General features: G+C 50.3%; 2 protein-coding genes across 8 annotated transcripts; both read left to right on the top strand.

Moving 5' to 3' along the window:
* The first annotated feature begins 2092 nt into the window (after positions 1-2092).
* LOC135460389 (atypical kinase COQ8B, mitochondrial-like) lies at positions 2093-25891 on the top strand. Of its 2 annotated transcripts, XM_064737201.1 has the most exons (13): positions 2093-2303; positions 4599-4665; positions 5425-5502; positions 5958-6056; positions 7412-7497; positions 9654-9794; positions 10497-10578; positions 12643-12736; positions 16643-16784; positions 18762-18869; positions 19830-19895; positions 20770-20856; positions 22600-25891. In XM_064737201.1, the coding sequence occupies exons 1-13, from the start codon at positions 2175-2177 to the stop codon at positions 22912-22914; spliced, it is 1494 nt and encodes a 497-aa protein (XP_064593271.1). In that variant the 5' UTR covers positions 2093-2174; the 3' UTR covers positions 22915-25891. The 2 variants fall into 2 exon arrangements, with proteins under 2 accessions (XP_064593271.1, XP_064593272.1); XM_064737202.1 differs by lacking the exons at positions 2093-2303; positions 4599-4665 and adding an exon at positions 4912-4924.
* Positions 25892-42118: 16227 nt separating this feature from the next.
* Positions 42119-54153, top strand: LOC135460392 (zinc finger protein OZF-like). Of its 6 annotated transcripts, XR_010443223.1 has the most exons (7): positions 42377-45669; positions 46456-46528; positions 46727-47723; positions 49273-50184; positions 52452-52581; positions 53853-53911; positions 54010-54152. XR_010443223.1 is itself a non-coding variant. In XM_064737207.1 (4 exons), exons 3-4 carry the CDS (start codon positions 46741-46743, stop codon positions 49334-49336), a joined length of 1047 nt encoding a protein of 348 aa, XP_064593277.1. In that variant the 5' UTR covers positions 42119-42369; positions 46456-46528; positions 46727-46740; the 3' UTR covers positions 49337-50954. The 6 variants fall into 6 exon arrangements, 3 of the variants coding, with proteins under 3 accessions (XP_064593277.1, XP_064593279.1, XP_064593276.1); XR_010443222.1 differs by having other exon boundaries at positions 53853-54153; XR_010443224.1 differs by lacking the exons at positions 53853-53911; positions 54010-54152 and adding an exon at positions 53634-53669.
* Positions 54154-69755: the final 15602 nt, after the last annotated feature.

Here is a 69755-nt window from a genome sequence, read left to right as displayed (position 1 = left end):
GTCTGGGGTCTGGGGTCCGGGTTTGGGGTTTGGGGCAGCCCCTGCTTGCCCCCTATCCTTTGGGGTCGGGGTTTGGGTCTGGGGTCTCAGTTTGGGGTTTGCCCCCTTGCAGGGCTCTCTCTCTGAAGCCGATTCCCATTTGGGTCTGGGGGCTCTGTGTTAGAGGAGAGGCCTCAGGCCGAGGAGGGCTCCCCCCACTTCAGATCAGGGTCCCCCCAGTTTGGGTCGGGGGGGCTCCAATTTTGGAGAGGGGTCTCAGGATAAGGGGGATCCTCTTTTGAGTCTGGGGGCTCCTAATTTAGGGAGGGGTCTCAGCCCCAGGGGGGCTCCCAATTTGGGTCTGGGGTCCCAAACGGGCTCAGGGACCCCAAATTGAGTCTGGGGTCGGGATTTGGGTCTGGGGGTTCCCAATTTGAGTCTGGGGTCCCGAATGGGATCAGGGATTCTGAATTGGGTTTGGGGCATCCCAGTGTGAGTCTGGGGGTTCCAATTTGGGGTGGGGTCCCAGTTTGGGTCTGGGGGTTCCCAGTTTGGGTCTGGGGTCCTGAAAGAGCTCGGCAACCCCGAATTGGGTCTGGGGTCTCCATTTGGGTCTGGGGTCCCGACTGGGCTGGGTGACCCCAAATTGGGTCTGGGGTCGCAAATGGGGTTTGGAGGCTCCCAATTTGGGGAGGGGTCTCAGCCCCAGGGGTTCCCAATTTGGGTCTAGGGGCTCCCATTTTGAGTCGGCGTCCCCCCAGTTTGGGTATGGCGTCCCGAACTGGATCGGGGCTCCTGAATTGGGTCTGGGGGCTCCCAGTGTGAGTCTGGAGTCTCGACCGGGCTGGGGGACCCCGAATTGGGTCTGGGGTCGCCATTTGGGTCTGGGGGCTCCCAAGCTGGGGAGGGGTCTCAGGTGCGGGATTTGGGGCGGGGGTCCCAATTTGGGGAGGGGTCTGAGGCCCAGGAGGCTCCCAAATTGGGTCTGGGGTCTCCATTTGGGTCTGGGGTCCCCCAGCAGACCCCTCCCCAAATTAAGTCCCCCGAGACCCCTCCCCAAAATAAAAATCAGGATTTTGGGGGTTCTTTGTGATTTTAGGGGTTTTGGGTTGGTTTTGGGGATGCATCCCTGGCAGACCCCTCCCCAAATTAAAACCTCTGTAGACCTCTCCCCAAAATACAAAATGAGATTTTAGAGGGTTTTTTTTTGTGATTTTTGGGGCATTTTTGGGGTTTTTTGCAGGGTTTTGGGGGCTCCACCCCCTGCAGATCCCTCCCCAAATTAAAACTCTTGAAGACCCCTCCCCAAAATAAAAAAATGGAACTTTAAGGGCTTTTTTGTGATTTTTGTCTAGTTTTTCGGGGGATTTTGGTGGATTTTCTGAGTTTTGGGATATTTGGGTTTTTTAGATTTTTTTTTTGAGTGTTTTAAGCAATTTTGGTGTTTTGGGGGGGCTCCACCCCCCATTTTGGGGAGGGGTCCCGTCGCTTTCCCCGGGATCCACCAGGGGGCGCTGCCTCGCCAGTGGGCGTGGTCTTCGCGAGCTGCCCGGCTCAGATTGGCTGCGGACGGGAAGGGGCGGGGATGGGGGCGGGGCCTTCGGACCCGGAAGCGGCGCAAGGGCACGCGGGGAGCGCGGGAACGGAGCCGAGCGGGGACCCCCGGGGGCCCCAAAATCCCCTGAAACCGCCCCAAAATATCCCCAAAACCTCCTCCTGCCCCCCCACCCCGACCCGCCCCGGGATCCCCTCAAAACCTCCCCCCAAAATCCCCCCAAACCCACCCCGAGACCCCTCTAACCAACCCCGGCAACCCCCCAAATCCCCCAAAACGCCCCAAAATCCCACCCCGAGACCCTCCCTAACCCACCCCGAGACCCCCCCAAAATAACCCCAAAAATCCCCCCCTGAACCCTCCTGAGCCCCCCGGAAATCAACCCGAGAGCCCCAAAATCCCCCGAGATCACCCCAAATTCCCCTTGGCCCCCCAAGTCCCGGAGCCGCCCCTCAGTTCCCTGAGTCCCCTCGTGATCCCCCGAACCCCCAATCCCCTGTGCCCCCCAAATTTCCTTTGCTCCCCGAACCCCCGAATTCCCTGAACGCCCCCGATTTTGTCCCTGCCCCCCCTGAACCCCCAAATTTCCCCGCTTTGCCCCCCAATTCCCGTTTCCCCCCCAGTTCGCGGTGCCCCCCCCATGCTCCTCCTGTCCCGGGGGTCCCCTCGGGCCTTTCACCGCTCGGGGGGGGCCCTGGGGGGGCTCGGGCCTGACCCCCCCAAAAACGGGGACACCCCCAAAACCAGCCGAGACCCCCCCCAAAATGAGGTCAGTGACTTGGGGGGCTCCTTTTTAGGGGGGTCCTGGGATTTGGGGGGCTCTCGGGGTTTTGGGGGGATCCCGCCCTTTTTTGGGAGAGGTCCCGAGACTTTGGGGGGCGGGGGGGGTGCCGCTATTTGGGGGGATCCCGGCATTTTTGGGGGGAGGTCCTGGGATTTTGGAGGGTCCCGGCCGCTTTTTTGGGGGGGTCGCGGTATTTGGGGGGTCCTGGCTTTATTTCGGGGGGTCCCGGCCCTTTTTGGTGGGTCCCGGAATTTGGGGGGTGGTCCCGGTGTTTTGGGGGGGTCCTGGCTCTTTTTTTTCGGGGCTCCCGGCATTTGAGGGCCCTGGGATTTGGGGGGGGTCCCGACTTTTTTGAGGAGGGGTCCCGGCTCCTTTTGGGGCAGGGGGTCCCACTATTTGGAGGGGCTCCTGATATTTTTGGGAGGGTCCCGGTATTTTGGGGGGCCCCTTTTTGGGGGGTCTTGGAATTTGGGGGGTGGTCCCGGTATTTAGAGAGGGTCCCGGCCATTTTGGGGGGGGGTCCCAGTATTTGCGGGGGAGATCCCGACCCCTTTTTGGGGAGTCCCGGAATTTGGAGCAGTCCCTGATCTTTATTTGGGGAGGGGTCCCGGAATTTCGGGAATGGTTCCATTAATTTGGGGGGGTTCTGGCCCTTCTTTTGGGGGGGATCTTGGGCCTTTTTTTGGGGAGAGTTCTGGCTCTTTTGGGGGGTCCCTGTCCTTTCTTTTGGGGGGGTCCCCAGTATTTTGGGGAGGGCGTTCCCGGACATTTTTGGGGAGGGGGGTCCCGGTATCTGAGGGATCCTGGCCCTTTTTAGGGGGGGTGCCAGAATTTGGGGGATGGTCCCGGTATTTGGGGGGTCCCGGCCGCTTTTTGCGGGGGGGGGGGGTGGTTCGGGTATTTGGGGAGGGGTCCCAGCTCCTGTTTTGGGGTTCCCAGTATCTGGGGGGGTTCCTGACAATTTTTTGGGGAGGTCTCGGATTTGGGGGAGGGGGCTGATCGTTTTGGGGGGGTCCCGGCCCTTTTTTTGAGAGGGAGTCCCGGAATTTGGGGGCTGGTCCCGATATTTTGGGGGGTCCCAATATTTTGGGGGGTCCCGATATTTTGGGGGGCTCATGCCCCTTTTTTTGGGGGGTGGTCCCAGTATTTTGGGGGGCCCTGGATCTTTATTTGGGAGGGTCCCGGTATTTGGGGGGGGTCCCGGTATTTATGGGGGGGGGTCCGAGCCCTTTTTTGGAGGGAGTCCCAGTATTTGGGGGGGTCCCAGCTCTTTTAGGGGGTGTCCCGGTATTTGGGGGGGTTCCCACTATTTTGGGGAAGGGTCCTGATATTCTGAGGGGTCCAGGCCCTTTTACTGGGGGGGGGTAGCAGAATTTGGGGGGTGGTCCCGGTATTTGGGGGGGGGTCCTGGTTCTGTTTTGGCAGAGTCCTGGTAATTGGAGAGGGGACGTGGGGCTTTGTTCAGGGGCCTTGGACTTGGGGGGTCCCAGATTTTCGGGGTTCCAGATTTTGGAGTCCCAGATTTTGGGGGTCCCAGATTTTGGGGTCCCGGATTTGGAGTGTTCGGGATGTGGGGTTCCTGATTTGGGGCGCCCCAGCTTCGGGGATCCCCAGATTTTGGGGGTGCCCCCAGATTTGGGGGTCCCGAATTTTGGGAGTTCCCAGATTTTGGGATGTCCCAGATTTGGAGGTCCCCGATTTTGGGGTGTCCCCGATTTGGGGATGTCCTGGATTTTGGAGCTTTGAGATTTTGGGGGGTCCTGGATTTGAGGTCCCTGATTTTGGGGTCTTGGTATTTGGGGGGTCCCGGATTTTGGGGTGTCCCAGATTTGGGGATCCCGGATTTTGAGGTGTCCCAAATTTTGGGGGGTCCCCGATTTTGGAGTGTCCTCAGATTTTTGGGAGTTCCAGATTTTGGGGTTCCCGAATTTTGGGATGTTCCAGACCTGGGGGGTCCCCGATTTTGGGGTGTTCCTCATTTGGAGGGTCCCGGATTTGGGTGTCCCCGATTTTGGGGATCCCAGATTTTGGGGGTTCCCGGATTTTAGGGTGGCCCAGATTTTAGGGGGGTCCCAATCTGGGGGGGTCCCGGTCCCCTTTTTTGGGGGGGTCCTGGATTTTGGTGTCCCAAATTTTGGGATCTTGGTATTTGGGATTTCCCCGATTTTGGGGTGTCCCGGCTCTTTTTGGGGTCCCATATTGTGGGGTGTCGGGATTTTGGGGTGTCCCGGATTTTGCGGTTTTTTGGGGGGGTCTCTCACTCTGTGCCCCCCCCCCAAGGTCGCCGTGCGGGGCCGGGGGCGCCCGGTGCCCGTGGGGAGAGTGAGCCGGGCTGCGAGCATGGCCGGTACTGGGATATACTGGGTTATACTGGGAATGGGACTGGGGGCACTGGGAGCAACTGGGATGGACAGCACTGGGAGGAAATGGGAGGGACTGGAATGGACTGGGATATACTGGGAGGGACTGGGAATGGGACTGGGAGCACTGGGATGGACTGGGAAGGAATTGGGAGGGACTGGGGATGAACTGGAAGGGACTGGGAGGGACTGGGAGCACTGGGATGGTGCCCATGGGGAGAGTGAGCCGGGCTGCGAGCATGGCCGGTACTGGGATATACTGGGAGGGACTGGGAGGGGATGAGGAGGGAATGGGAGGGAACTGGGAAAGGGAAATTGGGGAACTGGGAGCACTGGGTGGGACTGGAATGAGGAATTAGGGAACTGGGATGGACTGGGATCGACTGGGAATGGGAAACTGGGGAACTGGGATGGACTGGGAGAAACTGGGAGGGGACTGGGAGGGATTAGGGGGAACTGGGAATGGGAACTGGGAGCATTGGGAGGGAGTGGGAGCATTGGGAGTGGGAAACTGGAGAACTGGGAGGGACTGGGAGGGGACTGGGAATGGGGAATTTGGGAACTGGGAGCACTGGGAGGGAATTGGGAGGGAAGGAAGGGACTGGGAATGGGCAATTTGGGGGACTGGGATGGACTGGGGGTCACTGGGATTTGGGGGTCCCCCATTGGTGTCCCCAGGTCTGGCTCTGGGGGCTTTTGGGGGGTTCCCGTTTTTGGGGTCTCTCAGTGTTTGGGGTCCCCCTCAGGTCTGGCTCTGGAATTGGGTCTGGGGGCTTTGGCCAAGGCTGCCCGGACGCGGCTGCGGGGGCAGGAACGGCCCCAGGGTGAGTGAGAGAGCCGAGAGACCCCAGACCCAACTGGGGTCTGATGCCCCCAAATTCCCCCACAAATCTTCCCCAAATCCCCCAGACCCAATTGGGGTCTCACCCATCCCAAATTTCCCCCCGCCCCATTTCGGAGGTCCCCCTCCCCATTTTGGGGGTCCCCATCCCCAATTTCAGGGTCTCCCACCCCCAGTTTGGGGGTCTCCATCCCCAGTTTTGGGGATTCCCACCCCAGTTCTGGGATTCCCATACCCATTTTGGGGGTCCCCATCCCAATTTGGGGGTCCCTCACCCCAATTTGTGGATCCCCACCCCAATTTGGGGTCTCCTTCCCCGTTCAGGGGTCCCCAACCCCAGTTCTGGGGTCCCTATCCCAAATTTTGTGTTCCCCCTCCCCATTTTTGTGATTCCCACCCCAATTTCAGGGTCCCCGTTTTGGGCTCTCTGTCCCGCAGGTCCCGCCCTGTCCGAGGGCAGCGCTGAGCGTTTGGTGGCCGCGCTCAGCCGGGCCCGGGGGGCGGCGCTCAAGGTGGGGCAGCTGCTCAGCATGGCAGGTGAGACCCTAAAATACCCCCAAACTACCCCCAAAATATGGAAAAAAACCCACAAAAATACCTCTAAAATACCCCTAAAATACCAAAAACTACCCCCCAAAACCACACCAAAAATACCCCTCAAAATGCAGAAAAATGCCTCTAAGATGCCCCCAATATACCCCAAAACTATCCCCAAAAATACCCCAAAACCCATCAAGGTGGGCCAGCTGCTCAGCATAGCAGGTGAGAGCCTAAAAATACCTCAAAAGTACCCAAAAAGCCACCACAAAAATACAAAAAATACTCCAAAAATACCCCCAAAGTACAAAAAAAAAAATTACCCCAAAAATACCTCAAAATCCCCTCAAAAATACCCAAAAAACCCTCCCAAAATACCCTAAAAATAACCCCAAAATACCCCAAACCCACCCCAAAAATTTTAAAAAATACCCTTATAAATACAAGAAAATTACCCCCAAACACCCCAAAAATACCCCTAAAATACCCCAAAAATGTCCCAAAATAACCCTAAAATACTAAGAAAATTACTCCCAAAATACCCCATGAAAATACACCCAATATACCCCCAAAACCTTAAAAAACCATCCCAAAACCCCTAAAAACCCCAATATCCCCCCAAACCACGATTTGCCTTGGCACCAGGGATTGGGGGATTGAGTTCCCATCCTTATCCAAAATCCCCCTAAACTCTAAAATCCGAAACCCCTAAAACCTATAAAACCCAATCCCTAAATCCCCCAAATCTCGAGATCTCTGCCCGCAGCTGCAGGGTGGGATTTGGGGTGGGATTTGGAGTTTCCCATCCCTTAAATGTCCCAAAATCCCCCCTAAAATCCCATAAAATCCCATGAAACCCCATAAAACCCCATAAAATCCCCTAAAATCCTATAAAACCCTCGAAATCCCTCAGACTCAGAGCTGCTGCCCCCGCAGCTGCAGGGTGGGATTTGGGGTGGTTTGGGGTGGGATTTGGATTTTCTCCCTCTTAAATTCCAAATCCCCCTAAAATCCATAAACCCTAAAATATCCCCATAAAACCCATGAAATCCCCTTAAAAACCCCATAAAATCCCAAAATCCCTCAGACTCAGAGCTGCTGCCCCCGCAGCTCGGGGTTTGGTGGGTTGGGTGTTGGGGATTTGGGGTCTCCCCATCCTTAATATCCCGAAATCCCCTAAAATCCTATAAAATCCCCTAAAACCCCATGAAATCCCCTAAAACCCCATAAAATCCCCCAAACTCGGAGTTGCTGCCCCCGCAGCTGCAGGGTGGGATTTGGGGTCTCCCATCCCCTTTTTCCCCCCAATCCCTATAAAACCCCATGAATCCCCATGAGTCCCCTCTGGCCCGCAGACGCGGAGGTGCTGCCCCCGCAGCTGCAGCCGCTGCTGGCGCGGCTCAGGCAGAGCGCGGAGCCCATGCCGGGCTGGCAGAGCCGGGTGAGTGACACAGCCCCGAACCCCAAACACCCCAAACCCCAAAATCCCAAACCCCAAACCTCCAAATCCCAAAACAGCCCAAAATCCCAAACAGCCCCAAACACTCATAATCCCAAATCGCGAATCGCAAACACCCCAAAATCTCCAAAACCCCAAATCCCAAATCCAAGAAATTCCAAATCCCAAAACCCCAAATCCCAAATCCAAGAAATCCCAAACCCCAAAATCCTAAAATCCCAAGACAGCCCAAAATCCTAAATCCCAAACACCAAAAATCCCAGACTCAAACACCCCAAATCCCAAACACCCCAAAATCCTAAATCCCCAAAACCTCAAAAACCCCAAAACCCCAAATGCCACAAATCCTAAATCAGACCAAAATCCCAAACCCTAAAAACCCCAAATCTCAAAAATCCCAAAATCCTAAAATCCCAAACTCCAAAATTCCCAAAAACCCCAAACCCCACAAAAACCCTAAACCCCCAAACCTTAAAAACCATAAACCCAAAAATCCCAAAACCTCAAATCCCAAATCCACAAAACCCCCAAAACCCAAATGTGTTTGGGAACACTCCAAACCCCTAAATCCTAAATCTCAAAACAACCCAAAATCCTAAATCCCAAATACTCCAAAAAACCCAAATCCCCAAAACCCCAAATCCCAAACACTCCAAACCCCTAAATCCCAAAACAGCCCAAAATCCCAAATCCCAAACCCCAAAAATCTCAAAAACCCCAAACCCAAAAATCCCAAACCCCAAAAATCCCAAATCCTAAATCCCAAACACCCTCACAACCCCAAACACAAAAACCCCAAATCCCAAACCCTAAAAACCAAAAACCCCAAAAACATGAAACCCCAAACACCTCTAAATCCGAAATCCCAAAAATCCCAAATCCCAAAAACTTCCAAACCCTGAAACCTCAAACCCCAAATCCCAAAACCCCAAAATCTCCAAAAGCCCCAAATCCCAAAAACCTCAAACCTCAAAATCCCAAAACCCCAAATCCCAAACACCCCAAAAACCCCAAACACCTCAAAATCCGAAATCCCTAAAACCCCTAATCCCAAAAACCCTCAAACCCCAAATCCCAAAACCCCAAAATCTCCAAAACTCCCAAATCCCAAAAACCTCAAACCTCAAAATCCCAAAACCCCAATAACCCCAAAATCCTAAATCCCAAACCCTCGAAAAACCAAAAACCCCCAAAACCCACAAAATACCAAAACCACAAACCCCAAAAATCTCAAAAGCCCCAGACCCCAAAACCCCAAACCCCAAATCCTAAACACCCCAAAACCCCAAATCCTAAAAACCACAAACCCCAAAATGCAAACCCCAAAACCAGAAAAATCCCCAAACCCCAAAAAACCCAAACACCAAAAACCCTGAAACCCAAACACCTCCAAATCCCAAAACCCCAAAAACCCAAATCCCAAACCCCAAAATCCAGAAAAATCCCAAAACCCCCTAAAACCCCAAAAACCGCAAACCCCAAAAACCCAAAAAAACCAAGACCCCAAATCCCAAAAAATCCCAAAAACGAAGACTGGGGGGTTTTCAGGTTTTTACAGGATTTTGGAGAGATTTTTGTAGAATTTTAAGGAATTTTTGGGATTTTTATGGGGTTTTTATATGACTTTTTAATATGGTTTTTATGGGGTTTTTATAGGATTTTGGGGTATTTTCCCATATTTTTGCTATTTTTATCCAGATTTTTTTGGGATCCTGATTCTGATACGGAGCTGTCGGTCACTCAATCATTGGATTTATGGATTGATAGGATTGGTATTTTCCATATTTTGGATTTGTGGATTTTGGGATTTTTGGGATTTTCCCCTCAGATCCGGGAAAGGAATTCCGGATTTGGGTTATTCAGGGATTATGGGATTTTTATAGGAAGTTTTTGGACTATGCGATCTTGGCATTTTTACCCGAGTTTTTTTTGGAGGTTTTTTGGTGATTTTGGATTTTGGGAATTTCTCCCCAGGCCGTCTGGACCTGAGACTTGGCCCGGGATTGCGGGCGCTCCAGGGTTGGATTTGGGGATTTTATAGGATTTTGGGGTATTTTGCCATATTTTGGGCATTTTTATCCGGATTTTTTGGGGATTTTTTTGGGAATTCTTTGGAATTTTGGGAATTCTCTCCCCAGGCCGTGCTGGACGCTGAGCTGGGCCCGGGCTGGCGGGAGCAGCTCCAGGAGTTCCAGGAGGTTCCGGTGGCCGCCGCCTCCCTGGGCCAGGTGCACCGGGGGCGGCTGCGCTGCGGGACCCCCGTGGCCATCAAGGTGCAGGTGGGAAACGGGGGAAAAATGGGAATTTTGGGGAAATTTGGGAATTTTTGGGCAATTTTGGGGATTTTTTTTGGAATTTTGCTGCATTTTGGGGGGAATGTTTTGGAAATTTTGGGGGTTTTGTTGGGAATTTTTGGGGAATGTTCTTTGCATTTTGAGGGGTTTTTTTTTCTTCTTTGATTTTTGGGAAATTTTTGGGGCTTTAAAATTTTTGGGGAAATTTTGGGATTTTTAGGGAATTTTTTTGGGTGGGAATCTGGGAAATTGGGACACGAATTTTGGGCATTTGGGCAGGAACTGAGGCTGGAATTTGTGGATTTGGGCTGGAATTTGGGTTCTGGGATAGGAATTTGGGCTGGAATTTTGGGGATTTAGGTGGGAATGTGGGAGTCTGGGTCAGGAATTTGGGGAATTGGGGCTGGAATTTGGGAAAGAATTTTGGGAATTGGGGTGGGAATTTTGGTGGGAGTCTGGGAATTTGGGCTGGAATTTTGGGAATTTGAGTGGGAATTCGGGCAGGAATTTGGGAATTTGGGCTGGATTTCAGGCTCAAATTGATGGATTTGGGCTGCAATTTTGGGAATTGAAGCTGGAACATGGAGTCAAGGGTTGGAATTTTGGGAATTTGGGTGGGATTTGGGCAGGAATTTTGGGAATTTGGGTGGGATTTGGGCAGGAATTTCCGTGGTTGTGTCCCTGCAGTACCCGGGCATCGCCCGCAGCATCGGCAGCGACGTCGAAAATCTCCTGACCCTGCTGAGCCTCACGCCAGGGCTGCCAAAAGGTGCCAAAAACACCCAAAACACCCCAAAAACACCCCAAAAAGTCTGCAAAACACCCCAAAAGCACCCAAAGCACCCCAAAATCACCCAAACCCCCACAAAATTAGCCCAAAAGCACCTAAAATCGCCCCAAATTACCTCAAATCACCCTAAAATTAGCCCCAAAAACACCTAAAACATCCAAAATGGCATAAAATCACCACAATATCCCCAAATCAACCCCAAACCCACCCAAAATTACCTCAAAATCACCCCAAAATTACCTTAAACACTCAAAATCACCTAAAATCATCTAAATACCCCAAAATACCCCCACATCAATCCAATTTCACCCTAAAATCACCCAAAATCACCAAAAATCACCCCAAACCCACCAATATTTACCTTAAATCACCTGAAATCACCCCAAAATCAACCCAAATTCACCCTAAAATCACCTCAAAATTAGCCCAAAACCACCTAAAATCACCCAAAATACCCCCAAATCAATCCAATTTCACCTGAAAATCACTCCAAATCACCCAAAATTAGGCCCAAATCACCTTAAACACTCCTAAATCACCTCAGAATCACCCCAAGTCACCCCAAAATCAACCCAAATTCACCCTAAAATCACCCCAAATTCCCTCAAGTCACCTGAAATCATCCCAAAATTACCCCAAAAATCCCCACTTTCTCCCCCAAATCCCATTATTTATGCCCAAACTTTATTTCCCCCAGAAATCCCATTATTTATTGGGCACTATTTACCCTCAAAATTCCTATTTTCCCCCCCAGATTCCCACTATATTTTCCCAAAATCCCATTATTTATTTCCCCAAATTCCCCCTTTTCCCCAAAATCCAATTTTTTTCCCAAAAATCCCATTATTTTCCCCAAATATTTCCCAATTATTTTATTTCCCCAAAATCCCATTAATTATCCCTCAGAGTCCCATTATTTCCCCCAAATCCCATTATTTAATTCCCCAAAATTCCCATTATTTGTCCCCCAAAATTTCCATTATTTATCCCCCAAATTCCCACTATATTTTCCCAAATTCCCATTATTTTTCCCCAAAATCATATTGTTTGTTTCCTAAAATCCCATTATTTACATCCCCCAAAATCCCATTATTTTCCCAAAATTCCCATTATTTCCCCCCAAAATCCCATTATTTATTTTTCCCCAAAATCCCATTATTTTTCCCCCAACTTCCCATTATTTAATTCCCCAAACCCCAAAATCCCATTATTTATTCCAAAATCCCCACTATTTTCCCCCCAAAACCCCATTATTTATTTTCCCCAAAATCCCATTATTTCCCCCAAAATCCCATTATTTATTTTTCCCCAAAATCCCATTATTTTTCTCAGAATTCCCATTATTTCCCCCAAATCCCATTATTTAATTCCCCAAAATGACACTGTTTTTCCCAAAATTCCCATTATTTATCCCCTAAATCCCATTATTTTTCCCCCAAATCATGTTATTTTTTCCCTAAAATCCCATCATTTATTTTCCCCAAATTCCCATTATTTTTCCCCAAAATCATATTGTTTGTTTCCTAAAATCCCATTATTTACATCCCCCAAAATCCCATTATTTATTTTCCCCAAATTCCCACTATTTTCCCCCAAAATCCCTATTTACCCCCCCACAAATTCCCACTATATTTTCCCAAAATCCCATTATTTATTTCCCCAAAATCCCATTATTTGTATCCCCCAAAATCCCATTATTTCTCCCCAAAATCCCATTATTTATTTTCCCCAAAATCCTATTATTCCCCCAAATTCCCATTATTTTCCCAAAATTCCCATTATTTTCCCAAAATCCCATTATTCCCCCAAATTCCCATTATTTTCCCAAAATTCCCATTATTTTCCCAAAATTCCCATTATTTTCCCAAAATCCCATTATTCCCCCAAATTCCCATTATTTTCCCAAAATTCCCATTATTTTCCCAAAATCCCATTATTCCCCCAAATTCCCATTATTTTCCCAAAATCCCATCATTTATATCCCCAAATTCCCATGATTTCCCCAAATTCCCGTGATTCCCCCAAACTGCCGTTGCTCCCCAGGCCTGTTCGCGGCGCCGGCGCTGCGGGCGCTGCAGAGGGAGCTGGAGCTCGAGTGCGACTACGAGAGGGAGGCCCAGAGCACCCAAAAGTTCCGGTGGGTTTGGGCAAATTCGGGGCTTTTTTGGGATTTTTGGGGCTTTTTGGGATTTGGGGCGATTTTTGGGGCGATTTTAGAGGGAGTTATTGGGGATTTTGGGGCTTTTTGAGGGGATTTTAAGGGGATTTTTGAGGGGATTTTAAGGCAGCGTTAGGGGAATTTTGAGGGGATTTGGGGGAATTTTAGGGGGGATTTTTGGGTGGGATTTTGGGGCTTTTTGAGGGGATTTTAGGGCAGCTTTAGGGGAATTTTAGGGGATCTTAGGAGATTTTGGGGCAGTTTTAGGGCAGGTTTTGGGGGATTTTAGGGCAGTTTTAGGGGAATATTAAAGGGATTTTGGGGTTTTTAGAGGGGATCTTAGGGGCAGTTTTGGGGCAGTTTTTGGGGGAGATTTAGGGGCAGGTTGAGGGGATTTGGGGGTGATTTTGGGGCAGTTTTCAAACAGTTTTAGGGCAACTTTTGGGGATTTCGGGGGGCTTTTAGGGGCAAACTTAGGAGCAATTTTTGGGGATTTGGGGAGATTTTAGGGGCATTTTTAGGAGGATTTCAGGGGATTTTGGGGCACTTTCAGGGCAGGTTTAGGGGGATTTTAGAGGGGATTTGGGGTGATTTTAGGGCATTTAGGGGATTTCAGGCGCTGCTGCGGGAGCTGGAGCGCGACTGCGTGAGGGAGGCCCAGAGCACACGGAAATTCCGCTCAGTTTGGGCAAATTTGGGGCTTTTTGGGATTTTTGGGATTCTTTTGGGGTTTTGGGGTTTTTTGGGGAAGTTTTTGGGGGAGTTTTGGGAGTTTTCGAGGGAATTTTGGGGCAGTTTTTGGGGATTTTAGGGGAATTTATAGGAGATTTTGGAGGGAATTTTAGGGGGAATTCTGGGGGATTTTGGGGCAGCTTTAGGGGATTTTGGGGCAGTTTTGGGGCAGTTTTGGGGGCTTTTAGGAGGATTTTAGGGGTTTTTGAGGATTTGGGGTCAGGTTTAGGAGAGGAACATTGGGGGCATTTTGGGGAATTTTGAGGGAATTTTAGGGGGGATTTGGGGCAGTTTTAGGGGACTTTGGGGGCATTTTGGGGGAATTTTATGGGGGATTTTGGGGCAGGTTGAAGGCATTTTTAGGGCAGTTTTAGGGGAATTTGGGGGGGTTTAGGAGCAGTTTTAGGGGATTTAGGGGCAGTTTTAGGACACTTTTGGGGCAGTTTAGGGAATTTTGGGGATTTCAGGCGCTGCTGCGAGAGGGAGGCCCAGAGCACCCGGAAATTCCGGGGGGTGCGGGGAAATCTGGGGGGATTTGGGGATTTTAGGGGAATGTTGGGGTTTTGGGGACTTTTTGGGAATTTCTGGGGTGAGTTTTGGGGTGTTTTTTGGGGCAGTTTTAGGGTTTTTGGGGGGAATTTTATGGGGTTTTCAGGCAGAGTTTGGGAATTTTAGGGGAATTTTGGGGGATCTGGGGGATTTTAGAGGGGATTTTGGGATGATTTTAGGGGATTTTGGGGCATTTTAGGGGCAGATTTAGGGGATTTAAAGGAATTTTAGAGGGGATTTTCGAGCAGTTGTGGGGTGTGTTTTGGTGGATTTTAGGGGATTTCAGGGCAGTTTTAGGGGAGTTTTAAGGGAGTTTTGGGGGATTTTGGGGCACTTTTAAGACAGTTTTAGGGCATTTGATGGGGATTTTGGGGCAGGTTTAGGGGATTTGAGGGGGATTTAGGGAGGGACTTTAGGGAGGTATTTTGGGGCAGTTTTGGGGATTTTCTTGGTGGTTTTTGGGATTTTTGGGATGTTCTCAGGTCCCTTCTGAGTTCCGACCCCTTTTTCTGGGAGGGTTTTTGGGGTGATTTCTGCAGTTTCTGGGTGGATTTTTTGGTTTTTGTTTTGTTTTGTTTTGTTTTGTTTTGTTTTTTGCCAGATTTATGGGGTTTTTTTTCATTTTTCCTTGGAATTTTTGGGATTTGGGATTTTGGGATGTTCCTGATCCCTGCTGGGCTCTGACCCCTTTTTCTGAGTGGGGTTTTTGGGGCGAGTTTTGGGATTTTTAGGCCATTTCTGGGTGGATTTTTGGGGGGTTTTCATGGAATTTAATGGAAGTTTTGGTGATTTTTGAGATTTGGGTTTGGGACTTTTTGGGATTTGGGTTTTTTGGGATGTTCCCAGGTCCTTCCTAAGTTCTGACCCCTCTTTCTGGGTGGGGTTTTTGGGGCAATTTTTGCCATTTTTGGGCCGTTTCTGGGTGGATTTTTCGGGATTTTCGCTTGGAATTTTCAAAATTTTTTGGGATTTGGGATTTTTGGGATTTTCCTGATCCCTCCTGAATTCCAACAACTTTTTCCAAGTTGGATTTTTGGGACGATTTCTGCACTTTTGGGGTCATTTCTGGGTGGATCTTTGGGGGGTTTTCTTGATTTTTTGGGGTTTTTTTTCCCCGGATTTTCACTCGGAATTTTTGGGATGATTTGGGATTTTTGGGATTTTCCAGGTCTCTCCTGAGTTCCAGCCCCTTTTTCTGGGAGGGGTTTTTGGGGTGATTTTTGCACTTTTGGGCCATTTCTGGGTTGATTTTTTGGGAGTTTTTTTTGATTTTTGGGGTTTGTGGAGTTTTTGGGATTTGAGTTTCGGATTTTTTTGGGGTTTGGGATTTTTGGGATGCTCCCTGATCCCTGCTCCGTTCCAAGTCCTTCTTCCAGGAGGGCTTTTGGGGCAATTTTCACAGTTTCTGGGTGGATTTTTTTGGGGGTTTTCGTGGAATTTTGTGGGATTGTTTTGGGGATTTTTTGGGATTTTGGGGGTTTTGGGATTGTTCCAGGTCCCTGCTCGGTTCCGACCCCTTTTTCTGGGAGGGATTTTTGCACTTTCGGGCCATTTCTGGGTGGATTTTCTCAGGGTTTTGGCTGGATTTGATGGAATTTTATCGAGAATTTCGGATCTTTCACTTGGAATTTTTGGAGATTTTGGGGTTTTTGGGATTGTCCCAGGTCTCTCCTGAGTTCCGATCGGTTTTTCTGGGAGGGCTTTTTGGGGCGATTTTCGCAGTTTCTGGGTGGATTTTTTGGGGGTTTTCATGGAATTTTGTGGGATTTTTTGGGGATTTTTCGGGATTTTGGGGCTTTTGGGATTGTTCCAGGTCCCACCTGAGCTCCGACCCCTTTTCCTGGGAGGGATTTTTGCACTTTTGGGCCATTTCTGGGTGGGTTTTCTTGGGGTTTCGGCCAGATTTGATGGAATTTTTCTGACATTTTTTGGATTTTTCACTTGGAATTTTGGGGATTTTGGGGTTTTTGGGATTGTCCCAGGTCTCTCCTGAGTTCTGATGGGTTTTTCTGGGAGGGCTTTTTGGGGAGAGTTTTGCAGTTTCTGCGTGAATTTTTGGGGGGTTTTCGTGGAATTTTGTGAGATTTTTCGGGATTTTGGAGGTTTTGGGATTGTTCCATGTCCCTGCTCTTGGTTCCGACCCCTTTTTCTGGGTGGGATTTTTGCACTTTTGGGCCATTTCTGGGTGGATTTTTTTGGGGGGGTTTTTTTTTTTGGTTTTTTTTTGTTTTTTTTGGTTTTTTTTTTTGGTTTTTTTGCCAGTTTCATGGGATTTTGGGGATTTTCACTTGAAATTTTCGGTATTTTTTGGGATGTTCCCAGGTCCCTGCTCAGTTCCGACCCCTTTTCCTGCGAGGGATTTTTGCACTTTTGGGGCCGTTTCTGGGTGGATTTTCTCGGGGTTTCGGCCGAATTTTATGTAATTTTTTCGAGATTTTTGGGGTTTCCACTCGGAATGTTTCGGGATTTTGGTGTGTCTGGGGTTGCCGCCGGTCTCTCCAGAGCTCCGACCCCTTTTCCTGCGAGGGATTTTTGCGCCTTTGGGGCCGTTTCTGGGTGGTTTTTCCGGGGTTTCGGCCGTTTCGGTGATTTTGGTTTCCCCAGGGCGCTGCTGGGCCCCGATCGCTTTTTCCGCGTGCCCGCCGTGGTTCCCGCGCTCAGCGCGCGCCGCGTGCTCTGCACCGAGTGGGGGCGGGGCGGGGCCCTGGAGCGCTGCCGGGGCCTCCCCCAGGAGCGGCGGGACCAGGTGCGGTCTGGGGGGGTTTTGGGGGGTTTTGGGGTTTTTTGGGGTTTTTGGGGGTTTTGAGGTTTTTTGGGGGGGCTTTGGGGTTCTTTAGGGGGTTTTGGCGGGATATTGGGTGGGTTTTAGGGGATTTTGGAGGGATTTTTTGTGATTTTTAGGCGGATTTTGGGGCGATTTTTGGTATTTGCGGGGGGGTGGATCTTGGATTTTTAGGGGGATTTTTGGGGGGTTTGGACGGGGTTGGGGGGATTTTGTGGATTTTGGGGGGTTTTGGGGTTTTTAAGGGGATTTATTGGGAGTTTTTTGGGGAGGTTGAGGGGATTTGGGGGGATTTGGGTTTTTTGGGGGACTGTTGGGTAGATTTGTGTGGGGTTTGGGGATTTGGGGGGATTTGGGGATGTTTGGGGATTTGGGGGATTTTGGGCGGGGTTTGGGGTTTTGGGGGCATTTGGGGATTTTCAGGGGGCGATTTTTAGGAGATTTTGGGGGTGGATTTAGGGGGAATTTGGAGGGATTTTTGGGGGGTTTGGGGGTGATTTTAGGGGAGATTTGGGGGAATTTTGGGGTCGTTGGGTGGTGCCAGAGCCTCCCCCAGGAGAGCAGAGAGCAGGTGGGGACGAGGGGCACCAAAACTGAGGGGATTTGGGGATTTTGTGGGGTTTGGGATTTTCGGTATTTTGCAGGGAGATTTTGGGATTTTTAGGGGGAGTTTTGGAGATTTTTTGGGGGGATTTTTGTGGGGTTTGAGGGATTTTTACGGGGGGGGGTTGGGATTTTTTTGGGGGGATTTTGGGAAGTATTTGGGGGGTTTTTTTGGAATATTTGGGGGATTTTGAGGGGATTTGGGGGCATTTGGGAGTGAATTTTGGGGATTGGGGAGGATTTGGGGGATTTTCTGGGGGATTTTTAGAGGGGATTTGGGGGAGATTTTTAGAGATTTGGGGGCTTGGGGGAATGTTTGGGGGGATTTTTTGGGGGGATTTTGGGGTCTTTGGGCGGTGCCGGAGCCTCCCCCAGGAGCAGCAGGACCGGGCGGGGGCGCAGCGGAAATTGGGGGCATTTGGGGGAGAAATTGGGATTTTTAGAGGGATTTGGGAGTAATTTGGGGATTTTTTAGGGGATTTTGGGGCGATTTTTGGTATTTCGGGGGGATTTGTGGGGGGGTTTGGGGGGATTTTGGAAGAATTATTTGGGATTTTTGGGGGAATTTTTTGGGATGATTTGGGGGGTTGAGGATTTTGGGGGGAATTGGAGTTTTTTTTAGGGGGATTTTAGGGGAGGGAATTTGGGGGGATTTTGGGGAGATTGGGGGAATTTTTGGGAGGGGATTTTGGGGGGAGCTTTAGGGGTATTGGGGTGTTTGGGGGATTTTGGGGGATTTAGGGATTTTTTCAGGGGATTTTGGAGGGATTTGGGGAGTTTGGGGGATTTGTGGGGATCTGGGATTTTCTGGGGGAATTTTTGGGAGAACTGGGAAATTTTGGGGATTTTAGGGGGGATTTTGGGTTTGTTAGGGACTTTTTGGGGAATTGGGAGAATTTGGAGGGAATTGGAGGCATTTTTATGGGGAATTTGGGGGATTTTTGGGGATTTTTAGGGTTTATTGGGTGGGAATGAGGAGAATTTGGGGATTTTTTGGGGGATTTGGGAGAATTTGGGATTTGGGGAGATTGGGGATTTTTAGGGGGGGATTTTGGGGGAAGTTTTGAGGGTTTGTTTGGGGGGATTTTGTGGAGGTTTTATGGGAATTTTTGGGAATTTTTTTTATTTTGAGGGATTTTGGGGGGGATTTTTGTGAAGGTTTTATAGGAACTTTTGAGAAATTTTGGGGGATTTTGTGGCATTTCTACTGCATTTTTTGGTGGTTTTTAAACAGAATTTTCATAGTTTTGGGATTTTTTTCAGGTTTTTTGGGCTTTTAATGCCCCTGCTCCCCAGATTTAACCCTTTCCCGCCCGAATTTAACCCTTTCCCGCCCAGATCTGCACGGAGCTGCTCCGGCTCTGCCTCCAGGAGCTTTTCCAGTTCCGCTTCATGCAAACCGACCCCAACTGGGCCAATTTCCTCTACGACCCCGAGACGCACAAAGTGAGCAAAAAAATCAGAATTTTGGCCAATTTCGGGAATTTTGTGGGATTTTAGGGGGATTTGGGGAGGTTTTAGGGGAATTAAATGGGATTTCAAGGGGATTTTTGTCCAGGATTTTGGGGGAATTTTTCAGGATTTTTGGGGATTTTTCTCCCAGGATTTTTTGAGGACTTTTTTTTTTTTTTGTGATTTTTTAGGATTTTTGAGGATTTTTGGGGTATTTTTTTATTTTTTCAGGATTTCCTGGGATTTTTCTTCAGGGTTTTGGGGGATTTTTAAAAAGAATTTTGGGGATTTTTTGAGGACTTTTTTGGGCATTTTTTGAGGACTATTTTGGGGATTTTGGAGGATTTTTTGGGGATTTTTTCAGGATTTTTTTTATTTTTCCAGGAATTTTTTGGAATTTCTTGAGAATTTTGTGGAGATTTTTTGGACAATTTCTCAGGATTTTTTGGGGACCTTTTTCCAGGATTTTTGGGGGTTTTTGTTTTCAAGATTTTTTTTGTTGTTGTTATTTTTTTCAGGACTTTTGGGGGATTGTTTTGGAATTTTTTTTTTTTTTGACAATTTTTCCAGGATTTTTTGGGTATTTTTTGAGGATTTTTGGGGATTTTCTTGAGGATTTTTTTGCGACTTTGCAGGTTTTTTTAAAGAATTTTCGGGGATATTTTTGAGGATTTTTTCAAGGACTTTTGGAGGGGGTTTTTTGAGGTTTTTTTTTTTGTATTTTTTTGAGGATTTTGGGAGGATTTTTTTAGGATTTTTTGGGGGGGGGGGAATTTTTAGGCATTTTTGGAATTTTTTTCAGGATTTTTTTGTTTGTTTGTTTTTTAGGATTTGGGACAAATTTTTGGGGGATTTTTTTAGGAGAGCCCAACCACCTCCCCATCCCCCAAATTTGGGAATTTTTTGGGGTATTTTTGGGGATTTATTTGGATTTTTGGTGTTTTTGTCCCCCAGGTGACGCTGTTGGATTTCGGGGCGTGCCGGAGCTTCGAGAAGGAATTCACCGATCTCTACATCGAGGTGGGGAAAAATGGGGAAAAAGAGGGGAAAATGGGAAAAATAAGAAAAAAAGAGAAAAAATGGGGGGAAATGGGGAAAAAAAACCCTGGAAAATTAAAAACATTTAAAAAGTGGGAAAAATAGGGGAAAAAGGGGAAGAAAGGGGGAAAATGGGAAAAAATAAAAGTAAAAACATTGGGGAAAATGGGAAAAAATAAAAATGAAAAAATGGGGGAAAATTAAGGGAAAATGGGAACAATTGGAAAAGAATGGGAAAAAATGAGGAAAAATTGGGCAAAACCCAGGAAGAAATGGGAAAGAAAGCGGAAAATGGGAGAAAAATGGGAAAAAATTGGAAAAAGGGGGAAAATGGGAAAAGAATGGGAAAAAACAGGAAAAATGGGAAGAAAGGGGAAAATGGGGGAAAGTGGGGGAAAACAGGAAAATGGAATAAAATGGGGAGAAATGGGAAGAAATTGGCAAAATTTGAGAAAAATTGGGAAAAATGGGAATAAAATGGGAGAAAAATGGGGGGAAAATGGGAAAAAATAATAGAAAAATGGGAAAAAATGGGGAAAAGTGGAAAATGGGATAAAACAGGAAAAACAGTAAAAATTTTTTAAAAATGGGAAAAATGTGAATAATGGGGAAAAGTATGGGTAAAATGGGAAAAAATGGCGCAAAATGGAAAAAAAAGGGGAAATAATGGGAGAAAAACTGGGGAAAATGGGGAAAACAAAGTAGGGAAAATGGGAAAAACAGGGAATTTTGGGGGATTTTGGGGGATTTTATGAGGATTTTGAGGGGATTTTGATGGAAAAAACCCAGAAATAAAATCTGGAAATTGTGTAAATGCCAGAAATTTGGGTAACAAATCAGAATTTTGGGGTTCTAGGTGATTCGGGCTGCGGCTGACAGGGACAAGGAGAAAATCCTGAGCAAATCCCGGGAGCTGAAATTCCTGACGGGCTTCGAGTCCCCGGTGAGAACGGGCAAAAATCCCAAAATTTTGGGGCAAAACCCCCTCAGATTTTGGGGTAAAAACCCTCCAGTTTTGGGCCTTCTAGTTTCCCAAATTTTGGGGCAAAAATCTCAAATCTTAGGCCTTTTAACTTCCCCAATTCTGGGCCAAAAAAAAAAAACAATTTTGGGGCCAAACCCCCCAATTTTGGGACCAAAACTTCAATTATCACCCTAATTTTGGGGCAAAACCCCTCAATTTTTGAGCCCCTTTCACCCCAATTTTGGGGCCAATACTCTCCAAATTTGGAGGGAAAAGCCCCAATTTTGGGGCTTATTTCTCCCAAATTGGTCCTTTTTCCTTGCTCCATTTTGGGGCAAAAAAAAAGTTTTGGGGCAAAACCCTCTGAATTTGGGGGCAAACTCCCCAATTTTTAAGCCCCTTTCACCCCAATTCTGGGGCAAAACCCCCCAATTTTGAGACCACATTTTGGAGAAAAAAACTGATTTTGGGGCCCTTTTCACCCCAGTTTTGGGCTTCTTCTGTTCCCCAGTTTTGGGGCAAACCCCCTGAATTTGGGGGGGGGGAAAGAAAAACAGTTTTTTTGAGACCACTTTAAAAGAACCCCAATTTTGAGGCCGGTTTTGCACAATTTTGCAGCCAAAACCCCAATTTTAGGCCACTTTCACCCCAATTTTGGGATCAAAACCCCCCAGTTTTGGTGCTTTTTCCTTCCGTAATTTTGGGGTTCTGTCTTCACCCCCAGTTTTGGGGTCTTTCCATGTTTTGGTTCTCTGTGACCTCAATTTGAGTCCCTTCCACCCCGAATTTTGGGGTTTTCCAATTTTGGTCTTGTCACCCCAATTTTGGGGTTTTCCACTCCAATTTGGGGTTTCTCACTCCAGTTTTGGGCTTTCTCACCTCAGTTTCAGGGTTCTGCCCCAGTTTTGGGATCTCCCAATTTCAGCTCCTTCCTCACCCCAGTTTTGGGCATTCTCACCCCAATTTTAGGATTTCTCTTATCTAATTTTGGGGTTTGCCCCAATTTAGGGGTTCCCCACCCCAATTTTGGTCTCTCTCACCCCAAATTTTGGGGTTTTGCCCCCCGGTTTTGGGGTTCTTCACCCCCAAACATTCACAGTCCCAACACCCTAATTTTGGGGTTTCCCCTCCAATTTTTGGTTTCCTCACCCCCCCTAATTTTGGGGTTTTGCCCTCCCGATTTTGGACTCTCTTGCCCCAATTTTGGGATTTCTCTTGTCCCAATTTTGGGGTTTTGCACCCCCCCAATTTTGGGGTTCCTTCCCCCAAATTTTGGGTTTCCTTTTCACCCCAAATCTTGGGTACTCTCACCCCCCAATTTTGGGGTTTTGTTCCCCAGTTTTGGAGTTCCTCATCCCAAATGTTTGGGTTCCTCACCCTAATTTTGGGGTATCCCCCAATGTAGGGGTTCCTCACCCCAGTTTTGGGCTTTCTCACCCCAATTTTTGTCTCTCTCACCCCAAATTTTGGGTTTCCTTTTCACCCCAAATCTTGGGTTCTCTCACCCCCCAATTTTGAGGTTTTGTTTCCCAGTTTTGGAGTTCCTCATCCCAAATGTTTGGGTTCCTCACCACTAATTTTGGGGTTTCCCCCAATTTAGGGATTCCTCACCCCAATTTTGGTCTCTCTCACCCCAATTTTGGGGTTCTTCCCCCCCAATTTTTTATCTCTCCCCCCCAAATTTTCCCGTCCCTCCTGACCCAAATTTTGTTTCTTCCCCAGGCCATGGAGTCCCTGCACCTGCAGGCCGTTCTGCTGCTGGGGGAGCCTTTTTGGGGTTCGCAGCCGTTCGATTTCGGGGCTCAGGGCACGGCGCGGGGGGTGCGGGGGCTGCTGCCCCGGATGCTGCGGGGCCGCCTGGGGCCGCCCCCCGAGCCCAGCTATGCCCTGCACCGCAAGCTGGGCGGCGTCTTCCTGGCCTGCGCCCACCTGGGCGGGCGCGTGCGCTGCCGGGAGCTCTTCCTGCAGCTCCACAGCTCCTACTGGCACCCCGAGAGCGCGCCCCAAAACCCGGCGGGGAAACGCCAGCAGCAGTAAAGGGGGACTGGAACCCAAAAATGGGGTCACGTCTTCAAGAATCCCAGAGCGCAGGAAAGGACCTTAAAAAGTACCTGCTTCCAACTCCAACTGATCATCTCCTGAGCGCTCTCTCTCCAAGACCTCGTTCGCACTTCGATCTCCCGAGCTCCCATTTCTTGTTCAATAGAATCCGTGAACAAAACAATCTGGTTTTGTTCTCCTATGGTCTCATTTGTGCCTTCCCTGGGGCAGAGGCCTCTCTCCCTCATGGCACCTTAAGCCTGGATGGAACCATGGGCAGGTTCCTTCCAGCCACAGGCATTTCAGGATTCTGTCAGGGACTCCCTGCCCTTCTTCCCTCTGCTCCCAGCTGCAGAATGTGCAGCAAAGCCGCCTTTGCTGCCTGCTCGGGGAGCCCAGCCAGCTGCTGCAGCCTGACCCTGCCCTGCACAGCTCCCCTGGCTGGCACGGCAGGAGCAGCGCCCTGGCAGCCTCAGCAATCGCCCTCTGACATCTCTGGCACACACTGCCATGGGCTGCAATTCCACTGCCAGCACGGAAAAGACGCTCCTGCCCTTCAAGGTCAAATTCTGAACGGGCCAAGACACAAACAGAGCAAGATCTTACAAAGACATTTCACTGCCAGCCTCCAGAACTTCATCCAGAGCTGTTTGAGCACCTGAATGGTGAAGGAAAAAAAAATCAGGGGAGGGTCTTTGGCTGGGAGCTGCCACAGGTAAAGAGAGACCCTGGAAGGGAAAAGGAGCAGACAAAGGAAGGCAGGAGAGAAAGCAGGACACAAACGGCAACCAGCTGAGAAGGTGGCACTCTGAAAACCAAACCTGAACTTATGGAACAGGAATGGGACAGAAAGGAAGAATTCTGAAACTTTATTTACTTGGCTTTACTGAGCAATCTGTGAAGCCAGGACTTCACCATCCTGACAGGGAAGAAGCATTTTCTAGATCAAACCTGAATTTGATCCCTTTTACTGTGAGCCCAGTAAATCCCAAGGAACTCATTTGTGGTCATTTTCATCAAGGGCCCAAGCTCTTTGTGCCAGCACATCCAGCAAGCAGCAGGCAGGACAGCACAGGAGCCCAACTCACAGCTGAGGGACTCAGAACATCTAAACACAGCAGGGCACATGGCTCGTGTTTGCTCCAATAGACAGCGCTGAGAAGGATAGGTAATGACAGCCTCCTCATCATCCCAGTCCCTTCTCCCTTTTAAACTTTCTCTGAAATTACCAAAACAGCTCTTAAAATTCCTTTCTCTTTGTCAATCCCAGATCTTTTGGGAGCAGACTCAGGAAGAGAGCACAACATTAATCTGTTGTTATTCAGACATGGCTTGTTGTTCGTCTTTCCCTACTCAGTGGCAGCAGTAGATCTTGAGAATAATCAGGTATCCTGAGGAATTTTTCCTGCAGCAGTTATTTTCCTATCATGGTGCATCTGTAATTGTATTGCTTAAAAGACCACTATAAATACAGTACAGCACCTTGCAATTACTCCCCCTTCTGTTTGTAAACCTCAAAGTCTTCCAGGTCTGAACAACAGGAACAACCCTGTGTCACCCTTTGGGGATATGAACATCTTTAGGGTTTGGACAGATGCCAGGATAGCCACTGTAAGAGCTGGATGGACTGGAAAACCAACTGATGTAACAGTATTTTCTGGTGAGAGGCAAATCCTGCTGCTGCCCCAGGAATTTCTTTGCATTTGAGAAGCATCAAGAAAGGCCAAGAGCGTTGAAACACACAGAGCCTGGGGGAGGCATCAGGGTATTTATTGTAGCAGCTTCTCCCTGTCAAGAACCCCCTGCCAGGCTCAACTTGAGAGAAATTCTCCGACAATATCCAACCATCAGCTTCTTTTGGGTGGGATGAGGAACAGCCATCAGCCCACGCCAGCACTGGAAATGTTTCAATGCACTGGAGCAGCAGTGCCTGCAGGGGAGAGACTCTTTGGCTCTGGGCTCTCTGGGCACTTTCTGCTGCAAGGCCATTCCCCTCTGGATGTCCCAACGAGGGGTTTGGAGGCCTTGGGCACATGAGCACTGTACAGGGACAAAGGAACTCTGTGCTCAGTGGGGTGGAGACTGAGGACAGTGGAGCAGAGCCATGAGAGTGTTTAAAGGGAGATTTCAGGGATGGTGGATCCTTTTGCCATAGTGGAAAACAGCCAGAGAAAGAAAGAATTAATGCCAAGGGCAGCTGGGGGGGCCCAGACTGGCACCAGGAGAAAGGAATTTCCCTGGCAGGGCAGGGCTGTGGTGCAGCACATCCCCAGCAGGAGCCTGGAGCAGCCCCAGGCTCTGTGTGGGCAGGCAGAGGCAGGCAGGAGGCAGAGCTGTCAGCAAAGGAAGGGCCCAGCCAGGTGGGGCAGCCGGGGGATGCCGACAGCCTGCAGGGACAGAGGCGCAGGGCAGGGACACCGTGGGACAGCCTGGGCTGCACAGGGCACAGGGATGGGCAGCAGCTGCAAGACAGCCCTGCCAGAGCCACCTTGGGCAGCACTTTGGCCATGGCTGCTGGGCCTGAGGCAGGAGCAGGAGACAAGTGACCCTTGCAGGGCTGGGGCCTCATTGCCTCCTTGTCCCTGCTCAGCAGCCTGGCAGGGGCCGCCCCATGCTCCTGCCTTTGGCATTGCACATCCCCACATGCCAGTGCCCATCCCGGGAAGAGCCCTGAGCAAGGAGGGAGGGACAGGATCTTCCTGGCCAGGGGCTGGAGCTGAGGCCTTGGCCCTTTGCATTCCTCAAACCCAGCCAGCTTTGCTCAGCACCAGAGACACCTTTGTCTTGTTTGTCCCCACCTGTCATCGCTGCCTCCAGGGTTCTGCTCTAACTGGAACCTGGGGACACTTTCTCAGTCCTGTCCCTCAGTGAGACCCATTAAATCTTCTAGCAAATTCAGTGTTTCAATTGAATTTTGAGTTCTTGAGAAGTTTTGTAAACACGCTCTGAGAGACTGGGTCTGATGCAAAGAGCACCAAAGCCCCAGAGGCTCATTGAAGTCCCTGTGCTGTGTCTGTGCTGCTGAGCTGGGCTGGGCTGGGCTCCTGGCCCAGAGGCAGCTCCTGGCAAGGGCAGCGCTGCAGAGAGACAGCTCTGGCCAGGAGCAGCTCCTGTGCACAGCCCAGCAGGGCTGGGGCACTGCCAGGGCCCCTCAGGGACACCAGCAGGGCACAGACAGAGCTCACAGGGGCTCAGCACTGGCAGGGGCTGTGGGATGGCCCTGAGGGGGCTGTGTCACAGCAGCTCCTCTGTGGCTGTGTCACAGAGGCACAGAGCAGCTGTGATGTCAGCAAGGGGCTGTGTGACAGCACAGAGTGGGTTGTGTGAGGTCACTGAGCAGCTATGGCATCATAAAGGGGATTCTGTGACATGTCAGTGCAGGCTGTGACATCATGGCATGGCTGTATGATGTCATGGAGTGGGCTGTGAGGTAAAAATGTGTGCAGGGACATTACAGAGTGGCAGTATGACATCACAGAGAGGATTGTGTGACATCACGGAGGAGATTATGACATCACAGAGGTGGCTGTGACATGATAGGGTAGGATGTGACATCATAGACCAGACTGCCATCATGAAGGGTGGCACTGTGGTATCAGAGAATGGGTTGTGACATCACTGGGTGTCTGAGTGACATCACAGAACAGTCTGTGACATCAGAGAACATGCAGTGACATCACTGGGTGAGTTTGTGACATCACAGTGTCTTCTGAGACATCCCAGGAGGCAGCTGTATGACATCACAGAGTGATATGCCAGCATTGGCTCTGTGACATCACAAGGGGGATTCGTGACATCCCAGCATGGGCTGTGACATCACAGATGGCTGTGTGAAATCACAGGGCCAGTGTGACATCACAGAGGTGAGTGTGTGACATCACAGTGTCTGTATGACATCACAGATTGCAGTGTGACATCACAGATGGATGTGTGACATCACAGGGCAGTGTGACATCACAGAGAATGATGTGTGATGTCAAGGGGCCATGTGATATCACAGGGGTAGTGTGACATCACAGCTGGCTCTGTGACATCACAGAGTCAGTGTGACATCACATGGGCAGTGTGACGTCACAGGTGCTGTATGACATCACCGGGGCTGTGTGACATCACAGGGGCAGTGTGAGGTCCCTGGGGAGGTCACTCTGCCCCGGCCCCCCTCACAGCTCCCCCCAGAGCAGTCCAACCCTGCTCGTGCACAGCAGGGTCCCCCCCTGTCCCCCCGGGTCCCCCCGCCCCCGGCCCCGCAGCCTCCCCCAGAGGATGTTCCACGAGATCGACCCCAGAGCCTGACACGGGGACGGGGGCCGGGGCCCTGGGGGTGGCACAGGGGGACAGGGACCCCCCGGCAGCGTCCCCGTGTCCCCCTGGGCCAGGGCTCCTTCACCCTGCTACCAACGAGGCCTTGAGAGCGCTGGAAAAATCCCCAGCAAGGGAGCAGCAAAAACCAGATTGAATATTAAGGGACAGCAGCACAAAGTTCCTTGGCAAGAGTCACTCTGCTCCTGGCTGGACACTTCAGGCACACCAGGGGAACAAAGCAACAACAAAACCAAACAGAATCCAGGCAATCAAATCAGAAATGAACTAAGAACTGCCAAAATTTGTGCGCCTGTATGTGTGCCTAAAGGACAGTGAGGGCAAGGATAAAAGGAATGCAGCCTAAAAGCTAAACAGAACTCAAATTTAACAGGCCTTGATTGATACCTTAGACTTCAGCATTTAGAAAAAGAACAGCACTTGACAGTATTTAACCTTACTTATAACCTAGGACTTAATGATTTCATGGTGGAAAAACACTTAACAATATTCAGCTTAGCTTGTAACTTATATTAAACTTCACTACCTAGCAGAAGAAAAACTCTTAGCAGCATTTAACTCAGCGTACAGCTTGTGACTCACCCTCACTTACAGGCCTGACTGGCTCAGCTATCCAAGGCACTCCAGCCCCTCAGAGAGCAGCATTTCTGCCCCATTTCCCCAGCACAGGCACTCCTGTGTGCACACAGACACCAAGAGTCAGGGCAAGGCACCTGTGAGCAATTCCCCTGAGGGCAGGCAGTGCTTCGGGTCAGTCTGAAGGTGTACCTGGACACCAGCCAGCAGCTCACAGGAGAGAGGATCCAGGCGCCTTCTGGTTCCACTCCGGACTGTTCTGGGCACGAGTCTCTTCGGCAGAAGCTCTCTGGATGGTCTTGAGAGTGCCTGCAGCTTCTCGGGCTGTTCTGGCTGCTTCCCAAGAGGCTTATCAGTGCCCTCCTGGAACGTGCCCAGCCAGCAGATGATACTTCTCGGGTAGCTGGTTGTTCATTGCTGCCCTGAGATGTGCAGGATGTCTCTGCTTCAGCCTGTGCAGCTGAAGAACGAGTCTGGACTCTTCACTTTTCGGTCTTGAGGTTGTTTATTAATTCTTATCTATAAAATTTTCTTTCTGCCCAGCTGAGATCTGCTCAGCAGGGCAGCCACAGGCACTCTGTGTTGTCCTTTTATACTACAAACTACGTATAACATATTTACACTTCATTGCCAATACCTATCACCTATGTTAGACAGTGCATTTCTACTCTAAACCAATCCCAAAGTGCCAACATCACTGCAGAAAATGGAGAACAAGAAGAAGAAGAAGAAAGGCTAGACTTGCCCAGATTCCTCTATCTTGTCCTCATAACCCCCATACCATAAATCCTAAAATCTACATTTTCACCCTGTGATAATTTTATTATTATACTGTTCAAACTTCCGTGACTTTCAGGTCCTCATACAAAGCTGGTAACTTGCTCCAGGGGTCATAATCAAATCCCCAGGTGCTCTGGGCTGCGTGCCAGGGTCTCTGAGCCCCCCGACAGGGTCCTTGGCAACTCTGGACACCCGGAGGGATGCACTGAGTTCCAACATAATCTGATACCCAGGCCCTGGGGAAATGACTTCTTTTTCCCATGGAAAATGGTCTCTGTTTGTTGCCGCTTGCGATGGCTGACAGTGGCATGCCAAGCTCGAAATTTGTAAATTTTGCAGGATTTCTCCAAAACTAAAGCTACCAGCAACTGGGATCCTGCAAGTACATACAGCCCCAAACGCCACCTTTAATCTTATACCCAGACCCTTTAATCTTATACCCAGACCCTGGGGTAATTACTTCTTTTCCCCATGGACAATGGCCTTCATTTGTGGCCACTCACCCTGGCAGACATTGGTGTTCCAAGCTAGAAATTTGCAGACTTTGCAGGATTTCTCCAAAGCTAAATATGCCCGCAACTAGGACCCTGCAAGTCCTTAGAGCCCTTAAGGCCACCTTTCATCTGATAGCCAGACCCTGGGGAAATAGCTTCTTTTTCCCATGGGGGGATCTCCTTTCCCGTTCCCTCTGTCATGGAGGCAAATCCCATCCCCTCCTTGTCCTTCCTTTTTCAAGCAATGTGCAAAGCACAGAGACCAGGGAGGACAAATCCCCACTGCAGAACTTTTTGTATGAGGCCATTTTGAGCCTCTCCATGTCACAGGAATCCAGTGAGGAGGGAAAGCCCAGAGATCCCAGAGGAGGAGAGGCTGCAATTGCAGCCTGGGATCCTCTGGGGAGGAAAGACCCACCCTGTGCCAGGAAGATGGACAGAGCTTCAGCCAGAGCTCAGAGCTGGTGGTGCATGAGCAGCTTCAGGATGGGGAGAAGCCATACAAGTGCTTGGAGTGTGGGAAGAGCTCCAGCCAAACTCCAGCTTTCTCACCCACCACTGGGTCCACACTGGGAAAAGGCCCTACAAGTGTGGGGAATGCTGGAAGAGGTTTCAGATCAGCTCCAGTCTCATCCGGCTCTATGGATTGAAAACTATCGGATTCACTCAGAGGAGAGGCCCTCCTGCTGCCCCGACTGCGGGAAGGGCTTCAAGCACAACTCCCACCTCATCACCCACCTGGTGCATCCACACTGGGGAGAGGCCCTACGAGTGTCCCCAGTGCCAGTGGGAAGAGCTTCTCACAGAGCTCCAACTCAACCCAACACCTACAGAGACACCAGTAATAAAAGCCCTGCAAGTGCCCGAGTGCAGGAGGAGCTTTGTGTGCTGCTCCAACTCCATTCCCCGTTGGAGGATCCACGTTGGGCACAGCCCTGGTGACCCACCTTCCCCATTATATATGATGGGACGACACCTGGCTGGTGGTCTCCACATCCTTCTGGATCCCCATAGGCACCTAGATGACTGCAGGGGCAGGAACATCCATCAGGACTCTGACATCAGAAAATCATTAGGAAGAGCTGATTTATCAAACCCAAAAAATGTCACCTGCTTTGTCCAATTCTTCTGGTGATATCAGCAAGTTAAATAAAAATATCTAAAGCCACACCATTTTACTTGGACTTGAGCGTGAATTTGGGGTTCAGGGGAATATTTGGGAGGATTTGGGTGTTGCGGGGCTGTCCAGAGCAGGCAGACAGGGCTATAATCTCATAGTTGTTCTGGCAGAACACGTCCACCTGAGCCCATCTGTTGTCCAGGAGTTCTGGTCGTCTGTCTCAGTCCTTGACCTGGCTCTCCCCATGTGGGGTGTCCTCTCCAAAGTGCAGAAATGGCTGCTGAAGTTCCTGAGCTGCTCCCAGCTGGGGATGTTCCTGTCCACCAGCCTCTCCTGGTCAGTGCCACTGGGGGCCTGGGAGGAGGTCTAGGGGGTCCTGGGGGGACTGGAGGGACTTTAGTGGCTCTTGGGGCCATTTGTGGTTCTGGGAGAGGGTTTGGGAGCCTTCTGAGGGGGGGAGTTTTGGGGGTCCTGGCCAGGCTGTGTGGCTTGGAGAGAATTTGGGTGGGTCTTTGGAGGAGATGGGAAGAGGTTTTGGTGGCTCTTGGGGTCACTTACATTGCAGGGAGTAGTTGGGGGGTCCTGGCTGGGAGCTGTGGGGTGGTTTGAGGGGCCAGGAGTGGCTGTGAGGCTGAGAGTTTTGGGGCAACTGCGACCCCCAGGTCCTCAAAGCTGCCACCAGACCCCACCGCCAAGGTGCTGCCAGGATTCAGGGGCTCCATGTTGGGGTTCACCCTCCGGGTGCTGCAGGAGAGGGTGAGGGGGGTCCCAGGAGTCGTGTGAAAATCCCATGTTATCTCTGCGCCTCCCAGGGAAAGAAAAGGAAAGAAAACCCAACCCCCAGCAGTGTGTGAGCCTCCCCATTGCACTGTCACCCCCTTGTTCCTCCCCACAGGGCTCCTGCCCCAGCTCCTGCTCCCCCAGAGGGAATTTGGGGAGGGGGCAGAGGGGGTGAGCAGCCCCCACCAGGGGATGACCCCAGCCCAGCCCCTTTGTTCAGCACCGAGCTGGGCTGGGGCTGCAGGAGGAAGAGGCCGATGGGAAGCAGATCCTGCAGCTGGGACAGTGCTTGGGGTCAGGGCAAAGTCCTGCCCTGCACACCTGGCTCAGGTGTGACCCTGCCCCGGGAAGGGAGCGGGACATTCCCATCCCCACTGGTCAGGGCTGGGAGCAGCACTTGGAGCACGGACATGGAAATACTGGGAGCGACTGGGACCACACTGAGGGCTACTGGGAGCAACTGGGAATGACGGGTGTGTGCTGGAGGTAACTTGAATATACTGGGAATGGATGAGATCATGCTGGGGGCAGCTAGAACCATGCTGGGGAAACTGGGGTGACTGGGAATGAGCATGCTGGGAGCACCTGGGAGTGTCTGGAATTATACTGGGAACAGCTGGGATGGTGCTTTGGGCAACTGAGAGCAACTGGAAGTGACTGTGTCTCCACCAGGGGCAACTGAGATTATACTGGGAGTGACTGGGACTGTACTAGGGGCAACTGGATCCAACTGGGATCATACTGAGAGGAACTGGGAGCAACTGGAACCATGCTGGAGGCAACTGGGACCACACTGAGGGGGATTGGGATCATACTGGGAGTGACTAGGAGCGTGCTGAGGGTAGATTGGATCATTTGTGGGGGCTCCTCGAATATACCAGGAGCAACTGGAACCACACTGAAGGTGACTGGGAGTGGCTGTGGGCAGCTGGAATCATCCTGGGAGCAAGTGGGAGGAAGTGAGTGACTGGGAGCATGCTGGGATCAATTGGGATATACTGGGAGAGACTGGGGGTCACTGGGATCATACTGGGAGTGACTGGACCCACGGCAATGGCCTGGGCTGGGTGATGTGGGGCCTCAGGGAGCGCAGAGAACACTGTGACACTGCAGGCCCTGATGGACCAAGGGGACATGCTGACACTCGGGGCCTGCCCTGGCCGTGGGGTGTTTTAGGTGCCCAGGGCAGCAGAGCAGCGCCCCTGGCTCAGGGGCAGCAGCTCCCCGGGACACTCTGGGCAAACAGGCAGCCCAGAGGGGAGGCCTGCTGTGGTGTGTTCTTAAGTTTGTTAGTTTGCTCCCCCCATTTTCTGTATTAAATGGTTTCTCCCTTTCCCAGGACTTCCTGCTGCTACCCTGTCAGTTAGGTTGCTATGGAAATGAAACTGCTCCTCCCCTGGTTTCTCTTATAAAGTGAAAGTGCCTCCTCCTTGGGCTCAGTCAATCACCCCTTTTCTCCTCCCAGGTTTCGAGAATTTTCTTTTCTCTGGGAGTTATGGTTGGCTGTAGCCCCGGAGCCCCTCCTATGATTTATAACAGTTGGTTACTTTGGTATATCAGTTATGTTTCGTACCTCCAAATATGTATTTCTATTGGTAGCCGGGTTTCCCTGCCTTCTTCCCCCCTTTTCCCTTAAAACCCTCTCCTGCCCCCTGTTCGGGGCCATTTGCTGGGTGTTTCCCCTCCTTGTTGGTTCTTCTGTAATAAACCGACAGTTTACCCCCAGCAAGTGGTCGCCTCCTAATTCGTCTCTCACCGCGCTGCTCCGAGCTATCACCCAGCTCAGCCCAAGGCCAAGACGCCGAGGGGGGCTGCTTTCTGATGCGCAGGGGCCCTGGCCTTCGCCCCTCAGCAGATAGCCGGATTCCAGGGCCGTAGAAGCCCCCGCGCAGAGGCCCAGGGAGAAAAGGGAGCCCCAGGCCCAGCCTGCAGCAGCAGAGCCATCCCAGCCTGGCCCAGGGGCCCTGGTGGGGACAAAGGCTGCAGTGGGGAATCTGCCGTCCTGAGCGGCTCCTGCAGCCCCACAGCCCCAGCCAGCCCCACAGCCCCAGCCAGCCCCACAGCCCCACAGCCCAGCCAGCAGCACAGCCCAGCCAGCAGCACAGCCCCACAGCCCTGCCCGGGGCTCAGCACCAAGAGGGCCCTGCCCAGCCCTTTGCCCACCCCACACCAGGGGCCAAGGCGGCCCCTGTGGCCAGCAGAGCCCCAGACACAGAGCCTGCCCCACAGGCAATCCAGCTGCTGCTCACAGTGTCACGCAGGGCACACAGACACACCCCCAGCACAAGAGGAGCCACATTCAGCTGCTCCTAAGGCAGCACAGCACAGTGCTCCTGCAGCCCTGCTCAGCTCCCTCTTTTCTGCCACAAAATCCCTTTGGGCAGCTTTCCTAGGGCTGCCAGACAGGATTTGTTCTCCTGAAGAGGAGAACCTTCTCTCCTGGAGGTCAAGACTCTGTGAGATTCCTTGGAACAGTGTCAGGTGGATCACAGAAGATCGAATTTCCATGAAAAAAGAAAAATCACCTCAGGTACCTGCCTTGGAGAAGCCTGGGGCTTCTACCTGGGATATCAAGTGCCTAAACCTGAGAGGAAAAAAGATTGGCAGATGCCGAGAGGACCCTCCAGTGCATCCTGGCATAGAGAAATGCTTCCAAATGAGCCAAAATATCTTGCGATTATTCCTTGGAGGAATCTGCGGCTGCTTCCTGGCCTCTCGGAGTTTCCTCCAGGAGGTGTAAAGGCTCTGGGACATACCTGGGAGGAGTCTTGGGTAGATTCCAGAGCAAAAATTTACCTCCAAAGGAGAAACAACAAATTGGATATGTTGCCTGGAAGATTGTGGGCCTGTGGTTATGAATTCAGGTCTCAAAATGAGAGATCAGAAGACTTCAGGAGAATCCTGGGAGGAATCTCAGCTCAGATCCAGGACAATACAGTTTCCGCAAGAGGGGAAAAATTACCTGAGGCAACTCATGGACAGGGACATCTTCAACCAGAGCTAGCTGCTCAAAGCCCCATCCAGCGTGGCTCTGGATCTTTGCAAGGATGAGGCCCCAACACCTCCCTGGACAGCCTGTTCCTCGCTTTCACTGCTCTCCGTGTACAAAATCTCTGCCTCATGCTGGGATCTCTTGGATGACAGTGTGAGGAGCAGCAGGCCAGCAGAGCTCATGGAAGGAAGAGATTCATTTAATGGCACTGCTGGCCTGGGCAGAATTACCACGGCTCAGAAAGGCCACAGGTGGAGCAAGGGAAGCCAAAGTGGGGCCAGTGGTGAAGGAGCCAACAGGGCTGAGCTGAGTGCTTGAAAGAGGATCAGCTGCTGCCCCTGTTCTTGCCTGCCCAGAGGGTCCTTCCCCAAGAGCTTTGAGCCTGCCTTCGAGTGCCTGAGCTCTTGGGCCCCTTGGCCCAAACCAGCAAGGTCTGTGAGGAGTCAGGTTGTGCTCGTGGCACTGGCACTGTGTCCTTGCAGCCCTGGGGACCCTGGGCACCATGACACTGCTGTCCTGCCCTGGGCACTGCCCAGCACAGCCCGGGCTGCCTCCAGGGAGAGCCCTGGGCTCTGGGAGAGACAGGAGCTCTCATCCCAGGGACCAGGATCAGGCCTTGGCCCTTCTGCTCCATCAAAGCACGGGTTCAGCACCAGAGCCACCTGCACAGTGCCTCTGCCTGCTGCAACCACAGCCTCCAATCACTGGTGCTAATGAGGCTCTGGCCAGACTTCATCAGGAAGGATTTCGAGTGGCAACTCTTCATGCTCCAAGACACTTTGGGTTTTACTTCTGGCTTGGATTTATTGAGGGACTGCTGCTATCTCCTCTCAGGATCTGAGAATTGTGGACTCAACACCAAATACACTCCAGGTTTCATCAAAATGAAGAAAGACCTAATGAGTGGTTACCTTCCCAGCCCCTTTGTCAAGTCTTCAGCATGTGTACAGCTAATTAGAGAGGTTTAAGGACTGGAGATAAAGATTCCAATGCCCACTTTAAAGACATGGTAACAGTAATGTGCAGCTGACACTGATCCAGGGTATCCTAAGGAGACAACTACCAATGGAAAAACAGTTCCTCGAGGCTCATCATGGGATGGACAATTCTGCCCATCCCCTCCACCTCCCTGCTCTTTGTCTCAGTGGCCAGCGGGGACATGCCTCACTTTCTGTGATGTGAGACTTCTTCATTGAACTCTGTAGGGATGTTGCTGTTGTTATACTCTATAACAACAGCAACATCCCTACAAAGTACCACAACTCCATCAGAAGGGTGAGAGAGATTTATTATAGCAACATGTTGCTTTTATACTCGATCTAGATATTTACATTCACTTAACATATACATTCACTGCCCATTGGTTACAAGAAAGAAGCAAAGTTCTCATTGTGTGACCAAGGAGCCACACCATTCTGTGAGCCAGCTGGAGTCTGTATCGCTTAACTTTCTCTCCTTCATCACATCTCCATGGTGACAACCTTGGTGTCTTCCTCAGGAGGGACAGGGGGCTTTCCTTTATCTTCAGGAGGCCTTTGCTGGCTCACAGGAACAGCACAGAATGTCTTTCCTACATGTTACAGCTCCTTTACACCAACTTCCACCTCCTTTCACCCTAGATCTGGCTGTTAATAGGCATGGAAGGATTTCTGCTGATTATAAAAAAGAAAATATCTTAATTAAAAGTAATAACAACAAAAATAGCCACCAAAAAAAAGAAAAAAAAACAAAACCAGAAACAAAACCAAAACCAAAATAAACAAGTAAAAAAACACAAACCAAAAACTCCACCAAAACCCAGAATTGAAACATGATAAATGGTACAACACAACAAGTGACTCCTACATCCTCCACGAACTCTGCAGACGGTGCCCGCTTGGCCATGGAGGTGCTGTTGCCCAGGGACTCCTGACAGGCCCTCTGAGGTTTCAGGGGGTGTCAGAGGTCTCTGCCTGTCACCCCGCAGCTGCTGGCACACTGCACTGGCCCCTGCACATCCACTGTGCATGCAGGACTCTGCCCCACGGCAGCATCTCCACATGCCTGTCACACCAGGCACAGGGACACAGAGATGGCAGGGCCTGGGCAGCACTGGGGAGGCCCTGGCTGCTGCTGCTGCTGCTGGGGGCACCTGGGGACCACTGCGGGTGGGCTGGAGTTCTGCCAGCACTCACCTCAGCAAAGGACAGCAGCAGCATCCCGTGGGAGCAGGGTGAGGGCCCCAAGGCAGTCCCTGGCCACTGCTTCAGGCGGGCTTCAGTCCCATCCCAGCGCAACAAGTGCCTCCAGACACATCTGGTTCCTCTTGAAAAATTCACGAATGGAAGTGGCAAACCCGCAGTTGAGGTGGCCCCAGAGAACAATGGGCATGCACAAGTCCCATCGGGAGGCACGGGGAGTTCCCTGGGTCCCCAGCACCTGAAACTCCACTCTCTGCTCGCACACGGTGCTGCCATTCACCAGCCTGAGCTGTTTCCTGAAGCACAGGGAAAGGCGATGTGCACAGGGGATGGCAGCTCCTGCCCCCTCAGCAGCCTGGGGGGGCTGCAGGGACAGCATGCCGACAGTGCCATCGGCCCTTCTGTGCCATGCCTGTGCCTGTCCGTGCCACACTGTGGGTGTGTAAGCCCTCCAGTGGGTGTACGATGTGTGTGCGATGGCAGTGGCACCGTGGGCACTCCAGCACGGTCACCCAACCCTCAGCCCCTCTGGTGGCCACTGAGGGGGCCCAGTACAATGGCAATGGTGGCTCCCTCCCGCTCTGCCACAGTGGCATTTGGGGGCATGGCAGGGACTCGTGAGAGGGGGCCAGAGCAGGAGCCAGATTTGGGCTGGGAGGGGACACTGGGACACTCCAAAAATCCACCCAAATTGTCCCACCACCCTCCCCCAGCCAGCCCAACTTCACCTCCAGGATATTTTCAAAGTGCCCTAAAAGTTGTGCATGGTTGGGGGACAAGAGTGATTTGCAGAAACAAACAAACTCCACAACTTTTGTGAAAGAAGCTGTAGAGCTGGTGTGTTTATTGCAGTGCTGGACGCATGAGGGAATTGTTCCCCTAAAATGACATGCGTACCTCTGGGAACTCCAGATCTCCTTTTATTTCCCTCTCAAATACATATACATGCAATTTCACAATAGGTTCATACATATTCATTCTACTGATTTCGTGTGACATTTGCCAATAATTCTTCTTTCTTATAAAGAACTCCTGGGTCAGGTTGCCCTGCTCTGTCTGCCCCACACATCCCCCCCTTATCTCTTGTCCTTCAGCTGAAGGAGTCCCTCCAAGCACAGGCCCTTCAAGAGAGCAAGCAGTCAGACTAAACAGCAAGCTACAGACTTAACTCAAAGATGTACGTTTCACCTAAATCAAAATGGATTTCTACTCTGGAAAATTTCCACTCTGCCTCAAGGGGGAGGAACATCAAGATCCCCTCACACCCATGTCTCAGTATCTCCAAGCCCAGCCAGGAGGAGCAGCAGGGCCAAGGTTGACAAATTTCCCCCACACTGGTGACACAGCCAGACACTGGGAGGCTGCTTCAGGCTTTATTGTCCACCAGCATTCCAGGAGGGAACAGAAAACCTACCTGCAGACCCTGATTCCGTAGGCTCACAATGGTTCCTTGCTTCCATGGGGTTCTGTCAAGCCATAGCAGAACCTCGGTGCCATATTGTTCCATAGCCTCACAATGTTCTCCTGGGTTCCGTGAGGCCCCTCTGTGACACACCGCAGCCTTGGTTCCATGAGGGTCTCTTGGGCTCCCTAAGGCTCCACCAAGTCTCATTAGAGTCCTGTTTCCGTTGGGTTCAATAACCTCGCGATGCTCTCCTGTGTCCCATAAAGCCCTGCTGTGACACATTTGAACTGTGGCTCAATGAGGCTCCACAAACTCACTGGGGTCTCTTGGGCTCCATGCTGCAAGCCTTTCTCACGAGTTCCATCGACTGACAGTGGCCATCTGCATTCCATGAGGTCCAGCTGGATCACATCAGAGCCTTGCTTTCATGAGGTTCTAATCCCTCACTGGGGTCTCCTGAACTTCACAAAGCCCCACTGTGTCACACTGGAGCCTTGGTCTCATGAGGTTCCAAACCCTCTCACGATGGTGTCTTTGCTTCAATGAGGTTTCTCAGAGTCACAGTAGAGCCCTTGTTCCATTGGGCTCCAAAACTGTGGGGAATAAGGAAAGCCTTACAGAATAAGGACCTTTCCCACCTTTGTTCAATCCTGCTCACTTCTGCTCACCAAAAGGCCCTCTGGGAAGGTTCAGCTGTGGGTTGATGGCCAGAGAGTGGGTTGGTGGTCGCCTCATGTGTGAGGCAGGGATTGGCTGAGGAGATGCGTGGACACCACATGATCAGAGAGCTGATGGGGTAAAGGGACACATCAATAGCAACACTGCAGTGGCAGGCAGACAACGCGTGCTTAGTTTGGTTAAGTTTTGGTGAAGTTTTGAGTATAAAAAGGCTCCGTTCGTTGCAATGAATTCTCTTATTCGGAGCAAGCAAGGAGCTCTGTGTGTCTGTTCCCCATGCCTATGGTACAGATTTGGGCTTCACTCCCTGAAAAACACCAATTCATCCAGAGCTCTAAAATGAGTATGGACCTGTATGAACCAGCACCAACCAGTATAGACTGGTATAGGCCAGTATAGACCAGTATGAACCAGTACAGACTGGTAAGGGCTCTCCCAGTCCCTCCCAGTCTGCTTTTAACCCTTCCCAGTGCCCTTCCAGTATAAACCAGTAACCCCAAACTCCCTTTTAACCCATTTTTTACCCCCTTTAAACCCTTCCAGTTCAAACCAGTGCCCTCCCAGTATAAACCAGTACAAACCAATACACACAGTCCCCTCCCAGTGCTCCCAGTCCCCACAGGTTCCAGCAGATGTCCACCAGGATGATGCTGGTCAAGGGCAGCACCTGGCCAGGTGGCACCCCTGTGGGGCAGGTAAATCCCAGTTCAAACCAGTATAAACCAGTAGAGCCCCAGAAAATCCCAATTTCATCCCAGTAACATCTAGTACCATTCAGGGCAACACCTGGGCATGGGACGGCCCCTGCTGGACCATGCCAGGTCCAAACCTGTATAAACCAGTATAGACCAAGTAAATCCCAATGCCCTCCCAATCCCCTCCCAGTGCAGCCCAGTAACCCCCAGGGATTTCCCAGTTCATCCCAGTAACTCCCACTGACCTCCCAGTATGGCCCAGTTACCCTCCCAGTTCAAACCCGTAACTCCCAGTTCATCCCAGTCCCTCCCAGTAACCCTCCAGTTCAAACCAGTGACCTCCCCCAGTGTAAGCCAGTCACCTCCCAGTATGGAACAGTAACATCTCAGTGACCTCCCAGTCCCTTCCAGTCCAAAACCAGTATAAACCAGCAAAAAAATCACCCTTCAACCCCTATTGATCCCTTTTTAAAATCCTTTAATCCCCTCCCAGTCCCTCCCCCGTACAAACCAGTACAAACTGGTACCCCCAGTAAGGTGTCCATGGCCTCCCAGTACTGCCTCAGTTTCCCCTCCTGCTGCTGGTGCCAGGCAGAGTCTGGGGGTGGAGCTTGTCTGCCATGCTGGGACAGGGAACTGGGATGTACTGGGAGCACTGGGAGGGACTGGAAGGGACTGGAAAGCTTCTGGTGGGCACTGGGGGTCACTGGGAGGAGACCGGGACTAACTGGGAGAGACTGGGAAGTGACTGGGAGGGACTGATGGCAACTGGAATACACTGAGAAGGGAGTTGTGGGCACTGGATGGGACTGGGATGTACTGGGAGGAACTGGGAAGTTACTGGTGGACACTGGGGGATCCTGGGAGCCACCAGGAGGAGACTGGAAGTCACTGGAAGGGAACTGGGAGGTCTGGGAGGGGAATCTGGGAGCACTGGGACAAACTGGGAGGGGATTGGTCCATACTTAGAAGGACTGGGAGAAGACTGGGGAGGACTGGGAGGCACTGGGAGATACTGGAAGGGATTTAGAGAAACTGGGAGGGAACTGAGAAGGACTGGGAAGCACTGGGGAAGAACTGGGAGGGACTGGTGGGCACTGGAAGGGTCTGGGAGCACTGGAATGGACTGGGATAAACATGGTGTTCTGGGAAGGGAACAGCAATAAACCGGGAAGATACTGGGGGACATTGGGAGGCACTGGTGGCAACTGGGATGGACTAGGAAGGGGTTTGTGGGCACTGGAGGGGACTGGGAGGGACTGGAATATACTGGGAGCTACTGGGAGGAGACTGGGATGGACTGAGAGAAACTGTAAGAAACTAGAGGGGATATTGGGAGCACTGGGATGTGACTGGCAGAGACTGGGAATTGGTTTGTGTGGACTGAATAGGACTGGGAGGGACTTGAACATACTGGGACATACTGGGAAGTTACTGGGTGGTAATTGGTGGGCACTGGGAGGAGACTGGGAGTAACTGGAAGGGCACTGGGAGGGGATTCATGGGGACTGGGATGGACTGGGATGTGAAAAATGCCCATTTTATGATTGGCTTTTCGCAAATATTAAAATGAATATTATATGTGTTGTGTTAGAAAGTAATGCTGTATTAATTTTCTGAAGTACTGTGTTAAATATAGTTTTAGGTTATAAAAATTGTTGAAATAGAAACTGTGCTATGTAAGATGCTTTGTTTAACAGAAAGGGCTTGCAGCGAGATAGCAGCCACAGGACACCTAGATCTTTCAGAGAAAAATAATTTATTGCCCTCTTATCAGAAGAAATGAATTTCTTCCCGCCTGGAGGCGCTGTTGGGATTAGAAGGAAGGAGCTGACACTGACCAGACAGAATCCTGTGTTTGAATGGAATTTATGCATCATGTATGACGTGTATGAATATGCAACAGGCTATTGTTCTTAAGGGTTAATCCTTTGTTAACGGGGGTCCCTTTTTCGGGCTTGTGCTGCCCAGCAAAAGGTACCCGGACGTCTGTAACTCTTTGCTTTTATTGTCTCATATTGTCCTAATTCAATTTGTCCAAATTGTTATTACTCTAATCGTGTTACTATTCTTTTTAACCATTTTATTACTATTAAACTTTTAAAAATTTTAAAAACAAGTGATTGGCGTTTTTCACAGGGAGAAACTGGATGGGGACTGGGAGGTTACTGGGAGGTCACTGGCAGGCACCAGGGGGTCCCGGGAGGGAACTGGGAGGGCACTGGGACGGACTGGGGAAGGTGCATGGGAAGGTTATTGGGAGGCCCTGGGGAATGGGTGTGAAATACAAAGCTGTGTTTCGTGTCAGGTACAAACAGGCGATGTGTGTAGTTGTGAATGCGAAATGTGTGGACCCCGACAATGAGAGAGCTGTGAATTCTAATAATAACTGAGGAAAATAAAGCATGGAAAAAGGCCTTTGAACCTATCTTTTGTTTGCAATTAACCCTGGTTGATTTAGGAGCATTGGAATTAAGGTGTTAAAGATGTTGCTTTTTGCCTGCATTTAATCCATAAAAAGCTCTGCAATAATAACCTTTTGAAGTATAATTTTAGAATATTACTTGTATCCTTGAAACTATAGCTTTGGAATATATATAAAGGAAATATGCTTATCTCATGCCTGGTTGAAGCAGAGAAAAACAGCTTGAGAAAGGAAGATGAACATGACCTCAAGGATTTATGGTTTTGACCAAAGGGAAGCTGGACATCACCGTTATGAGATTTATAGTTTCTGTAATTAAAGGGTGGACACACATCTGGGGAGCTGGACCCCACCAGATGGGAGTTGTCTTTCTTCTTTCAGAAACTGGACCATCACCATCTGGGGATACTCCTTTGAGATACATCCTGAGAAATTAAAATCACAATAGTGTATAGAATTGTGATGTAATAATTTGGAATAAAAATTGCTGATGAATAAAAATTGGAAATAGAAACTGTTGAAAAAAAAAAACCCTGATGAGTACGCCTATAAATACCTGTAACCATCAATTATCGGTGTGCAGTTGGAGGGAAAACTTCCCCCACTGTACCCAGCGCTGTATTGCTCATACTTTACCATTTTAAATAATAAATTGATTGCTGCTTGAATATTGGCCTAGTCAAGCTTCTTATTCATAACATGGGGGAGGAGCGGCCTCCGGGCCCTGCCGCTTCCATTCCCACGGGGCGGGGCGGTCCGTAACCATTTCCTCTGCTCGCCGCGGGGCTCCGGGACCTGCAGGCCACGCCGCGGCTCAGGGAGGTCCCGGCGGAGCCCAGCGGCTGCCAGGGCCCTTCCGGTGACCCCGGTGCCGGTGAGATCCCTCCGCAAACGGGACCGGCCGGAGCGGCTGAGGGCGGCGGAGGCGGCGCGGGGCTCTGTGGGACACGGCCGCCGCCCTCCGCGCTCCGGCAGGCCTCAGCAGGCCTCAGTGCAGCACCAGGGAGGTGATGAGGGGGAAAACGCGGCGTGGGTGGGTCGGGGTGGGTGAGTGCGTGTGGAATTAATCCACCATGTCAGAGGTTTTTGTGCAAAAAGGAGACAGAGGGGTCCTGTAACTTTATTCGAGTAAAGGGAGAGGCCATGGGGCATTTCCTGTGGAGTCTCTCAGATGGTTGGAGGATGCAGCCTCTCTTTTATCTTAAAATCCCTGCTGCATCACCCTTTTCCTTTTTCCCACGGCCAAGGTAATCAGAAGGTACAGACTTAACGAATTGCCTGCTCTATGCACCCCCTCCTAATATGCACCCCCCTTTCATTATATAGAAGAAAGAAAAACCTACTCATTATTTGACTAAGTCTTTGTTCTCATGCTCTAGGTTCAGGAATTTAACAGGGCCTTGGCTGAGCAACAGTCTGTGTTGATCAGTAGCATTCTCTAGAGCTAATAGCTTCTTTTGTTACTTCCCGATCTCTGAGTGCATGGCCCTATCCCCAAGCAGATTCACACGGTCTGTTTGTAAAGACACATTCATCTTATTTGTTTCAATCCCTCCTCTTTTATTTTCTTAGTAATTGCCTTTACAAACTTTAAATATCATTGATTTAATCTTTTCTTCCTGGGTCTTCTTTGACTCAATGACATGATTCTGTCCTTGAGTTGTTTAATTTTCCACAAACTTCTCCTTTTCATGCTAATAGATAATATAATACTATCTGGTGCAGATAAAATAATACTATCTGAGGTTGAAATGTTCCATTTCTCATCTGACTGGGTTTCATTCCATCTGCCTCAATATTTGCAACAATCATAAGGAGGGCAGTTGCGGATCCAACAGTCTAAACCCAAAGGTAAGGTTTATTCACAAATGCTTTTTCCTGCATTTGTGAATAAACGCCTGTCCTTTTTAGGCAATAAATACCTCTTTCAGAGCAATGAAGCTGCCATGGACTTCCTTCCTCGTCCCAAAATCCCATTCCATTATGGACCTCACTCTAGGTGTGACCCACCATTTAAGTGCGGCTTGGCCTCTCCTGACCCAACAATTGCTAAGGTTAAGAACTTTTGCTGCTTCTTCTCCTAAGGCTGCAAATTGGTTCTCCCACCTCTGGCCCAACCCTGACTGACAATATAAAGTATTAAGGAAAAATATTCAATAGTGTAATCTAATTATTTAGTCAAATTCTCACATTGTCTTCCCCACCACCTGTGGTAACTGAAGGCACAGAAACAATTTAACATAAAGAAAACAGTGACAATAAGGGTTGTCCTGCCAGTGGCTGGAGATGGCAGAGGAGGGTGGCCAGGATTGCAGAGGATTCCAGGCGAGGATCTGTGGGCAGGCGCAGGGGCTTGGCCCGCTGTGGAGCCCTGGCTGCTGCTGCGTTGCCTTCAGGGCAGGCTCAGGGGCGGCCTCCCATCCTCCTGCTGCAGGCGGGAAGTGCAAATCTCCGGGGCTTCAGAGCCCTTGAGGCCAGGCTGAGGGGTCCCCCCGTGTTGAGCTGTGCTGGCGGCTGTTTCTGGCCTCAGGGACACTTGGCATGGGCCCCTTGGCCACCAGTGGTGCTGCTTTGCACTCCTTAGGCAGGAGCCGATGTCCTGGCTGGGTGTTGGCAGCAGCAAAGTGCCAGGGCAGGCTCTGTGCCAGCCCAGCTTCCTGTGGGAGAGATTTCACAAGAGACAGGATTGTGGCCACAGACTGCTGTAAATGTACATCCCTCATCTCCACCCTGCACTAGGTGGAGAATTACCAGGGTAAGGAATTCCAGACATCAGTTCCAAGGGAGATAATTGAATATCTGCCCTCAGTCTGGCACTTCTTCTTGCCAGAGCCAATGGCAAAAGCTGTACCCATGGCATCTTGGTTTCTATTTCTAGCTTTAAAAGGTGCTTCTTTATTTCTTCACTCATTTTTTTTTTCTACCTGACCTGAGCTCTGGGGGTGCCAGGAGGGATGGAGGTTCCATTGTATTCCTAAACCAGTCATAACCCCTTGGAGAGTTTTATCTGTAAAATTAGTTCCTCTGTCTGAGTCTATTGCATCAATGATCCCATATCTTCAAATTATTTGTTCCAAAAATACTTATATAACTGATCCTGTAGTTGCTGAAGCAGTTGCAAATGCTTCTGGCCACCCTGTTAGCTGACATGCTGTTACCAGAAGATATTTCAGCCTTCCCACTTGGGGCAATCTGGTAAAATCCACCTGGCATCTTTGGAAGGGACATAGGACAAAGTCCAAGGCCTCCCTCCTCTGGCAAGTTTCTTTTTAACTTGCTGTTGTGAGAAACAACTGCTCACTTTGAAAATTTAAAAGCTTTCTTAAACCTTGACAAAAATACAACAAAAGGACTGCATAAGGAAAAATTCGCAGCACTGGGAGCTACCCTGATGGATACCCCATGGCCAGTTCATCTTCAAGATGGATGCTCATTCTTTTATACCCCTGGCCCTTCCCAAAGTCTGTCAGGCAGCTCTTCTGTGCCATTTATTGGTGGAGATGCTTGCTTGTAACTGGATTGGAGGCCAGGTGTTGCCATGCCCACCCCCTGAGCACCAAGCTTCCATTCCCAACTGCCCCATGCAAGGGAGGTGTGCACACCTTCTTTCTGCCTGTCTTAGGCATCAATACAGAGGGGGGGAAAGGATCTATGGGGAGAACAGAGGACATCTAAACTAGAATAACATAACTATACATCACTAAAGCTTTTCTTAATATACACACAATAGTCATCCCTTAATTGCGAGAGCCAATCATCTCATTATCTACCTGTAGCAGTGTCTAGGGGATGGTTATTTATCTCATATAGTTTTTGGGGTTCATTGTTTTGTTTTTTGTCTGGGACGGTTGCTGCTCCGGGAGTATTGCAATGAGTGGGAGCCAGGTTGGGGTTTCCAGAGAGAGTTTGGGGCAGGGTGTGGGGCAGCTCCTTTCCTTCCAGCCAGCTGTTGGAGTGGCCACACTGCTGGTGTTTCTGACTGGGGATCCTGCTGCTTCTGTGGGTTCTGTCTGTTTCTTTTTGTTTCTTTTCCTTTGGCGCTGTGACTGGGCTTGCTGGCTTGCTTCTCTGCTGCTTGGGAGCCCAGAGCCGGTGCATGCTGTGCCAGGAGTGGGAGCACCCCGTTCCCCACCAGGGGCTGCCTCCTCTGCACAAGTCCAGAGCCCAGGACCAGCCACTGCCGGTGAGGAATGGCAGGGAGCGATTCTCTGTCGGGCCCCACTGACAGACTGTAACCCAACACCTGGACACCCCACAGCTTCGGGCAGGGCCCTGGGGTTTCTGCTGCCTCTCGCCTGCTGCCCCGGGTGAGCCTGCCCTGCCATTGCAGCTTGCTGCTCCTGAAGTTCTGCCTGTAGCTCCTGTTGCTATCCATGGGGAGCACTGGGACCAGCTGCCCTGGGGGGTTTGTAAAGGAAATCCCTTTTCCATCCATTAATTTCAAAATTATAATAATTATGAGGAAAGGTGGTCATATTCTCCATTCCTAGGTTCCAGCCTTCCTTGGCCAACACGTCTTTCAAACCTTGGTGTTAGCACAAATCAAGCAACCTTTAGGAGCTTGTTTTGCCATACCAAAAATACCCAAGGACATCTTGAGGAAGGCTTCTGCCAGTCCTCAGGAACTCCAAAGGGCTCCCTGCATGGAGCTGTTTCAATATTTGTAAGGCCAGAGGCTTTGCTATCCGGCCCTGGCAGCCCGGTGGAGTGGTGGAGCCTGGAGATGAGCAGGGTCCAGGAGATGAAGGGGTCGCCAAGAGAGGGGTGAGCCTTGAGTGCCTGGAGTGGGGGGAGCCTGGGACCCCTGGGAGCCAAAGCAGAATTAAGGGGGAAGGGACTTGTGGGACCTGCAAACCCTCCAAGCATCCCAAAGCAGGACCCCAGAGTGGGAGAATCCATAGGACCCCCAGCAGCCCCAAGAAGGGGGGCCTCAGAACCTCAGAGTGAGGAGATTAGAAAGGGAAAGGCTTGTTTGGGATTCACTCTTGTTTATTGGAGGTTTTACGGACACCAGACACCTGGTGACTTCTAGAGATGGACTTGGGCAGGAGGAACACCCAAGGCACTCACACCTTGTTTACCCCCAAAACCAGGATTTCTCATTCTCAAAGCTTGGTCAGATGGAGAAGGAGGCTGCGAGGAAGATGCCGTGGAACAGCCAGGCAGGTGAGGAGGAAGTCAGTGCCCCTTTCCCCCTCTCTCCTGCTCCATCTCCCAGCTCAGCACAGCCCCGGCTGCAGGACAGCCCCGGTGCCGGTGCCGTCCTGCCAGGGAGTATCTCTGGAGATACTTTGGGAGTATCTCCTTCCCCTTCCCTCTGGCACAGAGGCAAATCCCATCGTCTCATTGTCCTTCCTCCTCCAGAATAGGAGCGGAGGATGGAGAGCAGGGAGGGCAAATCCCCACAGCAGGACCTTGTGGAAGAGGCCGTTTTGAGCAATTCCATAGTGCAGGAATCCAACGGGAAGGAAAAGCCCCAGAGATCCCGCACGAGGAGGGGCTGCAAACCCAGCCCTGGGATCTGTGAGGAGGAAAGGCCTGCCCTGTGCCAGGAGGGTGGACAGAGCTTCAGCCAGAGCTCAGACATGGTGGTCACTGAGCACCATCAAAGCAGGGAGAAGTCATACAAGTGTGGGGAATGTGAGAGGAGCTTCAGCCACATCTCCAACCTGAAGAAACACCAGAGGATCCACACTGGAGAGAAGCCCTACAAGTGTAGGGAATGTGGGAAGAGCTTCAGCCGTAGCAACAACCTGGCCCGTCATGAGAATACTCATGATAATGAAAGGCCTTCCAAGCGCTCTGAACGTGGGAAGAGCTTTAGAGAGACATCCAAACTAAACCAGCACAAGATAAATTGCTCTGGGGAACAGCCCTATGTGTGTGAGGAATGTGGGAAGAACTTCAGCCAGAAATCCAACCTGCTCCGCCACCAGAAGATCCACACTGGGGAGAGGCCCCACAAATGTCCCAAATGTGGGAAGAGCTTCAGCCAGAGCACCCACTTGGATGTCCACCAGTGCATTGACACCAGGGAACAGCCCAACAACTGTGAGAAATGTGGGAAGAGCTTCGGGAAGATTCACAACCACCTGTGTGTGGAAATCAGGATATGTGACAGCTACAAGTGCTGGACATGTAAGAAGAGCTTCAGCCGGAGGTCCCACCTAATAGTCCACATGCGCATCCACACTGGGCAGCAGCCCTACAGGTGTGAGGAGTGTGGGATGAGCTTCAGAGATCGCTCCAACCTGAACCACCACCGGCGGACCCACACTGGGGCACGGCCCTACCTGTGTGAGCAATGTGGGAAGAGCTTCCCCAGGGGCTCTCACTTGTCCCAGCACCGACAGAAGCATTGGTAAGGAAAGCTCCGCAAATGCCCTGACTGCAGGGATTTTGGGACATCCCACATTTTGGAAGTGGTTTTGGGGTACTCTCCAATTCTTGGGGGGTTCCTGAGAGCAGCTCCATGGAGCCCCATTGCCAGGGTGGTTGTCTTGGGCACGGGCTCAGAGCTGTAGCCAGAGTCTGTTGCCTCAGTGTTGGAGAGCAGAGAAATGATGAACAGCCCCAGACATCTCCAGTGTGAATTGGGAGGTCAGAGCAAGTTCTGTGTAGGTGGGGTGGCTGCTGCCCCACCCCAGCCACTGCAGCCTCTGGTCCAGCCCCAAAGTGGCTGCCAGGCCCGTGGCACCCCAAAAACCCCACCTGGGAGAGGGACCAGAGCAGGTAAAGGCCATGACATGGGTGTGACACTGGCACATCCCATATCAGCTGAGATGACTCTAGATCTAAAGCCTTGGCTGTGGACATTTCTTTCCTTTTTCTCTCTCTTGCTCTGTCTCTCCCTCTCACTCTTTTCCTGACTTCTCAAAATCTGGATTACTTGAAGTTGGACAGGTTAGAGTTTGCTGAGTCAGTGCTTTGTGAAGTGCCTTACCATAATTCCAGGTTTAATATAAGTTATAAGCTAAATTAAACACTTCCCCTCTGTAAATTGTTAAGTCTTAAGTTGGGTTAAATACTGTTAATTGCTGTTCCTTTGCTAAATTGTTATGTTTAAGATATAAGTTAAGGTTAAGTTAAATTTGAGTGTTTGAGTGCTGTTAAGCTTTTAGGCCATATTCCCTTTATCCTTCCCCCCACTGTCCTTTTGTCAGATGCACCTAAACACACATGGACAGTTCTTGGTTCATTTCTGGTTTGATTGCCTGGATTTTGTTTTGCTTTGTTGTTGCTTTGTTTCCTTGCTGTGCCTGAAGTCTCCAGTCACAGGCAGAGTGACTCTTGCCAAAGAACTTTGTCGTGCCTCACCACCTGTGCTTCTAATTGGTGATTTTTGTCAAATATGCTAATTTGCTAAACTTATAAACTGTTTACCCCATGGTGGGGTGGGCATTTTGTGGACATCTTCCATATTTGCCCCTTGGAGGCCTCTAATAAAGACCAGCCTTTATATTACCTCCTGTACTGATATGATCTCCAAAGGGTGTTATTTCATTTCTAAGGCTTTTAAGGCATCAGTTTTTCTGGCATCTCAGATGGGACTGGACCCAGCAGCCTCCCTCTGGACCAGAAACATATTGCAAGGAACTCTTTCCTGCTGAAGACTTTTAAGAATTTCCGTGCAGTGACCTGAGGGGTTAGGAGCCACGGTCCCAGGACCCCACAGGAGGTAACATAAAGGCAGCTCTTTTTGTTGTGTAGCGTGAAATTGTGCATTTGTGTGTTTTCAGGAAAATCAAGGCTCTTAGAAACCAAATTGTAACATTTTACAGGATCCCACCTGTTCCGTAAGGTTTGTTAGGCCACTTGTTCTGTCCCAGAGGGATGAGGGAATTTGCTTATGGGGTTGTTTCTCAAGGGGTTTTTTTTCCCTTTCATCACTGTTTCTAATTCTTCTACAGCCACGGTGAGCGAAGGCAGAGGCGGAATCCAAAGGCTGATGTCACCTTTGTAGCTGAAAGCTGAGACCTTCTTTCAACCTTTAAAATATGAATTAGGAAAACACTGGGTGATTCATCACTCACCCTATTTGCCAAATGCTTCTAAGAAGGATCTGTTGGAATTTTGCAAAGTGTGGAGAATAACAGATAGTTGAGGAGGGTTTACTGAATTAAATTTTAAAAATGCCTTCTGCATCCCTGTGAATAAGAAAGGCCAAGGACTGAGCGAAGGAAAGAATGTAAAAATATGGACTAATTCTGAATATGCATTTATGTTTTCGGTGAGGTCATCTGTAAAGAGAGAGGACTGGCAACTGTTCAAGGCCTGGAATTGAGCACACTGAACAGACCCATCCACTGCTACAGAGTATTAAGGAGTCTGGAGAAGCAGCCTTCATACATTGCAAGATTCATCAAACTGGGGAAGCAACTCTTGAGTTAGAGAATCCTTTTGTTGCTAAAATAGTAAAAGAAGCAAGAAAAAGGATCTTAACAGTGGTGCTACAGAAGGAAATCAGTTTGACAAGGTTTGCCCCAAAATGTGATCAATAGAGCCATCAGTTTTCTGGCACAAAGGTTGAAATCAAGTAAAGTGAATGGACTGTTACACCAGAGGGACAGACTGCAGTCCCACCTCAGCAAGAACAAGAAAAACACTTGCAGGGGAACAAGAAACCTTTTTAAACATTAAGAAAGCAGTAATAGAAAGGGAAAAAAACTGATATTGTACAATCTGTAACAAATGTGAAATCTTCTCTGGAACCCACCCAAACATGAGCAAAAGAGTTGTGTTAGAAATATCAGAGGCAGGGGGTTCTCCTGGACATTGTTGGCAAATAAATTCTACTGAGTTACCACCCAGAAAGGACACAGGTTTGTATTAGGGGTAGGTGATACCTTCAGTGGATGGTCTGAGGCTTACCCCTGCTGCACCAACACAACAAAAGGAAGTGGTGGATATTTTACTAAATCATATAATTCCAGTGTTTGGGGTTCCTTTGGAGTTGGTCCCCCTGTGATTGGAGATGTTAGTCAAATGTTGGGAATTGTTTGGGATCTATAAATTCCCTACACACCCCAGATAAATGGTAAGACTGCGTGTGTGACTGGAACCCTCAAAGCACAGATATATAAAATTTGTTGGAAACATCCATGACATGAGTTCAGGTTTTACCCAGAGCCTTACTGAGAATCCACATACAACCAAAGTGTTGCAGTAAGGTAGAAAAATTATTAAAAAAGGGCTCATAAAATCAGGCCTGCTCTGTTAGATCAGTGACGTCGTCAAGCTAGCACTTTGCAAGTTCCCATGGGAAAGCAGTCCTGGTGTGAAGAGTTCGTTAACATAACAATTTATTCCCGGATGAAAAACAACTAGTGCCTGCATAAACATTAAATCTATCCTATGAGAACCAGAGAAGAAAATAATTTTATAGGGAGAAAAAAACAATTTTATAGAGAGATTTGATGGACAAATAAAGTATCTCTTACTAACCAATAAAGTAATTGGCAAGAAAGCTACTAACCCAATTGGAATCACACACAAGGTATGTAAAACTGTATAAAAACGAGTTACTTGAATAAAGAATGAAGTCTTTTTAACAATGAAGAAAATAAAGTCTCATGTGATTTATTCCGATACCAAAGCAAAAAGAGAGCGTAAGTCCTAATGAAACATCACATGGCAGGCCATATCAAATTGTATATATTATATATGTTATATATATAATTTACATATATATATAATTATGTATATATATTCACAGGAGGAATTCATATATGAGGGGAAAAATTAACTTACAGAGGGATTTAATTGTTTGAAGTTCCACTTTGCAGAAGCTCCAGAGATTTGTCATATTATCTGGGGAAATCTCTGCTGAAACAGCTGGAAAACAGAGACTGACACAAATCAGGATGATGTGGTTTAAATTGTTCTTTTTGTGCTTGTTATCTGCACAGTTGGTAACCATAACTCAAGTTTGGCCCCAAAATTTGCATGTAAATGGAGCCCAAAGTGTATCCAAAAGCTCTTCATAAGAACAACTTGTCAGGGTGATACTGCGCATATGAGAATCTGGCCTGGTAAGTTTGCCCCTAGATAAAGATCAGGCCGGTGCTCTTGGGGCTGTAATTCTACACATAATATCTGATCACATTAAGGATTATTGGACACACTGAAAGGCAAAACTTCAAACGCAATTTCAGCCTTACAAGAAGAAGTCCGTGATATTTCTGGTATAGTTTTACCAAACAGGATAACTTTCAATTTCCTGCTAGCCACAGAATTATTAACACTGTAGTTGTTAGTATGTAGATCAGAGTGAAAGAATTATTAAAGATTTGGTTGAAATTTGAAAGCAAACTCAAATTCTACACCAGATGGCTTTCAAAAGTCTTGTTGAACTTTGGATATATCTTCAGTACACTCACTTCATGGTTGCTAAAGTGGGCCTGAATAAAAAGTGTATAGTTGACATCTATAATATGATGCTGTGGTTAAATATGGAGCAAACTAGACTACATAGTCTCTAAAAAAGAGGAATTATGCAGAAATTCTGCCTTGTTTCTTTTATATAGTCTCTGCATTCTGTACTCATTTATAATAACAAACTGCAGAGCTATATTTGTAGCTCTGTAGTCTGTTATTGTAGCTTAGCTTCACTATTTCCCTACACAGAAAGACAAAACACATTTCAAAGCCTCTGTCCTGTTCTGGTTCTCCTTAGAAACCAAGGTCAAAACCAGCTCTTCAGGACCAATTCTCATAAACAAAGTACAGTGCCGTTGGAGGGTGTTCTAGGGCGACGTTATGATGCTTGTATGCCCCATCATGTGTTCTGTCTGTGCTGGGTGTTCTATTCTGTGCCTTCAAGACTGGCTGAAAGCAAAGGCAGGGAGAAGAAGCACAGAGTTTGTTACCAGCTCACTCGCTCACTCACCACCACTCGCTCACTCACTCACTCACTCACTCACTCACTCACTCACACTCACTCACCCTTCACATTTGGCTAGACCGTTGATATCTAGGCACAGACGGGGCAGAGCACCACACTCCTTTTGCTTTTTACTTAGTTGGTTAGTTTAGCTAGCTGAGGCAGTCTGAGTTTTCCCTGGACTGTTTTTCTTTCCCTTTTTCTTAGAGCCATTTGAAGCTGCTCCAGAGCGGGCCTGGGGAATCACCCAGAGCTCAGACTCTGCAGCCTTTGCCAGCGCCGGAGTGACCACCCACCAGAGACACTTTCTGAATTTGTCATCTCTTCAGAGCAGCAAGTGAGTGTTGTCATCTGGTATTGTTCATTCTGTGAGCTGGGGAGTACTTTACCTATTAAATAAACAGGGTTTTTCCACTTCTCTCTGAAGAAACTCGTCCCTAACTGATTGAAGAAGAGAGGCTGTGTAGGTTGGCTTTCTGGAGAGGCCTCTTTTGGAGGCTTTCTCCCAGATTTGTCCTAAACCAAGACCAGAGGGGGGGAAGGCTTAGAAGACCCAGGGGGGAATTGCATCACCACTTGCACTCCTAATTGGTGATTTTTGTCAACAATGCTAATCTGCTAAACTTGCAAAACTGTATTCACCCTTTGTGGTGGGTGTGGGCATTTCGTGGACATTTTTCATATCTACTCCTGGAGGTCTCCAATAAAGACCAGCTTTTATATTACCTCCTATACAAATACTATCTCCAAAAGGTGTTGCTTTATTTCTCGGTTCTTTAAGGCCTCACAGAGTGGGGCCTCATGGCATGCAGGAGACCACCATGACATAATGACATCCTGGGGAACCGAGTGTCACCTGCAAACACAACAGGGCCTCATGGAACCCAGGTGCCACTTGAATAGTGCCCGGGCACATGGAATTCAGTGTCCATTGTGACACAGCACGGCCACATGGAACTCAGCAGAACATTGTGACAACATGGAATCTCATGGAACCAAAGCTGTGCTTTGACAAAGTGGGGGCTCATGGGACACAGGTGCCACTGGGATGTTGCCAGCGCTGGTATAACCCAGTGCCCATTGTGACACAGCGCAGCCTCATGGAGCTGTCTTGGGGATGGTTCACATAACCATTTTGGGGTTTCTTTGTTTTGTGTTCATAATGGTCACTGCCTCCCCTCCCCAGCTCTGAGAATATCGCAATGGGTGGAGGGGCAGCCTGAGGTCCTGTGGGGGCTGGGGGCCAGAGGCTGCTCTACCTTCAGGCTGGGGTGATCAACTCAGCAGCCATGCAGCACAGTGCATCTCATTTGAGACACTGTTGCCCTGCAGTTTTGGCCTTTTGCTTTTTTCCTCGTTTTCTTTTTTCTCCTTTGGCACTGTGACTAGGGTTGCCAGCTTGCTTCTCTGCTCCTCTGCCACTTGAGAGCCCAGGGCTGGTGTGCTGGGAGCTGGGAGCACCCCTTCCCCTGCCAGGCTGCTCCCTTTGCGTGGTGACCCAGCCTCAGGACCAGACATCACCAGTGAGCCATGCAAAGGAGAAATCTCCCACCCAGCCGCTGCTGTTTTCTGCCACTGCTTAATTAAGGTTTTTTCGCTACACTATAGTGCAACACCCTGCATCCATCAGGACAGCCCGCTGCTTCTGCTTCTGCCACCGCGCCAGGGTTAGTGCTACACTTTCATTCACCACCCCCGGGCATCTGCTCCCCTCTGTTCCAGCTGACACTCCGAGGTTCCTGCTGCCGTCCATTTGCCCCTGCAGTGGCGCTGAGGCCGGCTGCTCGCCGTGGCTCTGGCGAAAGGAGCCCCTTTCCTGTCCCTGCCGCCCCAGAGCCGCCATGGCCGGGGCAGAGGCCGCTGAGCCCGCGCAACAGCGCCCCCTGCAGCCGCCGGACGGGCATCACCTCGCCCTGCCTGCCTGCCTGCCGGGGAGCCGCCAGCGCCGCTGCTGGCCGTGCCCGGAACTGCACCCATGGGGAGGTCCTTGACCGCTGAGTGAGGGCTGCTACTGCGATTCTGGTTTTAATATTGCTGCTGGTTTTGTTTGTTTGTCTTGTTATGTATTTATCTATTAGTAAAGAATTGTTATTCCTTTTCCCATATCTTTGCCTGAAAGCCTAGTAATTTCAAAGTTATAATAATTTGAAAGAAAGTAAGGCATGAACCTATCGCAGGAAGGTTCATGCCTTATTTGGCACATACTTGTCTTTTGAGCCAGGACAGGAACTCAGGAGACTATTGTGACCCATGGAATTTCATGGAACCAAGGGTCAATTGTGACACAGTCAGGCCTCATGGAAGCCAGGAGAACATTGTGATGCAATGGGAGCTCATGGAACCAAGAGTCAATTGTGAACATGGAAAGGTATCATGGAACCCAGGTGCCACTGAGACGATGCCATGGCTCATGAAAGTGTGGCACCATTGTGACACAGCAGGGCCTCATGGAATCTGGAAGAACATTGTGGGGAAATGGAATGTCATTGAACCAACTGTCTGTTGTCACCACAGTGGGGCCTTATGGAACACGAGACCAGTGTGATACAATGGAATGTTGTCAGGGTTTGACGCTGGCGCAATGCCAGTGCCCCCATGAAAATACATGCTCCCTGGTGTCTGCTGTGAGATGTGACCAGGAATAGAGCAAAGCAGGCTCCAACTTAGGAATGAAGAAGAAAAAAACTTTATTAACCTACAACTATATATAGAAAGAAACACACACAGAACTCAGAATGAAAACCTTCCAATAACTTTCCTCCTCCCTCCACCAAATTTCCAATATATCCATCCCTCAGATCACCAACTCTCAGTCCACCACCATCCTTTAGATAATCAATTCTCAGTTCAACAAGGAGAAAGAGGTCCCTCTTGTGCCATAGGCTTCCCCTAGAAACACATTTGAGACCTCTTGTGTTTCGGTGTCACACGTGGCACCGCCCAGAGATCATTTGCCATCTTGACATCTTCCTTCCATGCCCAGTGCTCTCACCACTGCACATGCACCAAAGCTGCTTCTGGGGTTCCCCTTTTAAGGATGCTTTGTCCAGTTCCAAAAAAAGCATAGTCTCTCACTTTAGGATACCTGTCCCCCCCAAATTCACCCCCTAGGGCTGAGAGGTCTCAAGAACAGAGATCTTCTTTTTCTTCCCTGAAGACTGAGGGCACCAACCACCCTCCTCACCCGTCATCTCTGTTCATGCCACTCCTTCACATCACATCACATCACTGCACTCTCTTGGCTCGGAGCCATTGCCTCACCCTAAATGCAGTCTCTGTGTCACAGGAAAAATGGTTCTGTCTATGGCTACGCAAGAAAAGTCCAGCCAAAGGCCACTCCATCACCTCCTCCCGCCTAGGATTCTTCTCAACTTCTCTCGTGGCCATTTCCTCTTACCTTATCTCTATCTCTCTTCTCATTCAACTCCAGGAGGATCAGCATTTGTAAGGTTTCCATCATCCAAGAAAAGGGTTAAAAATCTCAGGCTCTGCCTGCCCAGAACTCCCACGCTGGCCCTGCCGGGCACCTTCTCTCTGCACCCCTTCTCCTTCTCGGCTGTGCTGCCAGCACAAGATGGCAAATTTCAAGGTGGCACAGGCACAGACACCAGCTCCTCTCTCTCTGTGGCCGCTGCCCGATGCCTCTCAGTGCTCCTCCACCCTTCCATCCTGCAGGGGCCTTCACCTCCCTTCTCTGTCCAAGGCCCGGCTCCCCTCACCCGGCCGCATGGCTTCCCCTCCCGCACCCAGCCCGCAGCCGGGCAGGGCAGCTCTGAACCTTTCACCCACCGGAACCAAGAGAGCTTCCCCTGGGAGCTCTCTGCTTTTAACCCCCTGTGCTCTCAGAGGTGAATCCATGTCCTCAGGGGTCACACCAGGCACCAATATTCAAATCTGAGCACCTGTTGGTTTCACCACAGCATCCCAAAAAACTCACTTCCTGTCAAACCAGGACAAATGTCATGGAACAAACTGTCAGTTTAACATAACAGGGCCTTATGGAACCCAAATACCGCTGGGAAATTGCCACTGCTCATGGAACCAAGTGTTCTTTATGACACAGCTGGGCCTAATGGAGCACAGGAGACCATTGTGATGCAATGGAATCTCAAGACACCAAGGCTTCATTGTGACACAGCGTGGGCTCTCACCACCCCGGAGACCACTGTGAAGCAATGGAATGTCATGAAACCAAGCGTCAACTTTGGCCCTTTGCAGCCTCATGGAGCCAAGAGCCAGTGGGACATTGCCAGAGTTCTTCTAACCTACTGTCCATAGTAACAAAGCTTTGATTCATGGAACACAGGAGACCATTGCGATGCAAATGACTCTAATGAGACAAAATGTCAGTTTAACACAGCGGGGCCTCAGGGAACCCATGTGCCACTGGGACGTTGCCACTGCTTGTGGAACTCAGTGCCCGTTCTGACACAGCCAGGCCTAATGGAACACGGGAGACCATTGTGTCAGAATGGAATCTCATGGAACCAAGGGTGAATTGAACCCACAGACTGCTTCAACATTTCCAGGTCTAGTGGAAAGAACACTTCATTGTGGCACAGCAAGGCCTCGTGGGACCTAGGAGACCACTGTGCTGCAATTGAACATCATGGAACCAATGGTTAGTTGTGACCCAGGAGGCCTCATGGATCCTAGGAGCCTATTGTGGGGCCATGGAATCCCATGGAATGAATAGACAATTGTGAAATGGCAGGGCTTTGTGGAACCCAGGTGCCACTGGGACATTGCCAGGCCTTGTCCTGTCAAGATGGCATTATTACACAGCAAGGCCTCAGGGATCCTGTGAGACCATTGTAGGGCAATGGAATCTCATGGAACCAAGGCTCCTGTGTGACAAAACACAGCCTTGTGGAACTCAGGAGCCACTGGGACAGATGCATGGTTCATGGAAGCAAGTGTCCATTGTGAAAAATTTCAGCCTCATGAAACCTCAGAGGCTGCTGTGATGCAATGGAATCTTGGTGAACCAAATGTCAAATGTAAACACAGTGGGGCCTGATGGAAGCCAGGTGCCACTTGGATATTGCCGGGATATATGGAACTCAGTGTCCATTGTGACAGAGCGCAGCTCTGTGGAACTTAGCAGAGCATTGGGACAACATGGAATCTTAAGGATACTTTGACAAGGTGAGGCCTCATAGGACACAGGTGCCACTAGGACATTGCCAGAGCTTCTGGAACCCAGTGTCCATTATGATATGGGACAGCTCATGGAAACCTGAAGACCACTGTGATGCAATGGAGTCCCATGGAACGAAGTGTCATTTGAGAACCCATCACAACCCATAAAATCCAGGAGATCATTGTGACCCAATACTATCTCATGGAACCAAGTGTGAAGTTACACTGCAGAGCCTCATGGAACCCAGAGGCCACTGGTACATTGCCAAAGTTCATGCAAACAAAGAGCGATTATGACAAAGCAGGGTCTCATGAATCCCAGGACACTATTGTAACACTGTGGAATCTCATGGAACCAAGTCTCAATTGCATCAAAGAGGGGCCGCATGGAACCCAGAACACCATTGTAACAATGTGGAATCTCATGGAACTCAGTGCTCACTCTTTGATGGCAAAGGCTCATAGAATGTTGGAGACCATTGTGATCCTATGGAAACACGTGGAAGCAACTGTCCACTTTTTCTGGAACTGCCACATGGAACACTGGATACAGTTGTGACACAATGGAGCCCCATGGAACCAAGGCTCTATTGTGAGGCGGTGGGGCTTCATGGAACCAAGGAGACCATTTTGACACAATGGTATCTGAGGGAACTAAGTGTCAATTGTGAAAAGAGCACAGCCTCATGGACCCCAGGAGACATTGTGATGCAATAGGATCTCATGGAACAAAGTTTTAATTTTGAAACCGTAGGACCTCATGGAACTCAGAAGAACATTGTGACACAACGGAATCTCATGGAACCAAGGCTCCATTGTGACACAGCAGGACCTTCATGAACCCAGGGCCCACTGACACATTGCCATGGCTTGTGGAACCAAGGCTCCACTGTGGCACAGCAATGCTCCATGGCACCCAGGTGACCATTGTGACAGAACAAAATCCCATGGAACAAAGTTTCAACACACTGAATCCTCCTCAGACCCACTAGACCCTTTAGTCACAACTGGAAGTCATGGAACCAAGTTTCAGTTGTAACACGGGGGGGCCTCATGAAATCCAGGGCACCATTGTGACATAATGGAATCTCATGGAACCAAGTTTCATTTTTGAACACAGTAGGGACTTGTGGGACCCACGTGCCAATGGGACATTGCCAGGGCTCTTGCTACCCTGTGTCCATTGTGATGCAGCAGGGCCTAATAGAACCCAGGAGACCATTGTGACACAATGAAATCTCAAGGAATCAAGGCTCCATTGTGACACAGAAGGAACTCACAAAATCTAAAAGACCATTGTAACTCCATGCAATGTCATGGAAATGGCTCCACTGTGACAAACAGGGACCTCATGGAACACAAGGGTCAATGCAACATTGCCAGGTCTAGTGGAAACAAAGTTCCATTGTGGCACAGCAAGGACTGATGGGACCTGGGAGGCCACTGTGTGACAATGGAATCTCATGGAAACAATGGTCAGCTGTGACACAGGAGGTCTCATGGAACCCAGGTGCCACCGGGACATTGCCAGCTCATTTGGAACCCAGTGTCCACAGTTAAACAGTGCAGCTCACGGAAACCTAGAGATCATTGTCATGCAGTGATATCTCATGGAAACAAGTGTCAGTTGAGGTACAGCAGGGCCTCTTGGAACCCAGGTGCCATTGGGACCTTGAAACAGCTTCTGGAAACAAGGGGTCGTTGTGACACAGCAGAACCTCATCCAACCCAGGACACCATTGGGATGCAATGGACTCAAGTGTCTAGTGTGACAAACGCAGGGCCTCATAGAACCTCAGAGACCATAAGATGCAATGTAATCTCATGGAATCAAAGCTCCCTTTTGAAGAGATGGGGCCTCATGGAACACAGGCACTGGGACATTACCAAGGTTTGTGGAACACAGTTTCTATTGTGACACAGCGCAGCTCATGGAACTCGCCAGACCCTTGTGAGAACATGGAATCTCATGAATCCAAGGCTTTACTTTGACAAAGTGGGGCCTTGTAGGACACAGGTGCCACTGGGACATTGCCATTCGACTCTTGTCGAATCCAGTGTCCATGGTGACACAGCCCAGTGTCATGGAACCAGGAGACTGTGGAGTGCTCCTGCCCCCAGAGGCAGGGATTCTATCCAGACAGACAGCACTGGGTGAGGTGCATGAATTAAAGAAGATTCCACCCCTCCACCCTGTGGGGCGTGTGCCCACAAGCCCGGGAAAAGACACCCCACCCCATTTTGTCAGATAAGGAATGGCCCCAGAATGTTCTTCTTTTCCTGCACCCTCATTGGTTTAAATCCTACTGCAGTGTTCCCACCTTAGTTCTTCCCTTAGTTGTCCTCCTTAGTCTACCCCTTTGCAGTCTCCTGCTCCTCTCGCTATTGAACCCGAACCCTAAACTCCATCCCTACCCTGGCATATAAAACCCATGACTCTACCCTCCCTGACTCACTAAAGGATCCTGGATGTTGCCCAACCAACACCCATTCTATTGTCATCTTTTCCTGTTTGGTCATTAGCGGCTACCTGAAGTCCAAGGCTCCAGGGCCCAGGGGAGTTGTTGCCCCCCTCGCTGTGGCAGAATGCAGCAGGAGACCATTGTGACACAAAGATATCTCATGGAACCAAGGCTCTATCATGACATAGTGGGGCCCCTTTGAATTCAGGAGACCGTTGTGACACAAAGATATCTCATGGAATTAAGTGTAAAGTGTCAACACAGCAGGGTGTTTCAGTGCACTTTTAAAGTTATTAGAAATGCCTCTGCCTGAATTAAGGGGCAAACAAGACCATATGCCAAAGTCAACAGTATGGAGTGTGTTTAATAGTAAATATGAGAGAAAAGGGAAGGGAAGGGAAGGGAAGGGAAGGGAAGGGAAGGGAAGGGAAGGGAAGGGAAGGGAAGGAAGGAAGGGAAGGGAAGGGAAGGGAAGGGAAGGGAAGGGAAGGGAAGGGAAGGGAAGGGAAGGGAAGGGAAGGGAAGGGAAGGGAAGGAAGGGAAGGGAAGGGAAGGGAAGGGAAGGGAAGGGAAGGGAAGGGAAGGGAAGGGAAGGGAAGGGAAGGGAAGGGAAGGGAAGGGAAGGGAAGGGAAGGGAAGGGAAGGGAAGGGAAGGGAAGGGAAGGGAAGGGAAGGGAAGGGAAGGGAGTGTTCCAAATCCCTCACCAGCCTCGTTGCCCTCCTCTGGACACGCTGCCATAATGGGCAAAAAGTCCATGCTAACAAAGTTTGAGCCATGAACCACAATATTTCAGTCTCTCAACAGCCCCCTAGAGCATCCCCCGTGTTGTCAAAGGAAAATCCTCTGCAGCTGGTGGACTCACACAAGGTTCATTGCTCAAACCTGTCTGGGGCATGGATAAGGAATGGAGTATCCCATGATCACTTGTGCTTAGTGGGTGGAAAACTTCTGTTAGCATGTTGGTGTTTGTTCTTTTCTGTTCTCTATGTATTTTATAGCAAAAAACTGTTATTCCTATTCCTACATTTTTGCTTGGGAGCCCCGTAATTTTGGAATTTGATCCAAGGGGGTCATCAGGCCCTGCTGGGCCCCATGGAACCAAGGGACCAGTGTGATTGTGACAGGCCCCATGGATGCAAGGAGACCATTGTGGTACCACAGGTCCGCATGGAGTCCATTGTGACACTGCTGGGTGCTGTGGAACCAAGGACACCTTTGTGACACTGAGGGAGCCCGTGGAACCATGGGAACATGGAACAGGTCTTGGCCTGCTGGGGCCACCTGACAGGTCCTGCTGACCTTGGCATGCTGAGGCCAGCTTCTCATCTGCCCCTGGAGCACTGGGGCTCTGGGCTTTCTTTCCTATGGAACAGCGCTGTCCTTCTCCTTCAGGAGCTCATGGCCAAAATTGAGATTCTGGCTCCAAAATTTCTTCTATCAAAGGATCGCTCTGTCACTAAAGGTGTCAGGACAGATGGGTCTGGCTGACTTGGCCTCCTGGGGGCTATCTCTGATCTGCCACCAAAACACTGGGGCTCCATGCTTTTCTTCCTATGGAAAAGAACTGTCCTTCTTGTCCATGTGCCCTTGTCAAAATTGGGATTCTACCTCCCAAATTCTGTATATCCAAGGATTGCTCCTCAGTGAGAGCTTCAAAGACAGACGTGTTGCTGGCCTTGACCTCCTGGGGGGCACCTCTCATCTGCCTTCAAAACACTGGGGCTCCACCCTTTCCCTACTGTGGAAAAGAACCATCACTCCCATCCAGGTGTCCATGGTCAAAACTGGGATTCTACTTCCAAATTTCCATATATCCAGGGATTATTCCATTTGATAGGAACGAGCCCTCTCTTTCTGACATGTGAGCAATGCCATTGATTTCTCCAAACCAGGAAAATAGGAAGCCCTGGCAGCTTCACACACAGAACAGGGCAGGGCAAGCAGCTGCCAAAATTATAACTTCTATTTGTAATTAAGAACTTTGGTTTCAAGTTCTACTATAGCCACTATTAATACAGAGTAAAAAAGAATCAAATTAGTAATAATAATGGCTGTAACATTAATAGCAACAATAGTGATAATAGAAATAGTAATAATAATCAATAACAATTAATAATTAATAATTAATTAATAGAAATAATAATAATTAATAATTAATATGGTAGGATTATAAAAACCCTACCATACTTATACTAGATTTGCATGGCCAGGCTTTGGTAAGGGGAGCTCTAGGAGCACCTTCCGTGAGAGGCTGCTGGAAGCAGTTGCTCCTCTGTGTCCCACAGAGTCAATTCCAGCCAGCTCCAGGATGGACCGGCCTCCGGCCAGGGCTGGGCCAGTTGGAAATGGTGGCAACACCTTTGGAAAAAGAGATTTAAGAAAAAGACTGGTGATTGTGTAGTTGTAGGTGTGACCAGGGTGAGAACATGTGAGAGGAACAACTCTGCACACCCCAGGGCAGGGCAGGACAAGGGGCAGGAGCTGCTCCAGGGGCTGGAGCTGATTGCCCTGAGGTTCCCTGGGGCAGCCCCTGGGGAGGCAGCTGGGCCCCTGCAGCCCATGGAGGGCCCGGAGAGCAGAGATGCACCTGCAGCACCTGGAGGAGCCCGTGCTGGAGCAGGGGGGGCCTGAGCAGGGGCTGGGAGCCCATGAGAAGCCTGTGCTGGAGCAGGGACCAGGCAGGGGCCTGCAATCCCATGGAGAGAGTAGCCCACGCTGGACCAGGGTCCTTCCATGTGAGCCCATGGGAGAGTGAGGCACGATGCAGCAGTTTGTGAAGAGCTGCTGTCCCTGAGATGAACTCACCCTGGAGAAGTTCATGGAGAAGTGTCCCCAGGAGGGACCCCATGGTGCAGCAGGGGAACGACTCCTCTCCTTGAGCAGCAGGAGAAACAACAGGAATGAACTGAGCAGAAACCCCATGCCTGTCTGCCTGCACCCACTGGGGGAGGAGGCAGAGCTGGGAGGGAGGGAGGGATGGATGGGCAGAAGGTGCTTTTAAAGTTTTATTTTACTTTTCACTATTCTGCTCTGATTTTGATAACAATACATTAAATTAATGTCTCTAATTTCAAACATGTTTTGCCCATGATGGTGGTAATAAAAGATTTCAAAATCACAGAAAATTCGAGGAGCTAGAAAGAAAGTTAGGCTTAGTAGGCCCTGGGATAATATTAAAGGTAGGCACTGAGAAATGTTAGGCTTTGTATTTGCTAGATCATGTGAAATTGCACCTGTGTAGTCAGTATATGATAAATGATATAATTGTTAGATGTGATTAGATATAATTATTGTTTAAAGAATCATGAGAAACTATGTAGTGGGATTTGAGGGGGAATCACAAGAAAATCATGCTTGGATGAAATCAATGTATACAATAGAACAATGTAAGTTTAATAATTAATATATAAGTATATATAGTGATAGAATATAAAGTATGTTCAGCTCGAAACCATGTCGGAGTCAGATTTGGGTCTGTGTACCCCTGATGCCCAGAGCTCTTTAATAAAAGCATCTGTATATAATCATTCCGTGCTTATGTGTTCCTGAACACTAACAATGGTATCTGCTGAGTGATCTGTCCCAGTCCTTAGCTCAGCCCATGACGCCTTCATTCTGTTTTCTCTCTCCTGCCCATCCCTGGAGGGGAGCGAGCGAGCAGCTTTGGTGGGTGCCTGGCATCCAGCCAGGGTCAACCAGCTGCACTTCCTTTCCTTCATTCTTTCTTTGTTTCCAGAGGTCACAGCGCAGAGGATGAGAGGGGCTCTGATGGAGGCAGTGGAGGTGGCGGGGAGCAGCGGGCACAGGAGGCACAGGGACATGGGACAGCACCTGAGGGGCCCGGGCAGTGGAAGGGGGCAAGGCCTGTCCCCTCGGGCCAGCAGCAGCCCCGTGCCCTGCCCAGGGCGCTGCCAGCAGGGGCTGGCCCAGGGGCAGGGGCAGAGCCCGGCCCGGGGGCGGCGTTTGTGCCCCAGCCCCCTCCAGCACAGCGTGCCCCGGGTGCGCAGTGAGCGCTGGCACGGCTGCCCTGGGCACTGCTGGGGACACCGAGAGCTGCCCTGGGGACACAGCGTGACCTGCTGGGGACACTGAGAGCTGCCCTGGGGACACAGCGTGACCTGCTGGGGACACCGAGAGCTGCCCTGGGCACTGCTGGGGACACCGAGAGCTGCCCTGGGGACACAGCGTGACCTGCTGGGGACACCGAGAGCTGCCCTGGGCACTGCTGGGGACACTGAGAGTTGTCCTGGGGACACAGCGTGACCTGCTGGGGACACTGAGAGCTGCCCCGCTGTGACCCTGCCCTGGGCACTGCACACGTTGCCATTGAGTCAGGGACGGGAACAAAGACTCCAGTCTTCAGAAGGTGGAAAGAAGGCATTTAATAGAAAATAGTGCGTCTTTTATAACCCAACTCATTAAGCTGAGACCTGTTTGGTCTTAAAGTAAAAACCTCAGACTCTTGGCAAAGTAAGAATAGCACACAATGGAAAATCATATCTATAAACAACATGTGCAGAAAGAGAGATAAAAATTGTTTTAATTCTTTTCTCTAAGCTTTCTCGCAGCTTCTCACAGCTTCCCAGGAAAATCCTGGGAGAGCTATGTCTCTTTGTTCAGAAGATATGTGATTACCACATTTACAGGTACCAGAGCACATCCCAGCCCTGCTCCTCGTGATGTCACAGGTCCTGAGTGTGGGAAGAGGTTTCAGAGCAGCTCCAATCTCCTGCATCAGTGGATTCACACTGTGGAGAGGCCATACTAGAGTCGAGTGAGGCCAGAGCTTCAGGCACAGCTCAGCCTTGACCCGACACCAACAGAGGCGCCACTGAGGGAAGCCCTGTGAGTGCCCCGAGTGCAGGAAGAGCTCCACGCGCTGCTCCAGCTCCATCCCCCATGGGAGGATCAGCGTTGGATGATCCCCAGTGACCCCCTGGTGATCCGTGGTCCTGGTGATCCATATTGAGAAGACACCTGGCTGGGGGGCTCCACCTCTTCCAGGCTCCCTCTGACCTTGATTTTCTTTTCATTTCTCTTTGTCCTTTCCAAACACCCAAAAATGGGGCAAAAACAAAGACCTTGAACTAAGACATGGTCGGTGCCATGGCAGGAACTTGCAGGGGCTGTGTGAGCTGGAGGGAGTGCTCCTGGAAGGGACCTGGGAGCTGCTCACAGCTTTGGGAACCCAGGGCCAAGCGTCTCTGGCTGCACTGAGAGACCCTGGCGGAGGTTCTGGGGCAGCTGCTCAAGGACCCCTGCCCTGGAGCCATGCCCACGTCCCCCTGTCCAGGTTCCTGGTGTCCCCTGTCCCGGATGCCCCTCTCCTTGCTGTCACTCCCGTGTCCCGCCCTGCTCCCATCTCAGTCCGGATCCCATTCCCGGTCTCATTCCCTGTTCCAGTCCCATATTCTCTGTCTGGTTGCTGCTCCCATATTCTCAGTCTCGTATTCCCTAACTTTCCTGTTCCTGTTCTCGTATTCCTGTAGGCATATTTCTATTTCTATATTCCCTCTTCCGTTTCCACATTCCCATTCCCGGTCCCGTTCCCATATTCCAGTTCCTGCATTTCCAGTCCCGTTCCCATATTCCCGTCCTCAATCCCGGTCCTTTCTTCCTACTCCTCATCCCATATTCTCAGTCCCGTTGCCGTTTCCGTATTCCCACTCCCGTTCCCACTTCCGCATTCCCAGTCCTATTCCTGGTCTTTGTCCTCTATTCCCGGTCCCATTCCCGGTCCCTGTCCTGTATACCCGGCCCCATTCCCGGTCTCTGTCCTGTATTCCCGGTCTCTGTCCTGTATTCCCGCTCCCAGACCCCTCGCACCGGACGCCGCCGCCATCGCTCCAGCCCGCCTCAGCCCTCACGTGACCGGAGAAACCCCGCGCTGCTCCCACCCACCAATCACAACACGCGATCCCCCTGACATTTCCATAGCTCCGCCCCCGTCTGGCCCCGCCCCCTGCCGGCTGCGGCCGCTTCCCGGCGCCGTTTGCTCCCGGTTCCCTCGCAGTGCTGCCAGTACGGGCGGCATTAGCAGGGAAAGCACTCCCAGTTCCCTCCCAGTGCTCCCAGCCGGCTGTGGCACCGGCAGGGAGAGCGCTCCCAGTGCTCCCAGTAAGGGCGGCACCGGCAAGGAGAGCGCTCCCAGTACTCCCAGTAAGGGCGGCACTGGCAGGGAGAGCGCTTCCAGCTCCTGCCCGCTGCTCTCACCATCGCTCCCAGTGCTCCCAGATGGCGCCCAGTGCTCCCAGTACCGTTCCCAGCGCCGGGCGGGCGGGGCAGTTTTGGAGATGCCCCCAGGGCAGAGCGCGGGCGCTTTTGGGTGCCTGCACTGCCCGGGCCGGGCTGGGAGCGGAGCAGGAGCGGCAGAAAAAGGAAAAAGAGGAGGAAGAGGAGCAGCAGCAGAAAACCGCGGTGTTCCCGGCACGCTGAGGCTCCCCCGGCTCCGGCAGCAGCGCTCCCCCCGGAACCCGCCGGGCACCGGAGAGGGGGAGCTCGCCCCGAATCCATCGGAGGGTCTCCAGGAGGGTTTTCTTGCGGGGCAGGGATGTTTGGATCTTGCACGTGTGAAATACAAAGCTGTGTTTCGTGTCAGGTAGATACAGGCAATGTGTGTATTTGTGATTGTGATATGTGTGGAAACCAACCATGGGACAGTTATAAAGACGAATTTTAATAATAACTGAGGAAAGTAAAGCATGGAAGAAGGCCTTTGACCCTATCTTTTCTTCACAATTAACCTTGGCTGATTTAGGAGCATTTGAATTAGTGTGTTAAGGATGTTGCTTTTTGCTTGTAGTTAAGCCTTAAAGAGTTTTGCAATAATAATCTTAAAGAATTTTGCAATAATAACCTTTTGAAGTATAATTTTAGAATATTACTTGTATCCTTGAAACTAAGGCTTTGGAATATATAAAAAGGAAACATGCTTATCTCACACCTTAACAAAACAGAGAAAAACAGCTTGAGAAAGGAAGATGAACATCAAGTCAAGGGTTTATGGGTTCGACCAAGGGAAGCTGGACATCACTGTTATGAGATTTATAGTCTTTACAATTTAAGGGTGGACACATCTGGGGAGCTGGAACCCACCAGATGGGATTCCTCTTTCTTCTTTCGGAAACTGGACCGTCACCATCTGGGGATACTCCTTTGAGATACATCCTGAGAAAAACTAAATCACAATAGTGCATAGAATTGTGACGTAAAAATTTGGAATAGAAACTGCTGAGAAAGCTTATGAGTACCCCTATAAATATCTATAAACCATGACAATCTGTAAGCCTCAACTATCGGTGTGCAGTTGGAGGGAAAACTTCCCCCAGTGTACCCAGCGCTGTATTGCTCATACTTTACCATATTAGTTAATAAATTGATGGCTGCTTGAATATTGGCCTAGTCAAGCCTCTTATTTATAACACAGGAGCCCAAAGCTGAGCCGCAAATGCCACTTTGCAGGATCTACAGCGATCCCAGGTGGCGATGGTGCGCCGCCTTTGGGGACAGGGGCGATGTCGGTGTCAGGGATTCCCCAGAGAGAGCCGGGGGGAACGCGGGAGCCCCGGAGTGGGGAGAGCACAGAGGGGCGATCCCGGAGCCGGGGGATGCCCAGTGTTCGGAAGGGTTGGGGGAGGCTGGAGATGAGCCAAGCCCGGGCCCCCTAGGCTGAACGGGGTGGTCACTTGTCCAGCTGGACTTGCATAGCAGGACCATCAAACCATCAATGAGCTCACCCCTTGTTTTTCCCCCGCAAACCAGGATTTCCCATTCACAAACCTTGGCCTGACAGAAGGGGAGACGACCACGAGGAAGAGGAAGAGGTCCCGGGACACCCAGGCAGGTGAGGAGAAAGTCAGTGCCCCTTTCCCCCTCTCTCCTGCTCCATCTCCCAGCCCAGCATGGCTCCGGCTGCAGGACAACCCCGGTGCTGCCTGGGATGGATGGGGGGATCTCCTTCCCCTTCCCTCTGGCACGGAGGCACATCCCATCCTCTCCTTGTCCTTCCTCCCCAGACAGAGGATGGAGCTGAGGTTGGGGACCAGGTCGGACAAATCCCAGCAGCTGAACGTTGTGGCAGAGGCCATTTTGAGCAGCTCCGTGTTGCAGGAATCCAAAAGGGAGGAAAAGCCTGAGGAGGGGCTGTAAACCCAGCCCTGGGATCTGTGAGGAGGAAAGACCCACCCAGTGCCAGAAATGCAGCTGGAGATAGGCCAGAGCTCAGAGCTGGGTGTCCATGAGCAGCTTCATGGCAGGGAGAACCCCCAAGCAATCGGAATGTGGGAAGAGCCTCAACCAGAGCTCAACTCTGATCTGCCACTGGAGAATCCACACTGGGGAAAGATCCTACAAGTGTGGAGAGGGTGGGAAGAACTTCAGGATGAGCTGGTGATCCATGGTCCTGGTGATCCGTATTGGGAAGACCCTTGGCTGGGGGGCTCCCCATCCTCCTGTCTCCCTGTGGGCACCTGGGCACATCCGCAGACCCACATCAGAAATGCATTGTGGAGAGCAGATTGGTCAACTTCCATCCCCAGAAAAATCTCACCTTTTGCATCTTCTAGTGACATCAAGCAATACTGGATGGCCTTGGAGGTCTTCTCGAACATAAATCCATCGTTTTAATTCTCTCTGGCCACAGGCATCTTCCACAGAGAAATGGGGATGTACTGGGGCAAAACTCACAACAGTGGGATGGAAATGCCATCTAAAAAGGTTCTTCCACCCATGTAAGCACGTGGATGCTCTACTGGCACAGACACATAAATCCTTTTGGTTTAGCCTTGATTTTCTTTCATTTTTGTTCAGCCCTTTGAAACCCCTGGAACTGGGGTAAAAATAAAGATGTTTAAAAAAGGCATGAGTGGGGAACAATGACATGAGGGGACATGGCCATGGATGGCGACATGGCCATGCATGGGGACATGGGGGACATGGACATGGATGGGGACACGGAGGGACATGGACATGGGTGGGGTCACAAACCGAGACAGTGTCAGTGCCATCACAGTGCCACCAGCACCTTCATCCCGGCCGTGGCAAAGCACTGCCTGATGCAGTTCCTGCCACTGTGTTCCCACCGTCACCACTACGGTGTCCCAGCTGAATGTCACCACCCACTGGGGCGGGACAGGGAACTTGTTCAGCTGGTGACAAGGGGCCCAGAAGCAGGTGACAGCCACCAGGGTGTCCCAGAGCCACTGCACTCAGGGGACCCCAACTGCCCCTGGGGACAGGCTGGGGACAGGACAAGGGTCAGTGTCACCTGGGGAGGTCACATGGCCTGGTGGCAGTGTCCCCTGACATATCCTGGTGGCTTCATGCGCTGACATGTCATGGTGGCAGTGTCCCCACAGGTGTGGCGACATTGTCCCTGATGTGTGTCCTGGTGGCATTGTGCCCCCTCCTCCCTGTGTGTCCCCGTCCCCTCCCCTCGTGTGTCCCTGTCCCTTTCCCTGTGTCCCTGTCCCTCCCCCACGTGTCCCTGTGGGGTCAAAGTCCCCAAGGCCCCGGGGCCGTGTCCTGCAGGGTGTCCCCGTGTCCTGCAGGGTGTCCCCCTGTTCCACAGGGTGTCCCTGTGTCCTGCAGGATGTTCCCGTGGCTGCTGCTGGCACTGAGCATCTGCGCCCACCCTGGCACAGGTAAGGACACACCACGACATCCCACAACACCCTACGACACCTTTTTTCCTCTGATTTTGGGTCGTTCTCCTGTCTTTTGGGTCCGTCCTCCCTGATTTTGGGTCCTTTCCCTGGATCCTTTCTCCCTGTTTTGGTTCCTTTCCCCCTTATTTTGGGTCTTTTCCCCCTCTTTTGAGTCCTTTCCCCCTCTTTTTGGTCCTTTCCCCCTCTTTTGGGTCCTTTCTGCCCTATTTTGGGTCCTTTCCCCTTATTATGGGTCTTTTCC

This window comes from Zonotrichia leucophrys, unplaced genomic scaffold (assembly GCF_028769735.1).
Source record: "Zonotrichia leucophrys gambelii isolate GWCS_2022_RI unplaced genomic scaffold, RI_Zleu_2.0 Scaffold_38_522144, whole genome shotgun sequence".
In the NCBI taxonomy this organism is placed as follows: domain Eukaryota; kingdom Metazoa; phylum Chordata; class Aves; order Passeriformes; family Passerellidae; genus Zonotrichia; species Zonotrichia leucophrys.
This window is presented reverse-complemented; position numbering and strand designations above follow the sequence as displayed.

What these genes read in the sequence shown, in the direction of transcription:
- LOC135460389 (XM_064737201.1), top strand. Translation starts at nt 2,175, where the DNA reads ATGCTCCTCCTGTCCCGGGGGTCCCCTCGGGCCTTTCACCGCTCGGGG. An exon ending in CCCAGGAGCGGCGGGACCAG is followed by an intron (nt 16,785 to 18,761) that starts GTGCGGTCTGGG and finishes TTTCCCGCCCAG; the next exon opens with ATCTGCACGGAGCTGCTCCG. An exon ending in ACGACCCCGAGACGCACAAA is followed by an intron (nt 18,870 to 19,829) that starts GTGAGCAAAAAA and finishes TTTGTCCCCCAG; the next exon opens with GTGACGCTGTTGGATTTCGG.
- LOC135460392 (XM_064737207.1), top strand. Translation starts at nt 46,741, where the DNA reads ATGGAGAGCAGGGAGGGCAAATCCCCACAGCAGGACCTTGTGGAAGAG. An exon ending in CAGCACCGACAGAAGCATTG is followed by an intron (nt 47,724 to 49,272) that starts GTAAGGAAAGCT and finishes ATTCTTCTACAG; the next exon opens with CCACGGTGAGCGAAGGCAGA.